At 41.8% G+C, this 56,589-nt stretch overlaps 1 protein-coding gene across 2 annotated transcripts; it reads left to right on the plus strand.

The window, feature by feature from the left end:
• The first annotated feature begins 24,086 nt into the window (after positions 1-24,086).
• LOC132819878 (somatostatin receptor type 1-like) lies at positions 24,087-29,350 on the plus strand. Of its 2 annotated transcripts, none has more exons than XM_060831805.1 (2): positions 24,087-24,159; positions 25,374-29,350. In XM_060831805.1, the coding sequence occupies exon 2, from the start codon at positions 25,376-25,378 to the stop codon at positions 27,293-27,295; it is 1,920 nt and encodes a 639-aa protein (XP_060687788.1). In that variant the 5' UTR covers positions 24,087-24,159; positions 25,374-25,375; the 3' UTR covers positions 27,296-29,350. The 2 variants fall into 2 exon arrangements, with proteins under 2 accessions (XP_060687788.1, XP_060687787.1); XM_060831804.1 differs by lacking the exon at positions 24,087-24,159 and adding an exon at positions 24,270-24,294.
• Positions 29,351-56,589: the final 27,239 nt, after the last annotated feature.

A 56,589-nucleotide genomic window follows, 5' to 3' on the forward strand; every position in this document is an offset into this window, starting at 1 on the left:
CAAGCTAGACAGTACCTCACCTATTGTGTCTGGATGCAACTTGAATTCTCTAGCTTGTGAACAGCTTTCTGTGAGCTCTCCTCCATACCATTTCTTTCTTAAAAACTTAAAGTATTAAGGTGAGGGTTTTGGTGCTTTGTAAGTATTTGAATCAACTTTTGATAATGTTGCACTAGATTATCCCCCACCTCTGCTTTTCCTAGTGCCACATTCCAGTCTGAGAGCATGGACCTGATCATCTGATTTTGCAACCATTGTATTTTTTCCTAATATGTGCACAGTCCTACCGGCTACATGTTCAAGCTGGTCAGCTCCCAAGTGAGACAGTGCCTCCAGCTAACACTCTATCAGCTGGTGAAAAACTTCACTGACATCCTAAATACCCCCAGTGGAGAACCAAATGTTAGAAAAATAACAGTCAGGATTTATAGCATACCTTTTGCACTCCCCAGGAAATTCCAAAATGCTTTGCAACCAATAAGCTGCTTCAAAGTGTAAGTCGCTATTATATTTTGTGAGGTTTGTCATTCATATGTATTTTAATATCAATTATTTTAGCATTTGGATTTTGCACTAAGAGGCATGTGGGTTTTGGTCTGTGTGTACGAGAGGGTTTACTGGTTAATTTGCCAGCTATTTTGAGTCATGATTTTGTTTAAACCAGCATTTGTTAGATGGGGTGTGATGATGGGACCTTTTTCTGAATTTTGAAAGTTTTACAAATGGACACAGTAAAGATTGGGGAGCTTGCTTTTTGTTTAGATGAATCAGTACTATTTTTGGTGTAGAGGTAAAGTCCAGAATTTGGAAAACTTTTGTTTGTCAGTTGCCAGATGTCCTAGTTGAAGTTAGACACATGAAGAAGTTTCTCCTGGAGAAAGTAGAACATTCAGAAAAAGTTCTGAAATAGGTAACCTTTTAGTTTAAAAGTTCCAGACCAGAATTGCTTGGTTAGAACTCTGTTAGAGTTTTTGAAACTGAAAAAGTCTAAGATCTGTGTATCGAGGAAAAGGTTATTAAATTCTCAAGACTGGAAATGGAAAACATCAAATACGTTAAACCTATAGATGCAATGGGGAAGCAAATTCCCTCTAATATTTGAGTATTATAAAGCGATCGTGTTGAGATTATGGAATTGCATTTTTATGGTGCTTTGAAATCTTTGAAATTGCTATTTGTACAAGATTTTTTTCCCTCTATTTTATCTCTGTTCTTTTGTATAACAACCTTTTGTTTTATTGCTAAAATCAACCTGCAGCTTTGCGTGCTTGTGTTTCAGTGAAAGTCTGCCTCAATAAATACAAGAAACATGATGTATCAATCCAAATTTGGTGTGGGATTTGACTTGTCTATTGATAATGTGAGCTGCAATCATAACAATTGAGTTGCAAGAACTAGATAAAGAGTGGGGGATCTGGGCAATGCCTTCTCCATCACAGTATCGTATTGCTAAAGTCGGTCTCTGAATGGTTTTAATCAATGGCTTCACTTGCTATCCTTACCCCCTATTGTTAATGCTCTGAACCTTCCAATAAATGTTCCATGTAAACACCCTCACTGATATGCTCCAATGTCTTGTAATAAAATACAAACAACATAATAAAACAATTATTGTTGCTTTTAACAAGACCACAGCATTTATTGAATTCTGTCATGATTTTGCAGAATGGTTAGTTTTACAAAGGAATGTTCTGACCTTCAAGGTTAAGCTGCACATAAACATGCTGTTCGCATTCTGGAAAGAAGGCCCCGCAAGCTGTATGGCTCACATATGTCTCATACGTTCACATCTTACAAACAGATGAATCTTTCAAAGGGGAGCTCCACTCATTGTACAGATGTTGCTGCAGACGGACGGGAAGATTTGGAGTGAAGCAAAAATGCAGGAAGTGGAATAACTGGAAAGAGAGAGAGAAATGGAGAGAGAGACAGAGAGAAGACTCCCAGGTTTTCTGATGTGGCACTGCCCTTGTTATTGAATGTAATCAGTAAAAACATTTAGAAAATGCAACACTACAGAACTGGACCAAAGAGAACATATGAAAATATGAGAGGTATCACTAAACGTAAATCATCTAACCTGGAACTTTCAAATCACACATTCTTAAATTTAGAAAAATAACGAGCTGTTACATTTATATAGCACCTTTCACAGCCTCAGAATGTCTCAAAAGCAATTACACACTTTTGAACACTGTTCTGCTGTCGGAATGTGACAGCCAAACTGCAATCTGACGATGACCAACTAATCCGTTTTAATCTAATGTCGACTTGAGGGGTAAAAATTGGGGAAATAAAGAAGAAGAACCCTCCTGCTTATCTTCTAAAGAAATGCTGAGAGCTTTTGCATTCACTGGAGAAAACAAATGGGACCTTGGGTTAAAGTTTTAACCAAAAGTTAGCCCCTCTGCCAGTGCAGCACTCTCTTGGTACTGGGTAGAGGTGGAGTGTCAGTCTTGCTGTTAGTGCCCCAATCTCTGGATTGAACCCACAACCTGCAGAGATGATAACATTACCTACAGAACAACAATTAACTAAACACTGCTTAAGGTGAAACACCATTCTTATTTGTTTCATTTAGTCTTAATCCATGATAAAAGTATTTCAGTTAAACATGCAGAATACTTTGCCTTTATCTGGTCTGCATTATACCTGCCCAAAGGAAGTGGCAGAAGATTATTATCAGCTCCCAAGTCAGCTGGTAGGGCCCCTACCACCAGCATTAGGTGCACCAGAGGCAAAATCACCACAGTCCCAGAAGACCAAAGGGAATTGAACCCATAGTGTTGACATCACTCTGCGTTACAAAGCAACCATCCAACCAACTTAGCTCACCAACTCCCTACGCTATCCACTATCCACAGCAATACACTTGATTTGGTGGAACAATCAAATAGTTTGAAAGTTCAACAAAGAAAACTAGATGCTTGGATAAGATTACTATCTCCAGAAGCAGAATGATGCAAAATCTCAACCTGTCCGCTCTGCTAAAAGTAATAGATCCCTCAGAGTTCTTATCTTTTAAAAAGAGGTGGGGATTCCCCCCACTCAATCTTTCTGACTGTGTTGAGAAGCTTTGCATGGTTTTGTTGGTAATAAAACAAGAGGTTCTGCTGAAGAGGTGTGAGCAGCTGGAGGCTAAATTAAAAAAAGCAACAAAAGTTCTCAAATCTCTGGATTTCTGCCTGAGCCATGTGCAAATTGGCATGGAGTAATTAAAAGCAGAGAATTTAACGTGTGGCTGGAAGAGTCAAGTGGGACAGATATGGGGCAAACAGCCAAGTGTTCATGACCAGAAAATCTGTTTCCATAATGTCGGCTGAAGGATAAATACTGGTCAGGACACTGGGAATAACTTGCTCGCTTGCTATTTGTCAAAATAGTGCCGTGAGATGTTTTACATCCACCTCAGACACAGGGCGGCACAATGCGCAGTGATTAGCATTGCAGCCTCACAGCATCAGGGACTTGTGTTTGATTCCAGCCTCGGGTGACTGTCTGTGTGGAGTTTGCACATTGTCCCCGTGTCTGTGTGGGTTTCCTCCAGGTGCTTCGGTTTCCTCTCATAGTCCAAAGATGTGCAGGTTAGGTGGACTGGCCATGAGAAATGCAGGGTTATAGCGTTGGGGTAGGTCTGCTCTTCAGATGGTTTGTGTGGACTTGATGGGCTGAATGGTCTGCTTCCATACTGTAGGGATTCTATGACCAAACATGCCTCAGTTTTACTTTGGAGTAAGACAGACAACTTTATGGAAAGGAACTTGCTTTCTATGACTATAATGAGCCAATAAATATACATGAAGGTCGCCAATGCCATAATTGCAACATGGTGATTGTTGGGCCACCTTTCAGAAAGGTCAAGTATCTAACAAAAGGGAAGATTCTTCTTTGTACTGGTGCAATTATACAAGACCTAGCCTCAAAGCTGCTTTCTGTGAAAATGTGCAAATTTCTCTTGGAACACAATAACAATTCAGCAAACGAATTTCATTGTTGCACCAATAATGAGTCCAGATTAGATTTCATCACAGAATCCCATAGAATCCCTGGTGTGAAAACAGGCCATTGGCCCAACAGGTCCACACAGGGGGTGGCACGGTAGCTCAGTGGTTAGCATTGCTGCCTCACAGCAGCAGGGTCCTGGGTTCGATTCCAGCCTTGGGCAACTGTCTGCATGGAGTTTGCATGTTCTCCCTGTGTCTGTGTGGGTTTCCTCCGGGTGGTCCAGTTTCCTCCCACAGTCCAAAGATGTGCCAGTCAGGTGAATTAGCCGTGCTAAATTGCCCATAGTGTTAGGTGCATTAGTCAGAGGAAAATGGGTCTGGGTGGGTTGCTCTTCAGAGGGTCGGTGTGGACTTGTTGGGCCGAAGGGCCTGTTTCCACACTGTAGGAAATCTAAATCAAAGACCCATTCCCCTATCCTATATTTAGCCCTCACTAATACACGTAACCTACACATCCCTGAACATTATAGGTAATTTAGCATGGCCAGTTCACCTACACTGCACATCTTTGGATTTAGATTGAATCTTTTAAAGAGTTAACACTTCACCTAAAAGACAAAATCTCAGACTGCACTGTTGCATACTGAAGCATCCATCTGGTGTTTTGGACCTAACACTAAGGCTTGAGTTGGATCCAGAGGTGAGTATGAAACTGAACAGCTGATATTACTATATAATGCATTGAAAGTATCATTAACATATTAGCATGTGGTAGAAACACAAGAATTCAGGCACTGCAAAGGTTTACTTTATGATAATTGTTTATAAAAATTCTAATCCCAACTCCACCACCGGAAAGGAAATGTCTCTTCTTTGCTTGTTGAAACTCCTATCAAAGACAAATACAGTGAGACTCTTGCGCAGTGATCCCATTCAATATTCCCCAATAGAAATAATTCTGTAATGACCAACTGAGGAAAAACAGGTTTGTAAACCATGGCACTGGTCTCACAGGTTTATATAAAGGAATTTGCAATCACTTAATATAAACCATAGCTGGGATTCTTTTGCCTAAGACAGAGAGGACTCATAGAGTGTAGGTGTGAAGACAACAAACAGGGGAGACCAGCTGGTCCATCAAGCCCCTCCTGTATGGAGACAATAACCAGTTGAGCATTATGGGTTCCAACATGAGCCATCTTAACTTCATAATCTTTAAGCAATGGGGAAACTGAGGTCAATGTGTGGGAAACAGGAGTCAGGAAATCCCTCTGTGACCTCTAAAGATGAGCAAAATGAGCTCCAGAAACCACAATGACAATGGGACACAAGACTCATTGCCCCATTTATGTGCAGCACTGTACTGTATATCCCTTCTCAGCACTGTTTTTCTGAATTCACCCATGGGATGTGGGTATTGCTGGTTAGGCCAGCATTTACTGCCTATCCCTAGTTGTCCTTGAGAAGGTGGTGGTGAGCTGCCTTCTTGAACCAATGCAGTCCATGAACCACTGCAGCTAGACCCACAATGCTGTTACAAAGAAACTCCCCGATTGTAACCCAGCAACAGTGAAAGAACAGCAATATATTTCCAAGTTAGGGTGTGTGCGGCTTGGAGGGGAGCTTGCAGGTGGTGGTGTTCCCATGTATCTGCTGCCACTGTCCTTCTAGATGCAACAGGTCATGGGTTTGGAAGGTGCTCTCTCTGGATCCTTGGTGAATTTCTGCAGTGTTCCTTCTAGGTTGTACACACTGCTGTGAATGAACATTGGTAGTTAAGGATGCTGCGGATGTGGTGCCTATCAAGCAGGCTGCTCTGTTGTGGATGGTATCAAGCTTCTTGAGTATTGTTAGAGCTGCACTGATCCAGACAATTGGGGAGTACTCAATCACACTCCTGACTTGTGACTTGTAGATGGTGGACAGGCTTTGGGGAGTCCGGAGGTGAGTGACTCATTGCAGTATTCCTAGCCTCTGACTTGCTTTTCTAGCCACTGTATTTATACGGCAAGTCTGGTTGAGATTTTTGTTGATGTTGATGATGGGGAAATTCAGTGACGTTAACACCATCGAATGTCAAGGGGTGATGGTTAGATTGCCTCTTATTGGAGACAGATATTGCCTGGCATTTGTGAAGCTTGAATGGTACTTGCCACTTATCAGCCCAAGTCCTTTAACACTTGCATTGAAATCCCACTCACTGTGATTACTGATAACTTGCTTCAAGGCTCTATGACTCTCTGCAGAACGGAATACCTTTTGACATCAAATTTACTTGGAGATTTAGAACATTTTATCTGTATAATGTGTATTTTAGTAGCCTCTCAATTCAAATATTGTATTTGCTTGACCCTCATTATATCATTATTCAACAGATACTTCTTAATAGTGCTTAGACTTATATTTATCTCCTCGGATAACACTATTTTTTCCCTCTGTACCAATGACAGACATACATTCGGTTGCCTTAGCCCTCAACTCTAGGATTCTCTCTCTGAATCTCTCCACATCCATTTCTAAACCCTCATTTGAAATGTTTCTTTAAATTTACTTCTTCAACCATCTGTTTCAGTGAGTTTACTTTGTTGCATTCATATTAAACATTTTAGGAAATGTCACTATTTTAAAGGTATCGAGCATCATTGTTGAGTAACAGTGCTTTAGATCCAACAGGTGGGATGTGACTAATGCTCGTGCATTTTGGAGAGACTACCAAGCTAATCGATCATCTCCAATCCTCGAATAGGGATAACTGAAGACCATCAGACCATAAGACGTAGGAGTGGAAGTAAGGCCATTTGGTCCATCGAGTCCACTCCGCCATTCAATCATGGCTGATGGGCATTTCAACTCCACTTCCCAGCATTCTCCCCGTAGCCCTTAATTCCTTGTGACATCAAGAATTTATCAATCTCTGCCTTGAAGACATTTAGCGTCCCGGCTTCCACTGCACTCTGCGGCAATGAATCCCATAGGCCCACCACTCTCTGGCTGAAGAAATGTCTCCGCATTTCTGTTCTGAATTGACCCCCTCTAATTCTAAGGCTGTGTCCACGGGTCCTAGTCTCCTCACCTAACGGAAACAATTTCCTAGTGTCCACCCTTTCCAAGCCATGTATCACCTTGTAAGTTTCTATTAAATCTCCCCTTAATCTTCTAAACGTCAATGAATACAATCCCAGAATCCTCAGCCGTAAAGGTCTGGAAGCCTTCTGAAGAAGGGTCGCTTTACCCAAAATGCTAACTGCGTTCTCTCCACAGTTGCTGTTAAACATACTGAGTTTATTCCAGCAATCTCTGATTTTGATAACCGAAGTTACCAATCTGAATGCCATCCCTGCTACAGGAACAAGAAGTTCACAAGAATTATTTAGTTCATTTAGCGCAGGAGCATGTTTTTGGTGTGCCATCTTGCATGCACTTGGATAGTGGGCATCCATAGTCAGAATAACTTAATCTTTAACCAATGGCATCTCAATCTAAAGAGCATCATTGACTGTATACATCTAACTGTCCGTGTGCTCATGAGCAAGCACAGCTAGATAGAAAGCAAGAGCAGGAAGAACAATTTTCACATTGATGTCTTGAAAGTAATACATGTTATTAATCTTTCTTTGGCATTTGCAAAAGTAAATCATTAACACTCTTTGTTATGGCTTTATTTCTTTAGATGAATTTCATCGCAAGAGGATGTTTTCCCTGGAATTGGACATAGTGTAAAAATAATTAGCCTCTCATTTAGGATGAAGCTAAGCAGGAATTTCTTCTCTCAGAGTCTTTAACATATAGAATTCTCCTCCAGAGAGGTAGTTGTGTTTTGGGGTCATTAAGGCCAAGTTAGGCAGGGTTTATTGACAAGGGAGTCAAGAGTAAAGGCAGGCAAGAAAATGGAGTTAAGGCCGCAATCAGATCAGCCATGATATTAGGAATGAGGCAGCATAGGCTTGAGAGGATGAATGGTCCACTTCTAGTCTTTTACTTTTTTTATTTAAGTTGCACACAACAGTTCATCCACAAATAGTGCTGCAATAACAACAGATAATGATCAAGTTGCCCAGTGATGATACTGACACAAAACCTCTGTATGTCCACAATGTACATTTGGGAGTGAGGACCCTTGTGTAATAGATAAACTGGCTCTTTCATGTTTTCAGACTGATGGGAAATCAGGGTGGGACCTAATATTCTGCTCCAAACATAGAATTGTGAATTAGAAAACTACAGGGCATGCTGTACAATATAAACATAGCAAGAAATCTGAGCAAAGCAGATGTGGTCAGTCATATCTACAATCACAGATGTGTATGTATCTCACTTGTTTTTTTTGTTACTGTAGAAATATGCATTGTTTTCAGCTAAAATTGCTTCTGCACGTGTTATTCTATTCTGTGCAATGAAAACATTATTGACTGTGCAAAATGGAAGGATAGAATGAATTGCATTGCTTCTTTTCTTGCACATTCTATGTATTTTGCAGGTGAAAAGATCTCTTGTTTCCTGTGGGATCCCACATTAATACGCTCCTCCAGCCACAAAACTAATAGTGATAGATGCTTCCTTAGATAACTGCCAGGAAGTAGGTCAGTGATGTCAGAAACAATTGTTGTTAGACTTGTGTCATTTCCAGGCTGATGCAAAAGCATAATATTGCAGATGGTGGAACTTTGAAATAAAAACAGAAAATGCAGCCAATAAGCAATAGGTCTAGCAGTATCTGCTGGAGAGGGAAAGAGTTAATAGTTCAAGTTCTAAAATAAGCTTGCATTCTCTCTTTCCACGGATACTGCCGGACTTGCTGAACATTTACGGCACTTTCTGTTTTTATTTCATTCCCAGACTTTCCTGTGTTGGGGTTATCATGTGGACCCATTGCTACCAAAGACACCAATTGTCTCTTGTTCAGATCTCGGCAATGGCAAAACTCAATGATGAAAGATCATCGACCTCAAATGTTAAATTGCTGCTTCACTTTCCAGAAGTTGTCTGACTTTCCTGGTTTTCCCAGCTCTCTGAGTTCATAATGCAGGTTTCCAGCATCATGCATCAGCATTTACAAAAACTAACTCTTACCATGGTGCGGGGAAAGTGGCATTTCACTCAGACAGCTGGTCTGTGGTATACAGCACTTCGGGTAAAAAATGAGGTCTGCAGATGCTGGAGATCACAGCTGAAAATGTGTTGCTGGTTAAAGCACAGCAGGTTAGGCAGCATCCAAGGAACAGGAAATTCGACGTTTCGGGCATAAGCCCTTCATCAGGAAACCTTTCCTGATGAAGGGCTTATGCCCGAAACGTCGAATTTCCTATTCCTTGGATGCTGCCTAACCTGCTGTACTTTAACCAGCAACACATTTTCAGCTGTATACAGCACTTCCAGTGGTGTGGTTTCAATTCCTCCACAATCTCTCCAATGAGAGGGGAACCCTATGGGTCCTCTGGGACTACAGTCAAATTATGTTAGCTTTGTTAACTCAGGCCTGCTGCAGTGTCTCAATGCAGCCCAATGCAAGGGCTTTAATTTCCACTTTGGCACTTTACAGTCCTCTGGACTCAACATTACTGATGACAAATCCTGTCCTCCCTTTAGATTTCAATCATCCCCAATGTCTGTTCTTCACAGATTTGTTTCCAGCAGACCTAACATCTATTATTAAGGTAAAATCACCATAATCCAATCTCATTAGAGAGAGAGAGAAAAAGAAAGATGATCGATGGCAAATTAACCTGAGGGCCACCAGACCTCAAGGGAGGGGAGAGGCTGGGAAGGAAAGTCCCACATGACGAGCTCAGGTAATGCAGGTCATGGGGCGGCATGGCGGCTCAGTGGTTAGCACTGCTGCCTCACAGCGCCAGGGACCTGAGTTTGATTCCCACCTGGGGTGACTGTGTGGAGTTTGCACATTCTCCCTGTGTTTGTGTGGGTTTCCAATTTCCTACCACAATCTGTGCACGTTAGGTGAATTGGCTGTGCCAAATTTTCCATAGTAATCAGGGATGTGTAGGTTAGGTGCATTAGTGAGGGGTAAATATAGGATAATAGGGTAGAGGGAAATGGGTCTGGGTGGGTTTCTCTTTGGAGGGTCGGTATAGACTTGTTGGGCCAAAGGGCCTGTTTCCACACTGTAGAGATTCTAATTCTAATTCATAACTCTAATTCACACTGTTGGGAACACTCTACATTGCAAACCAGCCAACTGAGCTAACCAACACCCCCTTTTTAATTGACCCTGGACCCCTGTTTTGTAAATTCACTGCAACCATTAACATTCCTTTTGCCTTTCGTTCTGTGACATTGTGATCTCTAATCTCCCTCACCTCTAACCACTCCCTGACCTATCCTTCTATTTTAATTGCTCCTCTCAACAGTACAAAAGCCTTCACTTTTCCCCTCTCTTCAGTTGTGAAAGAGCCCTCGGATTTGAAACTCTGTTCCACTCTCCACTTATGACCTGAATTGCTGAGTTTCTCTGGTACTTCCCAATTTTATTTCCAATCTGCAGCGTCTGACACATTCTGAATTTGTTCCAACAGTGCTTGTCTTACATTGTAGCTCACAACCATGCCATCTGCCACCTACTTCAACATGATTGGAAATCAGAAGCAAGTTTGGTTCAGATACATCTTTCAAAATTCTTTGATGCCACATAAAACAAACAATATTAAACCTAATTTCTCGCAACTTCATTAGATGCCACTCAATTCATTAGATTCTAATTAATACTCTCATGCAGTTTCCACTCACAACAAAAATCAAAGGCATGGATCGATTGCTCTGTACCTCAGATGGGCAAGGTAATTAAATTGAACTGTGTGACATCTTAAGCATTTAGATGTGAGGAAATGCCGATTAGGAATAATGGCTACAAAACTGGGCTCCGTAATTCATTTGATGCTTTGCTACCGTAGCATGAAGAGGTTAAAATTGGTAACCACACCCAGGTCTGGAATGACAATAGTGTGGGGAAGGAGGAAGTGAGGACTGCAGATGCTGGAGAGTCAGAGTCAAAAGTGTGGCGCTGGAAAAACACAGCCGGTCAGGCAGCATCCCAGGAGCAGGAGGGTCAATATTTCGGACATAAGCTCTCCATCAGGAATATAGGGAGGACCCAAGGAGGCTGAGAGATTAATGGGAGGGGGTGGGCCTGGTGGGAAGGTAGCTAGGAATGCAATAGGTGGATGAAGGTGGGGGTGATATTGATAGTTTAGAGAGGAGGATGGAGCGGATAGGTGGGAAGGAAGATGGACAGGCACCGCCCTCTTGAACGGTCCTACCTATCCATCTTGTTTCCCACCTATCTGCTCCACCCTCCGTTCCGACCTATCACCATCACGCCTTTCATTTACCTATCGCATTCCTAGCTATCTCCTCCCCAGCCCCAACCCCTCCCATTTATCTCTCAGCCCCCTTGGGCTCAAACCCCTACATTGCTGATGAACAAAACATCGACTCTCCTGCTCCTCGAATAGTGTGGGGAATTCTGCTTCCAGAATTCATGCGATTGCAAATGTAGTGAATTATTGTGCATTGTGTTTTTGGAGGAGCTCTCAGAAGCTGTTGTTGTCCAAAGGGAGTGGGATTGGGCTCTTGCAGGGAGTTCAAAGGGTGCATAGCAGAAAGCAGAAAGACAGGAGAGAGGAGGGGTTGTGCACAGACGGAAGAAGAAATATCTGTCAATAGAAGGCCATATCCATGCAGGGTCTTCAGGGACCACTTGTGTCTCCAGTCTCAGCCCTGACCTGTGTTTCAGGAAGCTATGATTTGCAGAATAAGTGATTGTTTAACTGTGCCATCTTCTCCACGTGGAGCAGCAGCCAGAGAACAGGGCACACACGGCAATGCCACTAGTAATCAATGCCCAGACTTTCTCAACTTGTGGATCCTTCCAAGGCCGGAGCTGAGAAAATTGCCAAGACCTCACAGTTCACTACATGTAGCTACATCAGGGCAATCAAAGAGCGGGGAACTTCATAATCTTTTCTCGAAGTTGAAAGATGTATGAGTTAGTGGGTGACCTTGTGAGGGTAGCTGCACAGCCAGTAGCGTTGGGACCCATTGTCTACACATGCATCATTCTACAAATAAGTATTCCACAAATAAAAGCTGATTTGCTAAAACTATATTAGACAACACTTTCAAATAATACATACATAAATAATAATCAATAAACTGAATTATTACAAAATCCTTAATAGTTATGCTCTGGGTGCCTTTGCCTGACCTAGCGCTCATTCCTGATGAAGGGCTTATGCCCAAAATGTCGATTCTCCTGCTCCTGAGATCCTGCCTGACCTGCTGTGCTTTTCCAGCACCACACTCTCAATCCCCACTATCTCCCAATAAACAATAATAAAACTCTGCAGAGTATCAGATCTTAAAACATGGCTAAGAAACAATTAAAGTCAGGAAAGAACATATCTCACTAACTGTCCAGATGCTTTTCTCCAGTATCCCCACAGTAGCTGCTGGTATTAGAGTTTCTTACTGCTGCATTTACTCTGTAATTGTAACTAGGCTGATTCTCTGGAGACAGTGAGGTTGGTTTGGAATTCTCCCTCAAGAACTTTCAGTTGGCAGTAGAGTTCTAGAAGAGTTCTCTTGAGCCTTCAAACCAACAGTTCAGCTCTGAATAAGATGTTTCAAAGACAGAAAGATAGGGATAAGACTCTTTTCCTTCTGTACCGTGGCAGTGCCATGGCAGTGTTACTCTCTACAAATCCAAAATCCAGTGGGTTTTTTTCTGTATTTTTGATTATGAACTATTTTCAGGCCAATTATGATTGAAGGTTTGCTACACTTTTAAAAGCAATTTACTGGACACTCATTGTAAGCGATGTTTACACAGCTTCTTACTCAAGAATTTGGGAAAGTCTCTTTATGATGAATTGGAGCTAAGCTCTGTACTCAAATGGTGATTTGACTAGCAAAAGGCAACTGATTGGTCTGTGGTATGGTGACCAGTACTAGTGACAAAACCCTCTTATGTGATTGACTCCGAAGAAGATGAGCAGCTTGTTGGTGTGAATGTTGGGAGAGAAGCCATTAGAAACAAGAGCTCTCTCTTTCTGTATGGTATAACACACCTCAAACCTGAAGAAAGCCAGTTAATTTTTCCCTTATCAGTTGGGATAGGCTGTGTTTTTTTTAAATCAGTAAATCAGAGACTTCATAAGTGTAAACCAGTCACCCTCTGCCTCCTGCAAGCAAGTGAAAGTATCTGGAGAAGGAAGAAACAGTGTCTTGACAAGCCAAAAGGATCATCTCAGCAAACTCCAATCTTTTCCTCCATTCATAACACCAATGTTTCTTTTGTCTGCCAGTGACTGACTACATGTGTTTGCACAGGGGGTATTCATAAAGGGATTAGAGATTTAACTGATGGAGCTATACTTGGAAGGTTCATAATTGTTTACCTGTACCTAGAATCCATCTATTTGTAATAAACAGTAATCATTATTAAGGATAGAAATCTAGTCTGAGCTGCCCATAAACCTGGGTCATAAGGACAGGAAAGTCAGGTAACTTTTCAGAGTTTTACAAAATCGTTACCTTTTGTGAACACTCCAGGAACACTGGGGCTTTGTTTCCAGCATGCTACCCCTCCAGTGAGGTACAACAATACCTTCATATGGACCATGTGAATATCACCAAAATCTGACTTGAGCAGCTTGCTTTCTTCACAAATGCAACATTTTTGCAGCTGAAGCCAACTTTGAAGTGAGTTCTTGTCAAAGGCAAATGGGACTGGATTCATTTAGGATACTGGTCGGCATGGACAGGTTGGACTGAACTGAATTGAATTTATTGTTGTGTACCAAGGCACAGTGAAAGGTTTTATCTTGCGTGCAATACAGGCAGATCACAGAGTTAAGAAGCATAGATAAGGAAATAATAGACAAATAGTGGCAAAGCAAAAACACAGGTACAGGCGAATGTTAAGAGTTTGAGAGTCCATTCAATATTCTAACAACAGTAGGGTCGAAACCTTTACGAAACCGGAGGGTGTGTGTGTTCAGGCTTCTGTACCTTCTCCCCGATGGTAGACGTTGTAGATAGATATTGCCAGGATGGGATGGATCTTTGAGAATGCTGGTGGCCTTTCCTTGACAGCGGGCCTGGTAGATGGATTCTATAGATGGGAGGTTGGCCTTTGTGATTGCCCGGACCGAGTTCACCACTCTCTGTAACCGTCTCCGATCTTGAATGGTGCAGTTGCCATACCAGGTAGTGATACATTCAGACAGAATGCTCTCGATGGCACGCCTATAAAAGTTGGCAAGGGTATTTGCCGTCATGCCAAATTTCCTCAGCTGCCTGAGGAAGAAGAGACGTTGTTGGGCCTTTGTAACTAGTGGGTCCACATGAAGGGTCCAAGGAAGCTTGTTATGGATAACCATTCCCAGGAGTTTGAGGGTCTGTTTCTGTACTGTACATCTCAATGACTCTGTGACTGTAAATAGATACCCAGCAATGAAGAGCTGATGACATTATAAATTAATATTCTAGACAACACAAAAGTGAGCTGATCAGCATTTTCTGTATACTGTCCCATCAATGTCCTTATATGAGTTCCCTGCTACAGAACACATCTGCAACCTCCTCCCACACAGTAGGAGGGTTACCTCAGGAACGAGTTTTGCTTTCTGACCTGGTTGCAATCCACTTCTGCCAAGTGACTCACTTTGTGCTGGCCAAGTTTCTAAGAGCCTCTGAACTTTGTGCAGTGCCCATATCTGAGCCAGTGGTAAAGTATCAGAATTTCTTCTTGTCTACTCATGCTCATAGCTTTCACTGTGAGTACGTTTTTAGGTGCTGGGAAGCACAAAGGCCGAAAGGGACGGTTGGGATGAGAAACAGGAAATCAATGATCAGGTTCACATTATCCACCAGTGTCCCCATTCCTTGAGTCTTATTTGTACCTTGGTGGGTGTATTCTCAGCATAACAGATTCATTTTCTGCTTTTCACTCCTATCATTTACATCTATTTTATACCTCAATTGCTCCTTTGCCACCATCATCACTGCCTTTGTCTTTTGATCATCATCTGTTTCACCCATTGCTCCTCCCTGTCTGTCAACATCACAAGTCCACCAAAATTCAGCTCCTTGCATTCTGAACAGGAATCCTATTGGATTCAAAACACTAACTTGGTTTCTCTCTCCACAGATGCTCCCAGTCTTGCTGTGTTTCTTCAGCATTTTTGTTTTTAAGTGCACCACCATTGCATTGCCATGTTATCCTTTATGCCACCTTTCACAATGAAAATGTAATGGATTTCAGAAGGTGTATAAAGCAAGAACAAAAGTATTTAGCATATTTGCCTTCAATGCTCCATTCTTTGATTATAGGAGTTGGGACATCATGTTGAGGTGAGGCCTCTTCTGGAGTACTGTGTGCAGTTCTGGTCACCCTGTTACAGGAAGGATATTATTAAGTTGGAGAGGGTTTAGAAGAGATGTACCAGGATGTTGCTGGGTATGGAAGGTTTGATTTATAAAGATAAGCTGGATAGGCTGGGACTTTTTTCACAGCAGCATAGGAGGTTGAGAGGTGACTTTATAGAGGTTTATAAAACCATGAGGAGTATAGACAGGTTAACAGTAGGTATCTTTTCTCTAGGATGCAGGACATCAAGACTAGGCCGCCTATTTTTAAGGCGAGAGGAGAGAGATTTTGAGAGAGAGTCATGAGATCGTAGAATTCCTACAGTGTGGAAACAGGCCCTTTGGCCCAACAAGACCACACCGACCCTCCGAAGAGTATCCCACCCAGACCCATTCCTTTACATTTACCTCGAGCTTTTGCATCTAACCTACACATGCTTGAACACTATGGCCAATTCACCTAACTTGCACATCTTTTGGATTGTGGGAAGAAACCCAAGCAGACATAGAGAGAATGTGCAAACTCCACACAAACTGTCACCTGAGGCTGGAATCAAACCCACGTCCCTGGTGTTGTGAGGCAGCAGTGCTAACCACTGAGCCACTGTGCCGTCCTCAAGGCAAATGTTTTACACAGAGGGTGGCACACAAGTGGAATGAACTTCCTGAGGAAGTGGTGGATGTGGGCGCAGTTACTTTAAAAATATAAATACAAGAATAGGAAAGGTTTGGAGGGCTATGGGTCAGGAGCAGGCAGTTGGAACTAGTTTGGGATTATGTTTGGCATGGACTGGTTGGATTGGAGGGTCTGTTTCCATGCCATATGACTCTAAGTGTTGCACAGCCTCAGTCAACACTGCACCCAGACCTTGCATCAATTCTTCAAGGGACAAAGGTGATGTGGGCAGGCATGTCATCCATCTGAACCCCTTGTCTCTCTTCTGTTAAAAGTGACTTTGTCCTGCAAATGAGAAGAATCAGCAAATGCGTTTTCATGTGTTTTGGTGATGTGCCAACCAGAGCAAAGTGCATGTGGAAGCTTTGAGTGAATGTGAGGCATGTACCATTGGCAAGTGCAACAGGGTGCATGACACCTAAGTGTTAGTGATTGCTGGTAGGGATGTGGTGTATTGAGTGGCACATGAGGCAAGTCTGAGATGACATTTAAAATGTATTCACTGACCTTTACCATTCATTTGAGGCCATTAAAATGTTTGTGGTACACAGCCAGTCCTTAGCACTAAATTATTTGAATTAGTTACCTACTCACATTTCTGTCAGAATGTATGTGAGTCTCACATGTCTCTCTACAGAAAATAATAGTCTCTCCCCTCCACTGATTCCTGAACTAATGCCTCTTAATGTTCAATTAACGAAGGTGGGAGGCCTCTCTCTCACTTGCTGCTCCGTTGATACATTATATTCCCTTTAAAGAAAACACTGGAAAGAGCTTCAAGCCCTGCTGTAGCCAGAAAATGTCTTTCCTTTAAGAAGTACAGACTACCTTGTACTCATACGAACCTCTCAAGCACTTCAGCTACCTACTGAGCTCACGGTCTCGCATACATTTAGTACTGGGCTGTACATCACAATAACAAACAGGCAGTATGATGCTCACATGCTGTGTGTTTCACCTGCAAAGTGACCCTATCAAATCTTTAGCCCAGCGTCTTTGACAGTTCACACACAGGACCATAATGTAAAATTTCTGAAGTAAGTAACATTTGACTGCCACCCTTCTGTGAATAGTAAGGCATGGAATGTCTTACTATGGCAAAACAGACAAACCCTTTGTGCAGTAAAAAATGAGGTCTGCAGATGCTGGAGATCACAGCTGAAAATGTGTTGCTGGTCAAAGCACAGCAGGCCAGGCAGCATCTCAGGAATAGGGAATTCGACGTTTCGAGCATAAGCCCTTCATCAGGAATGGCATCACAGTAGTTAATTTGCATTTTATGCCACTGTTTTGCACATCAGCTTTCTCGTCAGCGTTGAGTTGTAAGAAATGCAACAGAAGGATCATCGGGCACATTGCAATACCTTCTCTTAATCATGGCAATGTATAATGTTGTTTGTATGAAACATTATTTGCATTTATAATACCTTTCACTTTTTTAAAAAAAATTTTCATATCAGAGTTTTGGTAGATATAAAGTTTTTTGAATATAATTACGATTGTGATGCAATACCTAGTATTTTAAAATTAGCTACAATTCTAAGTTCAAGACAAACTAGTTTCTTCTGGAAGGCTTAGATGTGGTTTACTGTAAAAATACATGTCATTGTATAAAAATCAATAAAATGTTTACACACTAAAATCACACACATAAGTTAACACCTTCAGTCAAAATTATGAATAAAATGATTTCAAATAAAACATTTGTGTTTATCCATTATTAACTCCAATGTCATCTTATTTTTAAGATGATTGCTTTTTTCAACCTCCCAAAAGAGATTTATATTCTTCTACTAGAAATGAAAATTATTATATTCAGCAAGTATGACAGCGTTATGTGCTGTTATCGGGTGCTTTCAGTCTGGAGTTTACGATTTAACTAACTCTTATTATGATTAATGTCACCACTGACACTTCCCCATGCATGTTGACTGCTCAAACACAGATAGTGTACACTCACTCTGCGAACAAAGACCCTTCAACCTCCTGTGCATAAATAAGTAGCTCTCTAAGATATTCAGCATAAGCTGACATCATGACTCACTCAAAATCTCCAATGATACACAACACACAAACAGATTATAATAAAACCCCAAACCTGGAAATCTAATGTTTAAATGTAACAGGGATTACAAACATTGTATATATACCACAAAAATGTGTCATTCTGATCAACAAGCCCATGATGATAATTAAGCTCCCATGTTTCCTCATCTGAATCCATCATTCTCCCTCAAACACTTGCCTCATTTCCCCTTAATTGTATCAAGATCATTCAGTTCAACCATTCCCTGTGGTCGTGACTTCTCAGCTAATCACCACTTCTTTAGCAAAGGATGTTCTCCTGAATTCTCCAGTTCTGCGCTTTTTCTGGATGCACTCTCTCAAAACCTTCCATTATTTTATGTACCTCTATTAGGTCACTCACACAGCCTTCTTATTTATGTTCAATTCTGGTATATTCACAACTGCAGGGTAGAAATGGTGAATGATAGCCAATTAATATACAACTAGGTTAAATAACCAGAATCGGTATTGGAGAAAATATTTTTCCATTTAACAATTAGTTACACTCAGACAGCTTATTTGGTGTAGCCCCTTGGAACAACGTCTGGTCTTAGTGTCCTTTTTTATTCATTCACAGCATGTGAGCATTGTGGGTTGTGCCAACATTTATTGCTATGGTGGTTGTCATGCGTGGTGTTCTTGAACCGCTGTAGTCCATTTGATGTAGATTCACTCAACACCCACTGGGAGGGAGTTCCATGAATTTGACCCAGTGGCCCTGAAGGAACGATGATATATTTCCATGTCAGGATATTGAATGATTTCGAGGGGAATTTGCAGGTGACATTTTCCTGAACATCTGCTGCCCTTGTCCTTTGAATGTGGGAGGCTGTTGCACTGCAACTACCACAGATTTCTGGCTAACCAGGAAACTCTCCCACTCACACCACCTGCCAGGGATGTATTGGAAGAGTTTACAGGTGAATAGGCAACATAGAAGCAAAACACTGAGGATGCTGGAAATCTGAAACAAAAGCAGAGTATGCTGAAGAAACCAGCAAGTCTGGCAGCATCTGTGGAGAGAAATAGAGTTAACATTTTGAGTGTGGTATGACTCTTCTTCAGAACTGCTGCCAGATCTGCTGACTTGCACCAGCATTCCCTATGTTCAGTAATTAACATACTTGGGTGCGTCATTACACACCTTCTGCGTTGATTCAATTGCTGAGAGGGGGATTTGAAATATCTGACCTAGAAGCAGTGACACTATCACTGCACCACAAAACCTTCACTTGTCATTTAAGGAAAATGAAACGTTTTTAAAGAGATGCATTTTGGAAGCATGTCGATAATGTGTTTGTGAGTGAATTAGTGTTGCAATCTAAAGGTGACCCTTACAAACACTCATATGTTAGCAACCAAAAGGTGCTCAAGAAATGTAGCTGCCATAACGTCCTTACCACTAACCAATACATTAACAGAACCCAACTCCTAATTATATTCTTCTTTCCCATTATTACTCTTTTACTAATCTGGTCCACAGTAAAACGTTTACTGTGAAAAAATAACCTGATAATTACCAAGTCACGTGGTGATTGGCATGTATTTCTTTGCTGTAATTAACTGTAATTAATTGATCCATTTTCACTGAATTCACCATTTTCACAATTTTTTTTAGTTAAGGTTTTTATGATTAGTGTGAAACATTAGATCTCACTTGAACTTGCCAGTTTTTTTCTTAAAGACAAAAAGAAATTGAGGCCAATGTTTCTGTTAACTCATTGGTTAAATGGTTTGTGTGATATCTTGATCTTATAAGCAAGCTGAATATTTTTAATCCAAGACTAGGTCTTGACCCTTGATAGCACATATAGAGGTTTCAATAATGGGATCTTGGGGAATCAGAAGATGATTAGGTTTATCACTATGCTAGATGGCAGTTGAACTAGCTATAAGTAAACCATTCCAGCGTTTCTACACATTTGAGTCTCTCTCCTACTACTTCCCATTAACATAACCCTTAAGTTTGTACAAACAGAACCCAAGAGCTGATCTTTTTGAATTCATTCATGGAATGTGTGGCTCAGCTAGCATTTGTTAACCAACACCACCAGGCCTTGAGAAGGGGTAATGAGCTGCCTCCTTGAACTGTTACAGTACATCTGATTTGATACACCCAGGGGATCGTTTGGGGAGGCAGTTCAAAAAGGGTTAGCTAAGTGACAGTGAAGGTTATAATCGCATTGACAAATCACCAGGAGGTGGGTTTGCAGGTGGTAGTGGCCACGTACATCTGCTTTACCTGCTTTTGGGGGAGAGAGAGGTTGTGGTGTGTGCATGTGTGTGTATGTGTGCCATATGTGTGGTGCGTATGTGCACGTGTGCCATGTGTGTGTATGTGTGTGCTGTGTGTGTGTGCCATATGTGTGTGTGTGCCTGTGTGAGTCTGTACGTGTGCTGTGTGTGTGTGCCGTGTGTGTGTGTGTGTGCGCGTATATGTGTGCTATGTGTATGTATGTGTGCGTCTGTATGCGTGTAATGTGTGTGTATGCATGTCGTGTGTATGTATGTGTGCCGGGTGTGTGTGTGCGCCTTGTGTGTGTGTGTCCACCGTGTGTGTGTATGTATGCTGTGTGTATGTATGCCGTCTGTATATTTGCTGTGTGTGTGTCTGTATGTGCGCTGTGTGTGTATGTGTACTGTGTGTGTGTGCTGTGTGTGCCTGTGTGTGTCTGTATGTGTGCCATATGTTTGTGTGCGTGCTGTGTGTGTGTACCTTCTTTGTGTGTGTATGTGTACCATGCGTGTATGTGTGCCTTGTGTGTGTATCTGTGTGTCTGTATGTGCGCTGTGTGTGTATGTGTGCCATGTGTGTGTATGTATGTCATGTGTACATACAATCAGTACTTTTCATCAGTATTCACTCAGGAACAGGACACTGTTGCTGATGTGAATATGGAATCACAAATAATTAGAATGGATGCCCTGGAAATATGCAGGGAAGAGGTTTTGGGAATATTGGAAAGGATGAATATAGATAAGTCTCCTGGGCCTGATGGCATTTACCCCAGGATCCTATGGGAAGCTAGGGAGGAGATAGCAGAGCCATTGGCCTGGATTTTTATGTCATCGTTGTCAACAGGAATAGTACCAGAGGACTGGAGGATAGCGAATGTGGTCCCATTGTTCAAGAAAGGGAGTAGGGATAGCCCTAGCAACTATAGGCCAGTGAGTCTGACTTCAGTGGTGGGCAAAGTCTTAGAGAGAATGGTAAGGGATAAGATTTATGAACATCTGGGTAGGAATAACGTGATCAGGGATAGCCAGCATGGTTTTGTGAAGGGCAGGTCATGCCTCACAAACCTTATTGAGTTCTTTGAGAAGGTGACCAAGGAAGTGGATGAGGGTAAAGCAGTAGATGTTGTGTATATGGATTTTAGTAAGGCGTTTGATAAGGTTCCCCATGGTAGGCTAATGCTAAAACTTCGGAGGTATGGCATTGAGGATACATTAGAGGTTTGGATTAGGAATTGGCTGGCTGGAAGGAGACAGAGGGTAGTAGTTGATGGATTATGTTCATCTTGGAGCGCAGTTACTAGCGGTGTACCACAAGGATCTGTTTTGGGACCATTGCTTTTTGTTATCTTTATAAATGATCTAGAGGAAGGACTTGAAAGCTGGGTAAGCAAGTTTGCGGATGACACAAAAGTCGGTGGAGTTGTGGATAGTGAGGAAGGAAGTGGTAGGTTACAGCGGGATATAGATAAGTTGCAGAGCTGGGCGGAAATGTGGCAAATGGAATTCAATGTAGCTAAGTGCGAAGTCGTTCACTTTGGTAGGAATAACAAGATGATGGATTACTGGGCTAATGGTAGGCTACTTGGTAGTGTGGATGAGCAGAGGGATCTTGGTGTCCATGTACACAGATCTCTGAAAGTTGCCACCCAGGTAAATAGTGCTGTGAGGAAGGCATATGGTGTACTGGGCTTTATTGGCAGAGGAATTGAGTTCCGGAGTCCTGAGGTCATGTTGCAGTTGTATAAGACTCTGGTGCGGCCTCATCTGGAGTATTGTGTGCAGTTTTGGTCGCCATACTATAGGAAGGATGTGGAAGCTTTAGAACGAGTGCAGAGGAGGTTTACCAGGATGTTGCCTGGAATGGTAGGAAAATCTTATGAGGAAAGGCTGAGGCACTTGGGGCTGTTCTCATTGGAGAAGAGAAGGTTTAGGGGAGATCTGATAGAAGTGTATAAGATGATTAGGGGTTTAGATAGGGTAGATACTAAGAACCTTTTACCGCTAATGGAGTCAGGTGTTACTAGGGGACATAGCTTTAAATTAAGGGGTGGTAGGTATAGGACAGATGTTAGGGGTAGATTCTTCACACAGCGGGTTGTGAGTTCATGGAATGCCCTGCCCGTATCAGTGGTGAACTCTCCTTCTTTATGGTCATTTAAGCGGGCATTGGATAGGCATTTGGAAGTTATTGGGCTAGTATAGGTTAGGTAGGATTCGGTCGGCGCAACATCGAGGGCCGAAGGGCCTGTACTGCGCTGTATCCTTCTATGTTCTATGTTCTATGTTCTATGTGTGTGTATATGTATGCTTGCCGTGTGTGCGTCTGTATGTGTGCCATGTGTGTGTGTATGTGTGCCATGTGTGCGTCTGTGTGTGTCTGTGTGTAAGGAGTGTGAAGGAATAGAGACGAAGGTTTGAAAGGTGTTGTCTATAGCTTTGTCCACCACATTGGAAACCCCTCGCACATTTGGAATGTTCCAGTCGCAGGTGAGGGTACAGTGAGAGCCAGCTGGCAGGAACTTCAGTCTTCAGAACATCTTCAGCCTGCCACCTCAGCCAAACTCAGGCACATCTCTTGAGGAATCTCAAATGGGACACCAGGTGCACTTCATGATCCATCTGTCTATTGTCTGGGGTTGGGGGGGAGGCAATGGGGGTCTCCCCAGGATGGTTAGCTGTGTTGAGGGGAAAGGTTTGAAAACAGCAAAGAAATCTTTGTTTGAGTTTCACCATCCCACACTGGAACTGAATGCGAACAATGGAGAATAGCACCAGGTAAAGCACAGCTGGTTCTCACTGAAGTTCTCTTGATGGGCATTTCTGTGAACAAGATCTTTGATTTTCAGTGCAAAGTTTCCCAACTCCTCAAAGGGGGAAGGTGGTGGTACAGTGGTCCAGAACCCCAGGCTTATAGTTGGGGTTTGAATCCCATCACAGAAGATGGTAGAATTTGAACTCAATACAAATCTGGAATTCAGAGTCTAATGATGATTATTAATCCATTCCCAATGATTGGAAAAATCCACCCGGTTCACTAATGTCCTTCAGGATACTGGCATCCTTACCTGGCCTGGCCTGTATGTGACTCCAGACCCACAGCAACGCAGTTGACTCTTACTTAACTCAAAAGGTCAATCAATATCCACATCTCATGACTGGAGATAAATGTTAACTGCCAGGCTTTCAGTGGTAAAAGATACTTAGCTGCTGAAAAGTGCAACTTGAAGTCAGGGTGACTGTTTCTGAAGAAGTAAATCTCAAATAAGAATGACCTCAGGTTAAATGGGGTGGGGTGGGAGGAATAATGTGAGGGTGAAGGGAACAGAAATCGGCGGGACTGCTGCGCGTCCACTGAGGATTCGCAGATGATGGCACGTACTGGAAGGGCCGAGCGGCCGCTCACTGACGGCGGGAACGACGCGGTGCCGGGACAAATCTGACCTCCGGGGTCCCCCAACACCAACCCGGTCTGCCGTCAATCCCCTTCGGTTGGACAGGAGTAGGTTTGAATTAAAATATAGTGGAGAGGGAGGGACTGGGAACAGGTAAATCCGCGTGAAAGCTGAACATTTGCAAAATTTTGGACCTGGAGATAGTCATTATTGGTTTGGGGGTGCGTGCGGGTTCGGGTTTAAACAAAAGAAGAAAAAAATCCGTGCCAACAGCTTTAAAAGCTTGTGTTAGAAGGCGGTGCAGTGTTGAAAGCATCACGCAGGGCTGTAGGTAAGTCGCTGACAATTATTTACCCCCTAGCTCCTGATATTTAAGGGAAAGCGAGAGGGAGAGAGTATAGCAGGTGCAGTATACATAGAGAAAGAGAGACCCAGACATAGACAGGCATACAGTATTACTGTGAGTGCTGTCTCTCTCCTCAGACTGGCTGGACCGAGGAGGGGAGGGAGGACTGACAAGTGTAAAGTTGGGTTGTGCGGGGAGGGGACAAGGAGAGAGAGGATAGACGGAAACAGAAAGCGACGAGGGATACAGGTAGACAGAAAGACGGAGCGGGGGCATACACAGAGAGAAAAGAAAAATGCGGAACTGACAGAAAATAAAGGGAGAGGCGGACTGGGCGAAAAAGGCTAATTGACAAGGGAAAGCAAGGGGGGGGGGGGATTGACAGAAGGAGAGGGGTAGACAGAAAATAAAGAAAGGAAGGGGAAGCGAAAGGTCAAGAAAGAGGGCGGATAGAAAGGAGGAGGATACATAGAAAAGGGAGCGGAGTAGACAATGGGAAGAGAGGAAGGATACTCTGGAAAGGACAGGTAGGAAAGAAACAGAATTAGACGCGGGGGGGGGGGGGTGTACAGGCAGAGAAAAGAGAGGAGAGATAGACAGTTACATGGGGGATAGACAGAAGTGAGACAGGAGAGACAGACTGATGGGGGATGGAGAGACAGAAGAGTTAGACAGACAGAGGGGGATAGATAGGAGAGATAGACAGATACAGAGAGGATAGAGAGACAGGAGAGATAGAGGAGGGAATAGACAGATAGGAGTGATAGATAGAGGGGGATAGATAGACAGGAGAGATAGATAGAGGGAGGATTGATAGATAGGAGAGATAGACAGATAGAGGGAGGATAGAGAAACAGGAGAGATAGAGGGAATACATAGAGAGATAGGAGAGATAGATAGAGGGGGATAGATAGACAGGAGAGATAGAGGGAGGATTGATAGACAGGAGAGATAGACGGATAGAGGGAGGATAGAGAGACAGGAGAGATAGAGGGAATAGATAGAGAGATAGGAGATATAGAGGGGATAGAGAGAGAAGGCAGGAGGGACAGATAGAGAGAGGGAGACCGAGAAGAGACGGCAGGAATACCCAGATAGAGAGTTCGACAAAGAGACAAGGATAGACAGAAACAGAGAGAGAAGAGAGAGGACGAATTAGACGAGGAAGAGAGGGCGACGGTGATAAGGAAAAGAGAGGGATGGTCAGAAAGATGGGGATGGACAGAATAGACAGAGGCGAGTTAGAAAGGTAAGAGACAGGGATAGTCAGAGAGGAGAGGAGATATTTGTGAAGTTTTTTCGATAAAGAGCAGCATTTCTTTGGACAGGGATGAACCTGCAGCTACCTGCCGCGCCCGAGCGGGCCTCCGCCGGGGAACACTCGGGGAATGAGTCGGGCGCCTGGGCGACGACGGGGCGTCCGTCCAACTGGAGCGGCGGAGGCTGGGCGCAGGGGGCGGCGGGCGAGGACGTGAGGATGGTGGTGATCCAGTTCGTGTACGCGCTGGTGTGCCTGGTGGGGCTGGCGGGCAACGCCATGGTCATCTTTGTCATCCTGAGGTACGCCAAGATGAAGACGGCCACCAACATCTACCTGCTCAACCTGGCGCTGGCCGACGAGCTCTTCATGCTCAGCGTCCCCTTCGTGGCGGCGGCGGCGGCCCTCGACCGCTGGCCCTTCGGCCCGCTCATGTGCCGGGCGGTGCTGAGCGTGGACGGGCTCAACCAGTTCACCAGCGTCTTCGGCCTGACCGTGCTCAGCGCCGACCGCTACGTGGCCGTGGTGCACCCCATCAAGGCGGCCCGCTACCGGCGCCCCAGCGTCGCCCGGCTGGTCAACCTGGGCGTCTGGCTGCTCTCGCTGCTGGTCATCCTGCCCATCGTGGTGTTCGCCGGCACCGCGCCCGTCGGCGGCGATTCCGCCGCAGGTCCCGGCGTCAACCTGGGCGCTAGTCCCGCCGGGGGCTCCGCGGGAAAGGTGGGCATCAATCCTGGCGTAGACTTCAGGCTAAGTCCCGGCGTAAATTCCAGCGCAAATCCTGCTGTGAGCTTGGTCATCAATTCCAGTGTAGGTTCCAGTGTAAATCCCAGTGTCAGCGTGGGTAAAGATTCCAGTGTAAATCCCAGTGTAAGTGTGGGTGTAGGATCCGGTGTAAATCCCAGTGTAGGTGTGGGTAAAGAATCCAGTGTAAATCCCAGTGTGGGTGTAGGATCCAGTGTAAATCCCAGTGTAAGTGTGGGTGTAGGTTCCAGTGTAAATCCCAGTGTAAGTGTGGGTAAAGATTCTAGTGTAAATCCCAGTGTAAGTGTGGGTGTAGGATCCAGTGTAAATCCCAGTGTAAGTGTGGGTGTAGGATCCAGTGTAAATCCCAGTGTAAGTGTGGGTAAAGGATCCAGTGTAAATCCCAGTGTAAGTGTGGGTAAAGATTCTAGTGTAAATCCCAGTGTAAGTGTGGGTAAAGGATCCAGTGTAAATCCCAGTGTAAGTGTGGGTAAAGATTCTAGTGTAAATCCCAGTGTAAGTGTGGGTGTAGGATCCAGTGTAAATCCCAGTGTAAGTGTGGATAAAGATTCTAGTGTAAATCCCAGTGTAAGTGTGGGTGTAGGTTCCAGTGTAAATCCCAGTGTAAGTGTGGGTGTAGGTTCCAGTGTAAATGTGGGTGTAGATCCCAGTGTTGATTCCAACGGCAAGGTGATGTGCGTGTTTCTCTGGCCGCAGCCAGCCTGGTCAGTAGCATTTGTCGTTTACACCTTCCTGCTGGGCTTCCTGTTGCCCGTGCTGGCCATCAGCCTGTGCTACCTGCTCATCATTCTGCAGACCCGGGCGGTGGCCCTCAAAGCCGGCTGGCAGCAGCGCCGGCGCTCCGAGCGCAAGCTCACCCGCCTGGTGCTGACAGTGGTGGCTGTCTTCGTGGTCTGCTGGCTGCCTTTCTACGCCGTGCACCTGGCTGGTGTCTTCCTGGCCCAGCGCAACACCACCATTAACCACCTCTGTGTGATCCTCAGCTACGCCAACAGTTGTGCCAACCCCATCCTCTACGGCTTCCTGTCCGACAACTTCAGGCGCTCCTTTCAGCGGATCCTGTGCTTCCGTTGGCTGGAGAATGACACTGAGGAGCCCGTTGACTATTGCTCCACTGCTCTCAAGAGCAAAGTGGGCAGCCCATTGGAGTTCCAGCCTGCTGAGAACATTGCCTCTGAGTCTGTTTACAGAAATGGTACTTGCACATCAAGAACAACCACCTTGTGAATTCAGACACAAGGACCTCTTGACAGTTTTCCATGTCAAATCTATTTTGCTAAAGGTTATTTGCTTTTGATGACATGTTGTCAGTTCGACCATTTGTTATAAGCCAGGTTCATGAGGGATTTATGATGGTGAATGTCCATTAGACACAAATGTGTGCCCTTGTCACTTTTCTGGTGAATCTCTCTCTCTCTCTCTTTACTGTATGTCCCCATCCCTCGTTATTCACTGAGAGGAGCTGGGGTAAAAGAGAAAGAGCAGAAAGTGCTGGAGAAATTCAGCAGTGTTCTGACAGTATGTGTGAGAGGAGAAAAACAGAGGGGGGGGTTTGGCCTTAATGACGTTTAACTCAGCTCAGATGCTGACACAGCTTGCCTAGGTTCTCCAGCATTCTATGTATTGTTTTTAAAAATAATTTCAGACGTCCAGTATGCATGGTCTTTTTAAATATATGCTTTTATATTGACATGGGCTGCATTGACAACCTCTGTTTTACCACCTGTAAGGGAATTTGCCCAGGGTGGTCCATCCATCAAACTTTACAGAGGTCTGAAGGTCCATTCTGTAACCTGATTGTTAGACCATGTCAAATCAGTAGCTGGGATCACACTATTTGGCCCAACACCCAATATTTATTATAGCACTAATCCTTTGCTCAAGGTCTGGGGGAAATGACAGAATGCATTGCACTGTTTAAGCAGAGAACCCAGAATATAAACTCCCACACAAGATCAGAATTGTTGCAACAACAGTTTGTTGGGTTAAGAAAGTGACTTCCAATGTTTGAACTATATCCATATCAACATTTGCTTAAAAGGCCGGGGATGCTATCCAAATGGGCATTGTGTAATTGCTCCCCAACCACCTTCACAGTCTGTACTATTTTCCCAATCATGTCTTTGCAAGTACAATGCTGCTCGGTATGCTCAGATTGTAGGCTATAAATTTCAATTAGTCTCATCTCTAAAATGGTAACTACAGGCTGCACAGTCACTGTGTGTCAGTGATATTGTGATATTCAATTTACAGAGTTGAGCGGGCAATGCTGCAGGCTGACAGCTTTATAACATTAAAGTGTCTCCATTCAAATAGAACAAAAAAAGATGCAAGGTCATAAAGTATAGCCATGTCCCAAAGGCTTATTTTTCACACTTGTGGGATGGTCAATCTTTGGAATTCTTTACTCCAGAGGGCTGTTGAACCTCAGTCATTGAGTATGTTACAAATGGAGATCGATATATGTCTTGAGATTAAAAGCATTAAGAGATATGCCGCCGTGGGCGGCACAGTGGTTGTGGGCAGCACGGTGGCATGTGGGCGGCACGGTGGCACAGTGGTTAGCACTGCTGCCTCACAGCGCCAGAGACCCGGGTTCAATTCCCGCCTCAGGCGACTGTGTGGTTTGCACGTTCTCCCCGTGTCTGCGTGGGTTTCCTCCGGGTGCTTCGGTTTCCTCCCATAGTCCAAAGATGTGCGGGTCAGGTGAATTGGCCATGCTAAATTGCCCGTAGTGTTAGGTAAGGGGTATGTGTAGGGGTATGGGTGGGTTGCGCTTCGGCGAGTCGGTGTGGACTTGTTGGGCCGAAGGGCCTGTTTCCACACTGTAAGTAATCTAATCTAATCATATGGGGAGTGTGGAAAAATGGCATTGAGACAGAAGGTCAGTCCTGACCCAATTGAATGGTGGAGCAGGCTCGATGGGCCAAATGGCCTACGTCTGCTCCTCTGTTCCTATGGATTAGATTAAAGATGTGTACAGGTACATAGTTTAGAAATTGTGCTATTCAAATTGATAGTTAAAATAAGGTTAATATGGAGCTAATGAACTAAGGTAACATCTGAGATAAACACACATCAGGTAAGAAAGAATGGAAACAGTAATTCTTTCACTCAGACATGTAAAGATAATTCTCTCATCCACAAAATGAACTGTGGAAAGAAAAATGCACTCTTCAGCTTAAAAGCACACTTGTAGCTACCAAACGTAGAATCTCAATATTCAACTTATTGCTAATCATAAAGAGAATCATTGTACCCCCTTAAACAAAGTTGCATTTAAAAAATGAAGATTCAGATTATATCTTCAGTGGCACACTGAACTGCTTTTTTATTAATGCTGTTGTAGAAGCAGCTAATTTATTCATATTCTGAAGACCTTCAGCACATCATAAAATGCTTTATAACCAAGAAAGGGCTTTGAAAAATATAGTCTCTGTTGCGGGGAACTGCAACAATTAAATCATTAAATAAATGACCAGGTGATCTGACTTAAGGTGTTGTTTGATAGGTACATATTGAAGAGACACCTCCAGATTTTCTTCAAAAAGCTTAATAGGAAATGAACACTCACCAGAGAGAGCAAACTACATCTTTGTTCAGCCATTCAGCATATTTCTGCTGTGCTCACTGAAGTGTCAGCCTTGAATATCTTGCAAATCAAAAGGGTCTTGAACTTCTGACCTTTTAATGTGGATGTGAGAACACTGGGCTAAGGCTGAACCTGAGCTTGGGTTTTTCTTTACCACACCAAATCGTCGATGTTACCAATTCAAAGATCAATTTGCAAACACAGCCCATCGAGGCAGTGCAACAACAAACAAAAGTGAGGGCACGACAGGGAGAGAAAGAGAAAGAAGGGACTAAATTAAAAGAAGGCACTTCATCCTCCACTGTGTCCATCTCTCTTTAAAGGCTTTGAGGGTGTTGATAGACACCAATGCCCTGTCTTCAAGGATAGCTGGGTGTGAAGATAGCCATGGAAGAGCAGCAGACAGTTGGAGTTGGCCAATTTAATGAAAGAATTACTTATTCAATAATAAAATTGAACTTTCTGGGCCCATAAGATATTTAAACAATAGACAATAGGTGCAGAGTAGGCCATTCGGCCCTTCAAGCCAGCACCACCATTCATTATGATCATGGCTGATCATCCACAATCAGTATCCTGTTCCTGCATTATCCCCATAACCCTTGATTCCACTATCTTTAAGAGCTCTATCCATCTCTTTCTTGAAAGTATCCAGAGACTTGGCCTCCATTGCCTTCTGGGGCAGAGCATTCCATATGTCCACTACTCTCTGGGTAAAGACGTTTCTCCTCATTTCTGTTCCAAATGGCCTACCCCTTATTTTTAAACTGTGTCCTTTCTTAAGGATGTGAATGTACAGCCTTAGAATATAAATTCGGAGGAGAGAGTTCCAAACTTTTCTTCCATTTTCTAGAAGATTAAGAGAGACATGCAGATTAGTTGGGTAACGAAAGTAAATAGCTTTTTAAGTGTGCTTGACAATATCCATTATTTTAAGCTGCCTGATTCACCAAATAGAGAATTAATTAGTTGTGTTTATATAATGCAACAGTTCATCAGTTGTTGAGTATTAATTGGCACAGATGCCTCAGTGGGTAGGGTATTCACCTTTCAGTCAGACAGTGTGGGCTCAAGTTCCACTGCAGAGGTTTGAGTGTGAAAGTCTGTGCTGCTGCTCTGGTCCAGTGCATAAAAGGTGTTGGAGATATTCCTTTTTCAGATAAATTAAGGCCCACGTGCACATAAAAGCTTGAAGAAGAGGAAAGGAGGCATCCCTGACATTCTAGGTAATGTTTATCCTTCAGTCATCAGCAACAAAACAGATTGTCTGGCCACTATCTCTTGTCTTTTTATCTGACCTAGCTGTGTGCAAATTGATTGCCATATTTCCTACATATAAGAGTGACCATACTTCAAAAGTACTGAACTGATCATAAAGCACTTTGGGACATTTATGGTTACAAAGGTTAATATATAAATGAAAGTCTTTATGTATTGACTTGTTACACACAGGTTCCGTTAGTTTGTATATTTTTCTCAAAACACTCTCCTTTGTTAACCAACAGACTGCAAATTTGCACGTTCTAAAATTGTGCCTTTGAGCATATGTTGAGTTGTGTCTGTTTCTAACTCAGTGGTTACTTTGTTTGATCATTTTCCTGTTGTATTTGGAAACATAAGATAATAATTATTTGAATGTGTTAAGATTGTGACTCTGATTTCAGTATTTGTATTTAAATATGACACAATTGTTGCATTTATATGAGAAAGTGGCATTACTTGCGTTCTTGATGTTTATGTCATCTTGTTCATACTGTGTATGTGCCTCAAGTAAATGTATTAGTAAATCTTGATTAATTTAAAAGTTACTTTGAAAATAAATGCAGCCATTCTTTCTAAATTCCTCTGTGCTCCCTCATTTCATAAGATTCAATAAAACTTAAACATTATTTATTTTGGAATCTGTCTTGTAAAAGATCCTGAAGGGCAATATGTCTGGCAGATTATTCATCTATATAATGTATTCTGTTTGACAATCATCAAACAAAATAAAAGATGGCTGCAGGAACTGTCTTAATTTCTCTTTCCTTTCTGACTATGGTCTATTTGGTATTCAACAACAAAAAAAAATCGAAGAATGATGGGGAAAATTCATATACTCTTTAAATAGGCACTAACTATGAGATCAGAGTCAAGATTAGAGTGGTGCTGGAAAAGCACAGCAGGTCAGGCAGCATCCGAGGAGCAGGAAAATTGATGTTTCAGGCAAAAGCCCTTCATCAGGAATCATGATGAAGGGCTTTTGCCAGAAACGTCGATTTTCCTGCTCCTCAAATGCGCCTGACCTGTTGTGCTTTTCCAGCACCACTCTAATCTTGACTCTGATCTGCAGCATCAGCAGTCCTCACTTTCAACTAACTATGAGATTGACAATCTAGCCATGTTCTGACTGTACTTCTAATACTGTATGGTATATAATCTTCATGAGTGGAGTTGCACTTTTTCAAAATGTTGATTGACACACTTAGAATCAGTCTCTCTTCGATATCAAAAGGTTGTGAATGCGACACTCCACCAGTGATTGGAAGATATACCAAACTGACACTTTAGTGCAGTACCAGGAAACACAGCATTATCAGATGTGTTGGGATTGAAATTGACTAGGCCAGCGATGAAAAGCTATTGCAGATAACTTCAACTCTAGTTTCATCTTAAATTGCATATAGTTGCATTTCCAACACTCAACAGTGGACAATAGACTCATAGCTGATTTTTCCCAACCCTTCCAGGGATAATTTAGGGGTGGCACAGTGGCTCAGTGGTTAGCACTACTGCCTCACAGCACCAGGGACTTGGGTTCGATTCCTGCTTCAGGTGACTGTGTGGAGTTTGCACATTCTCCCCTTGACTGTGTGGGTTTTTTCTGAGTGCTCTGATTTCCTCTCACAGTCCAAAGATGTGCAGGTTAGGTGGATCAGCCTGCTAAATTGCCCATAGTGGTAGGTGCAATAGTCAGGGATAAATATAGGGTAGGGGAATGGGTCTGGGTTGTTTACTCTTTGGAGGGTCGGTATGGGCTTGTTGGGCCAAAGGGCCTGTTTCCATACTGTAGGGAATCTAATATAATTAATCAGGTTATGGAATCAAAATGAACAGAAATACTTTCGCTAAGGATCGTAGCGCTATCATGGTTTACCATTATGATCTCCCTTGCATTTAGTTTGAGCCTGAGAATCAACTTGCAGAAATGGTGGTTTAGAGTAAAATATCGAGTGGTGGCACATTGTGATGTGAATGAGGCTCCTTCAATATTTTGTTGACGGTATTGAGGTGCTGCCAATTCACTTTCTTTCTTTCAGGGGGCGTGGGCTTAACTGGCTTGACCAGCATTTACTGCCTATCCCTAGTTGCCATTCTAGAAAGTGGTGGTGAGCTGCCATCTTGAATTGCTGCATTCTCTTTGGCCTGGTACACCCACATGCCATTGGAGAGGGTGTTCCAGCATGTTGACCTACACACTGAGAAAAAACAGTGACATATTTCCAGGATGGTGACTGACTTGTAGGGAAATGTTCAGGTGGTGATTATCCCATGTATCTGCTGCCCTTGTCTTTCTAGATAGTAGCGGTCATGGATTAGAAGATGCTGCCTAAGGCTTTGTAGTAAATTTCTGCATAACCCTTTGTACATGGTACACATTGCTGCTACTGGGTCTCGTTGATGGAGCGAGTGAAGTTTCGAGGATGTGATGCCAATCAAGCGGGCGTCTTTGTTCTGATTCTGCTGAGATTTTTGGGAGTGTTGATTAACACTCAGCCACAAAAGTGGGGAGTAGTCCATTACACTCCTGACTTGAGCCATGTAAATGGTGGACAGGCACTGGGTAGTCAGGAGGTGAATTACTCATTGCATGAATCCTTACCTCTGACCTTCTCTTAAGACTTTTAAAACAATTTTTAAAATAATTGACATGGAAGAGTGTCATTCAATCAATAATAGACCATCCCTAATTATTATCCCAGATGAGTTTAGAGGGCCTTCCCATTGTAATTAATCACCCATTCAATTTCCAAGGAATATTTTAAAAATAATTATTCTTGAAAGCCGAGGGCTGTGTTAAAGTCTCATTAGTCAACATGTTTGGTTGAGATATTTGTATTCAGTCAGATCGCAAGAGTGAGTGGGGTTGGGTGAGTTTTATTTCTCTGAACCAGCACTGCAGCCAACTATCAGCTGTTACCCTAGAGATCTTTGGGAATAGTGTTTAAGGCTCAGTGAAACTATCTCCTGTTCCCTTTGGTTGGGGGGGGAGGGGGGAGGAGTATTTTCAGACAAATTTAATTTGGATCCTTACAATTTCTGGAAAGTTAGCCAATCTAGCTTGAAAAGATTGTTGACTATTGGGAAGAGGCTATTGCTGAGAAGAGGGTAATACTATTTTCTGGCTTTATTCCTTTTGGTAGGAGGGCTAAGTGTATTCTGCAAGCCCAAATAACATGTCTATTTTAGTTTCTTCCAGCTGAAGCTGTTGGAAATTCATCAAGATTTACTCCTGATCCTATTGCCTCCACATGAGGAGTTACAATTACCAAAAGAAGTAAAAACAAAAGTTTGTCAAATGCCCGTCTTGAATTAATTTGCAACTGAAGAGACCTTGGAGTGCAGGTTCATAACTCATTGAAAGTGGAGTCACAGATAGATAGGATAGCGAAGAAGGCATTTGGTATGCTTTCTTTTATTGGTCAGAGTATTGAGTACAGGAGTTGGGAGGTCATGTTGCGGCTGTACAGGACATTGGTTAGGCCACTGTTGGAATATTGCGTGCAATTCTGGTCTCCTTCCTATTGGAAAGATGTTGTGAAACCTGAAAGGGTTCAGAAAAGATTTACAAGGATTTTGCCAGGGTTGGAGGATTTGAGCTCTAGGGAGAGGCTGAACAGGCTGGGGCTGTTTTCCCTGGAGCATCGGAGGCTGAGGGGTGACCGTATAGAGGTTTACAAAATTATGAGGGACATGAATAGGATAAATAGGCAAAGTCTTTTCCCTGGGATCAGGGAGTCCAGAACTAGAGGGCATAGGTTTAGGGTGAGAGGGAAAAGATATAAAAGAGACCTATGGGCAACTTTTTCACATATGGAATGAGCTGCCTGAGGAAGTGGTGGAGGCTAGTACAATTGCAACATTTAAAAGGCATCTGGATGGGTATATGAACAGGAATGGCTTGGAGGGATATGGGCCGGATGCTGGCAGGTAGGACTCGATTGGGTTGGGATATCAGATTGCCATGGACGGGTTGGACCGAAGGGTCTGTTTCCGTGCTGTACATCTCTATGACTCTATGACTGTTTGGTCTTGACAACAATGCATGTGTAAAGGGAAAAGGAAGATTCCTTTTGGTCATAATATTTGTGGCATCACAAATATAGCAGGAGAAGTTTCTAATCATTTTTAAAATAAACAAAATAAAATAAACAAAATCAGATTGGGTGGCCCTAATTGGGGCTCTGTGACAAAAAAAATCAAAAGAATTAGCAGATCGATAGAGAATTGCAATAGAAATTTATCAAAATTAAATAAATCTTCTGAAATTAGATGTAACCATGCATCCCAGCTCCTGTGATGCTCACCTATCATGAAAGATCTGTCCATTGATGGTAGGCTCTGCATGCATTCTCTCCATGGGCACCTAAACACAAGTGCAACCTCAGAAGAAGGGAGGAGAATTATCGACAGTTGTGAGATCCAGGGAAACTGTGAAGGCAAAATTATCGACCAGCTTAAAGCCATCCTGACTATGCACTACTCCTGATCTGCTTTCCACTCAAATCTTCAAAATCTTTTGTTTGGAGAATCAGGAGATTCCTGATGAAGGGCTTATGCCTGAAACGTCGAATTTCCTGCTCCTTGGATGCTGCCTGACCTGCTGCACATTCCAGCAACACATTTTCAGCTCTGATACTCCAGCATCTGCAGACCTCACTTTCTCCTCTTTGGAGAGTGTTACCTATACTTCATTTAGAATTCAATATCTTCTACAAGTCAATCAAAGATAAAAGCTGACAAGTAGAAGGATTGCCTGCCAATTCACAATGAACCCGTTTTGCCCAAGTGGTCAATTTCACCCCAGAAACTTATTTATAGAATTGCAAATGAACATTTTGTATCTTCACATGCATGCACATACACTTACTTCCCTGTTGGGAGATGGGGGCAAGTGTTGGAAGGGTTGCAGGCTAGTTATGAACCTGATTCAGTGGAGTGACAAACACACCTCTTACAGTCAACAAGTCCTGGAGTGAAAAAAACAGAAATTGTTGGAAAAATTCAGTGGGTCTGTAAGCATCTGAGAGATTAGGGTTAATGTTTCAGATCTAGTGATCTTTCTTCAGGACAAGTCCTGGAATAATGCCCCCATGCAAATTTTATGCCTGTTGGATAGTTAATAGGCTGCTATCTGGATTCCCTTGCCCTAAAGAAACTATATGTCGCCTTCAAGCGATGCATAAAATTGTCATTTAAGTGGTTCAGTTGACCATCTTCACTGCCACTTTCAAATTGTCATGGCAACAGGAAAAAGACTGGCACTCCAACCCTTTCTCCTACTCTTGATCTTTTTTTTACCTCAAATCCAGTTCTTGTAGGGTTCCTAATACCACAACTTTGATTACTGAGTCTCAAACCCATCAGTGCCTTGTCTCTGTTTGACGGATTTCTGGGATAATACAGCTGGGATCAGCTGTTCCTCTTTCACAGAATCATAAAATCCCTACAGTGGGGAAGCAGGCCATTTGACCCATCAAGTCCACACCGACCCTTCAAAGAGCACCCCATCCAGACCCTCCCACCTACTCCTGTAGCCCTGCATTTTCCATGGCTAAGTCACCTAGCTTGCTGATCCCGGGACACTGCGCAAGTTAGTTAGGAGCCAATCCACCTAATCTGCACACCTTTGGACTGTGTGAGGATGTCAGAGCACCTACAGGAAACCCATGCACACACAAGGAGAGTGAGCAACCTCCACACAGATGATGGCCAGAGGCTGGAATTGAACTTGAGTCCCTGGTGCTGTGAGGCAGCAGTGCTAATCTTGTGAACTAACACAATAAAATAAAATAAAGTGACATGATTTAATTACATGATGGTGCAGTGTATTGAAACATGTCACCCTGAGAGTGACCTCACACTCTCTAGAAATGTAACAATAAATCATATCTTATATATTTCTAGAGCAGAATGTTAGCCATTGATGGACAATAGCAGAAATCCTCCACATGACTATACACCATAAATTGGTGTTTTTGCGTTAAAAAATTTCTGATATACACTCAGTAGAGAAGAAGTATTCCTTGGGAATGTGCTTGGGATTTTCCATTGTATAATCTTCTTGGTATCGTCTTTCATCATGAAAATTTCTGCTATAAATTATATCACAGTGCTGAAATGGACAGCTGGAGTAGGCAGATTTATTTTATTTTATTGTCACTTTATTAGAATTCACGAGAAGAAAACTCACAAGGGACCAAGTCATTTTGATTTCAAGAGCAAGCTCACATGAAAATTTCAACACAAAGTGAAATGTTTATCAAAACTTCTGTTGGCCGTATCACAGAATCTCAATTACAGTGCAGAAGGAGACTATTCGGTCCATCGAGCCAATGCCAGCTCTGGTCCAGCTCCGTTGCCTCGTGCCATTTTCCTGCCTTTTCCATATATTCCTGTACACCATTACTATCCCAAAAAAGAATCCAGTGCCCTCTTGAATACCTGAATTAAATTTGCCTTCACTAATTTCCAGGCAGTGCATTATAATTCCTAACAATTACGTGTGATGAAGTACTTTTATGATTAGATTACATTACAGTGTGGAAACAGGCCCTTCGGCCCAACAAGTCCACACCGACCCGCCGAAGCGCAACCCACCCATACCCCTAACCTAACACTACGGGCAATTTAGCATGGCCAATTCACCTGACCCGCACATCTTTGGACTGTGGGAGGAAACCGGAGCACCCGGAGGAAACCCACGCAGGCACGGGGAGAACGTGCAAACTCCACACAGTCAGTCGCCTGAGGCGGGAATTGAACCCAGGTCCCTGGCGCTGTGAGGCAGCAGTGCTAACCACTGTGCCACCGTGCCGCCCAATTTCCCTGGTTTCATTTGCACAACAGTTTAAATCTATGCCCTCCCATTCTTGTTTCTTTTACAAACAGTGATGGCTACAACCCTTCTATTCTGTCCAGCCCACTCATGATTTTGTTCAGGAAGGACAGTCCTATGGGCAACTCCGAGCATGTACTGACAATTTGATACATTTTCCAGGATCGGTTGTTTGCACTAGCTAAGACAAATCATTATTGTTACCAGTTACAATCACAAAGCTGAAGACAGCCTACATTCTTCATTCTCTCACAGTGTAGATCTTGTCAGTGGTGTGGTTCTGCTGCTGTTTTGAGCAAAAATGTTCTGCATTCATGAAGACATAATCAATTGAAACTATCAGTGGTAAGTCAGGGTGTTAGTCCACAAAGAAAGGTGAACACCTGAACCCATCTGTGCCATCCCAGAAATTCACGAAACAGAGCCAAATACAACTAAACTCATGCAGATGCTGGAAATCGGAAATTAAAGTGGAAAGCACAGGAGAAACTCAGCAGGTCTGGCAGCATCTGGGGATAGAGAAGCAGAGTTAAAGTTTCAAGTCTGATATGACTTCAAGAAGAAAGAGAAAAAGAATGAATCACTTTAGCAGAACAAAAAAAGAGAGGAGACAGAGAAAGGGAAAGAGAGGAAAGAGAGGGAGTTTGAACTTCAGAAATTGGCACTTAGACAGGAAAGTCAGCTTAAAAGGGTGAAGGTAAGCATAGCGAGGAAGAGAATGAGGGTGAGCAAACCCACATTAGCCAAAGACCTGGTAAGAACTGTTTAAATATATTCAAGCATTGCCTAAGTTTGATAAAAAGGTTGTGGAAGTCTTTTTCATTGCATTTGAAAAGGTGGCCAAACAAATGCAGTGGTCAGTGACCATGTGAGCTTTGTTGATCCAAACAAAACTTGTAGGCAGAGCTCGTGAGCTATTCCCTTCAGAGGAAGTATCTGGGGCATATGAGGAGGTGAAGCCATCTAAAGTGCATATGAGCTTGTGTAAGAAGCCTACACACAATGTTTCAGAAATATTAGAAGGGACAGTGGTCAAACCTACGTTGAGTTTGAACAGTTCAAACAAAGTAACTTTGATAGGTGGATCAGGGCATTAAATATAGAGCAAACTTATGATGCTCTTAGAGAAATTATTATTTTGGAGGAGTTCAAAAATTCACTTCCTGAAGTAGTGAGAACTCATGTGAAAGAGTAGAGAGTTAAAATGTCAAGATCAGCAGCTAAAATGGCTGATGATTATGATTTGGTCCATAAATCAAAGTTTAGCTTCCAGAATCAACTTCAATCCGTGAGGGATAGAAATCGGGGAAAAGAGGAATTCTCACATAGAAATGGAAAGGTAGATCTCAGTGAAGATCATAAGGATAACTTACTACAAGGTAGAAAGGAAACCCTTGAAGGGGAAAGAGAAGTTAAAAGCTCTTGTGTTTTCACTGCAATTAAGTAGGCCACATGAAATCATAATGTTGGTGGGTTAGGAAAAGTGCTGGGAAGCCAGATGTAGGAAAACAGGATAAACCAATGGATTTTGTTGGAGTGGTAATGGAAAGCACTGTGGATGATACAAAGCTGCACCAGAGTGTATAACCTGGTCGGAGGTTAGTTATGAAGGAAATGCTAGATCTTTTAAAACCATATACCTGCAAAGATAAAGTTTACTCACTTAGGCCAACAGCAGCAGATAAAGAGGTTACAATACTAAGAGATACAGGGTTCTCTCAATCTTTGATGTTGAAGGATGAGGAGATATGTACCTCAGAAGGACTATCACCAGAAAAGGTACTAGTAATGGGAATTCATGGTGAGATAAGAAGCACTCAATTATGTAGAGTGAGGTTAGAGTGTCCAGCGAAGAGTAGAGAGGTTGTGATAGGAGTACAGGACAAACTCTCAGCTCCAGGAATACAATTTGTCCTTAATAGGAGTGCTGCCAACCATGGTTAAAAAGCCGGTGGAAACTCAGGCAACTGAAATAAAGCAGGACACATATCCTGGGATTTTTCCTGACTATGTGGGAATGAGGTCACAAAGTCACCAGTTGAAACAGGAGAGAGAAAAGAGTACAGATAAGAAAGTTGAAATGGAATTAGCAGAGACTGTGTTTGATGGGATGGTTGACACAAACCAGAAGCAGATAGATGACAAAGAAGACAACTTTAGCTCAGATAAATTAACTGAATTACAGCAGAAAAATGAAAATTTAAAGCGATTATATCAGAAGGCATAGACAGTAAAAGAATCCAAATGTATCCCTGAATACTATTATCTTAGAAATGATGTCTTAATGAAGAAAGGGAGGCCATCACATAATCAAGCAGATGAGAAATGGGCAGAAGTTCATCAAGTCGTATTGCCAGTGCATTATAGAAAGGAGGTGTCGCGGCTGGCACATGAGCTACCACTGTGGGGTGATTTAGGAGTGAGAAAAACACAAGCTTAAACATAAAAACAGTTTTACTGGTCTGAACTGCACAAGGATGTAGTTGAATTTTGCCAGACATGTCACACATGTCAGGTAATTGGAAAACCAAAGACAGTAATAAAATTACCATCTTTAATACCCATTCCTGCATTTGAGGAACCTTTTACAAGAGTCTTAATTGATTGCACAGAAAACAAAAAATCGGAATCACTATTTGTTCGCAATAATGGATGTGTCCACTAGATTTGGGTTAGGCCGAAGGGCCTGTTTCCACACTGTAGGGAAACTAAACATTTCCAGGGGCCATTCCGTTACTCATTATCACAGCTAAAAGGATCGTAAAGGAATTACTCAATTTTTCATGATATATGCACTACCCACAGGGATACAATTAGATCAAGAGTCAAACTTTACATCAAAATTATTCAAAGAAGTTATGGACAGCTTAGAAATAAAACAATTCAAATCTATTAGCTAGCAGGGAGCACTAGAAAATTGGCATCAGACATTAAAGACCATGTTGAGGGCTTATAGTCAAGACTATCCAAATGATTGGGAGAAGGGAATTCCATTTGTACTTTTTGCAATCAGAGATGCACTAAATGAATCGACCAAATTCCCTCTATTTGAATTAGCTTTTGGGCATGAAGTGAGAGGACCGCTAAAATTGATTAAGGAGAAATTGATAAGTCAGAATTCAGAGAGCACGTACTTGGACTATGTGTCAACTTTTCAGGGACGATTAAATAAAGCAGGGGAGTTGGCTAGACAGCACTTAAAAGTATCAAAGCGTAGACTGAAACAGGAAGCAGACAAGAAATCAAAAATGCACACTTTTGCTGTCAGAAATAAGGTGTTAGTGTTACTTCCAGTGATAGGTGAACCTTTAAAAGCAAGGTTTAGTGGACCTTATCAAGTTGAAAGGAAATTGAGTGAGGTGAACTATTTAATAAGGACTCCAGACAGGAAGAAATCTCACAAAGTGTGTCATGTGAATATGCTCGAAAGGCATTTTGACAGGGAAGGAAAGCCAAAGGGGACTGTGTTATTGGTTACAGCACAGAAGGAAGAACCAAGTTCAGAAGATTCTGAATTAGACACTTCTCAAAATAAATTGGACAATGAAGAAGTTGTCAAAACTTGGGATAAATTATTGAGTTACCTTCCAGAGAAAAATCAAAATGATCTGAAAAGGTTATTACTACCACATGGGGTGATATGTGGAAATAAGCTTGGAAGTACAAACCTAATTATGCATGATGTAGGTATAGGAGATGTTGTTCTGATTAAGCAACATCCTTATAGGCATAACCCTCTAAAATTGACACAGGTTCAAAACGAGATTGAACGCATGCTCCGAGATGACATAATCGAAGTGAGTTACAGTAACTAGAGCTCACCAGTAGTAATGGTGCCAAAACCAGATGGTACCCAACAGTTATATGTGAGCTATTGCAAAGTCAACACCGTTACAAAGATTGATGCATATCCGATTCCACATTTGGAAGACTGTGTTGAAAAGATGAGACAAGCAACTTATATTTCTAAGTTCAAATTGTTCATAGGGGCGGCATGGTGGCACAGTGGTTAGCACTGCTGCCTCACAGCGCTTGAGACCCGGGTTCAATTCCCGACTCAGGCGACAGACTGTGTGGAGTTTGCACGTTCTCCCCGTGTCTGCGTGGGTTTTCTCCGGGTGCTCCGGTTTCCTCCCACAGTCCAAAGATGTGCGGGTCAGGTGAATTGGCCATGCTAAATTGCTCGTAGTGTTAGGTAAGGGGTAAATGTAGGGGTATGGGTGGGTTGCGCTTCGGCGGGTCGGTGTGGACTTGTTGGGCCGAAGGGCCTGTTTCCACACTGTAAGTCTAATCTAATAACTTTGTCTGAAACATCAAAGACCATTTCTGCTTTTGTAACATCAAATGGACTGTATCAGTTTAAAGTCATGCCATTTGGTACGAAAATGCGCCAGCCACATGTCAGAGATTAATCAATATGGTCTTTGCCAGATTACCCAACTGTGTCATATATATATATATATATATATATATATGACCTGGTGATTTTTAGTCACACATGGAAAGAACATTTGCAATATTTATCAGACTTGTTCGATTGACTTCAGAAGGTAGGGTTCGTGATAAACCTGGTTAAAAGTGAATTTGCCAAAGCCCAAGTAACTTTCCTGAGCCATGTTATTGTATAGGGACAAATGGCCCCAAGGAATGCAAAAAACAAAAGTCATTGGGCAGTTTCCCAGACCAGCGACAAAAAGAACAGTACTACAATTCCTGGGATTGAGTGGATTTTATCAAGAATTTGTACCAAATTTTAGCAGTATGGCTGCTGCACCCATTGAATTGCTAAAGAAAGGCAAGAGGTTTCAATGGACAGTGGATTGTCAGAAGGTATTTGACAGCCTGAAAGCTGTGTTAACCACTGCCCCAGTTTTCACCACCCCTAACTACGCAAAGCCATTCGGGATTGCTATCAATGCAAGTGATGTGGGTGTCAGTGCTGTACTCTTACAGGAAGGTGACAAGATAGAAAGACCTATCAGTATTTCTCCAGGAAATCGAACATTCATCAGTAAAAATATTCAACAGTTGAGAAGGGGCCTTTGAGCTTGGTGTTGGCATTACAATCTTTCAATGTTTATGTTACCAGTACTGTATCTGAGACATTCATATACACTGATTATAACTCATTGAAGTTTGTGGAGAAACTTAAGGATGAAAATGCCTGTTTAGATGGAGCTTGTTGTTACTGCCATTCAATTTGAAAGTTATTTATGTGGCAGGATGAGAAAATGTGACTGCCAATGTATTGTCAAGATTTTAATGAGAAATGGAGGCATTCGATGTCAGGGGCAAAACAGACTGAAACAACATGTAGTAGTGCATGTTTGCATGATTATTGTCAATGTAATGTATATGTGTGTTGTAGAGTACTTGCATTTTAAGATTAAGGGGTTTTAAGATGAATCTATGTTTGGATTTTAATGTTTCATTTTATTTTAAGTGAGGAGGTATGATGATGCTGCTCCTTTCACAGGGTTATGCTGTCTTAGTGTCAAAGAGTCATACATATGTACAGCATAGAAACAGACCCTTCAGTCCAACCCGTCCATACCAACCAGATATCCCAACCCAATCTAGTCCCACCTGCCAGCACCTGGCCCATATCCCTCCAACCCCTTCATATTCAGAAACCCATCCACATGCCTCTTAAATATTGCAATTGTACCAGCCTCTACCACATCCTCTGGCAGCTCATTCCATACACGTACCATCCTCTGTCTGAAAAAGTTGCCCTGTAGGTCTCTTTTATATTTTTCCCCTCTCACCCTAAACTTATGCTCTCCACAACCCCAGGGAAAAGACTTTGTCTATTTATCATATCCATGCCCCTCATAATTTTGTAAACCTCTATAAGGTCACCCCGCAGCCTCCAACACTCCAGAGAAAACAGCCCCAGCCTGTTCAGCCTCTCCCTGAAGCTCAGATCCTCCAACCCTGGCAACATCCTTGTAAATCTTTTCTGAACCTTTTCAAGTTTCACAACATCTTTCCGATAGGAAGGAGACCAGAATTACATGCAATATTCCAACAGTGGCCTAACCAATGTCCTGTACAGCTGCAACATGACCTCCCAACTCCTGTACTCAATACTCTGACCAATAAAGGAAAGCATACCAAGCGCCTTCTTCACTATCCTATCTACCTGCAACTCTACTTTCAAGGAGCTATGAACCTGCACTCCAAGGTCTCTTTGTTTAGCAACACTCCCTAAGTCCTTACCATTTTAAGTGTCTAAGTCCTGCTAAGATTTGCTTTCCCAAATTGCAGCACTTCGCATTTATCTGAATTAAAGTCCATCTGCCACTTCTCAACCCATTGGTCCATCTGGTACAGATTCTGTTGTAATCTGAGGTAACCCTCTTCGCTGTCCACTACACCTCCAATTTTAGTGTCATCTGCGAACTTACTAACTGTACCTCTTATGCTCGCATCCAAATCATTTATGTAAATGCCAAAAAGTAGAGGGCCCAGCACTGATCCTTGTGGCACTCCACTGGTCACAGGCCTCCAGTCTGAAAAACATCCCTCCACCACCACCCTCTGTCTTCTACCTTTGAGCCAGTTCTGTATCCAAATGGCTAGTTCTCCCTGTATTCCATGAGATCTAACCTTGCTAATCCGTCTCCTGTGGGGACCCTTGTTGAATGCCTTACTGAAGTCCATATAGATCACATCTATTGCTGCTCTACCCTCATCAATTCTTCTTTGTTACTTCTTCAAAAACTCAATCAAGTTTGTGAGACATGATTTCCCATGCACAAAGCCACGTTGACTATCCCAAATTAGTCCTTGTCTTTCCAAATACATGTGCATACTGTCCCTCAGGATTCCTTCCAACAACTTGCCCACCACCGAGGTCAGGCTCACTGGTCTGTAGCTCCCTGGCTTGTCTTTACCGCCCTTCTTAAACAGTGGTACCACGTTTGCCAACCTCCAGTCTTCCGGCACCTCACCTGTGACTATCGATGATACGAATATCACAGCAAGAGGCCCAGCAATCACTTTTTTAGCTTCCCACAGAATTCTCAGGAACACATGATCAGGTCCTGGGGACTTATCCACTTTTAACCATTTCAAGACATATCTTCCATATCCTTTTCCACAGTAAATACTGATGCAAAATATTCATTTAGTATCTCTCCCATTTTCTGTGGCTCCACACAAAGGCTGCCTTGCTGATATTTGAGGGGCCCTATTCTCTCCCTAGTTACCCTTTTCTCCTTAATATATTTGTAAAAACCCTTTGGATTCTCCATAATTCTATTTGCCAAAGCTATCTCATGTCCCCTTTTTGCCCTCCTGATTTCCCTCTTAAGTATACTCTTACTTCCTTTATACTCTTCTCAGGAGTCACTCGATCTATCCTGTCTATACCTGACATATACTTCCTTCTTTTTCTTAAACAAACCCTCAATTTCTTTAGTCATCCAGCATTCCCTATACCTACCAGCCTTCCCTTTCACCCTGACAGGAATATACTTTCTCTGGATTCTTGTTATCTCATTTCTGAAGATTTCCCATTTTCCAGCCGTCTCTTTACCTGCGAACATCTGCCTCCAATCAGCTTTCAAAAGTTCTTGCCTAATACCGTCAAAATTGGCCTTTCTCCAATTTTGAACTTCAACTTTTAGATCTGATCTATCCTTTTCCATCATTATTTTAAAACAAATAGAATTATGGTCACTGGCCCCAAAGTGCTCCCCCACTGACACCTCAGTCACCTGCCCTGCCTTATTTCCCAAGAGTAGGTCAAGTTTTGCACTTTCTCTAGGAGGTACATCCACATACTGAATCAGAAAATTGTCTTGTACACACTTAAGAAATTCCTCTCCATCTAAACCTTTAACACTATGGCAGTCCCAGTCGATGTTTGGAAAGTTAAAATCCCTTATCATAACTACTCTATTATTCTTACAGATTGCTCATAGAGATGTACAGCACGGAAACAGATCCTTTGGTCCAACTTGTGCCTGCCAACCAGATATCCCAACCCAATCTAGTCCCACCGGCCCATATCCCTCCAAACCCTTCCTATTCATATTCCCAATCAAATGCCTTTTAAATGTTGTAATTGTACCAGCCTTCGCCACTTCCTCTGGAAGCTCATTTCACACACATACCACCCTCTACGTGAAAAAGTTGCCCCTTAGGTCTCTTTTATACCTTTCCCCTCTCACCCTAAACCTATGCCCTCTAGTTTTGGACTCCTCTACCCCAGGGAAAAGACTTTGTCCATTTATCCTATCCATGCTCCTCATGATTTTATTAACCTCTATAAGGTCATCCCTCAGCCTCCAACGCTTCAAGAGAAACAGCCCCAGCCTGTTCAACCTCTCCCTATAGCTCAAATCCTCCAACCCTGGCAACATCCTTGTAAATCTTTTCTGAACTCTTGCAGGTTTCACAAGGAGATTGGCTTTTTTTTTTGGAGAGGTCATAAAAACAGCATTTCTGAAAAGTCTAGGTTTGGTTTTTACCAGTCTGGCTGTTCACTGAAAGCAGTCAGTTAGTTTGAAACTGCTGGTCTAAACAAGAGTTACATGGGAGAAAGTTTTCCATGCTGAACCCCTTTGCCATCTCTCTCTCTCCTGTAAGACCCTGTGTTTGATTTTTCCCAGTGTGCCAAGGCATGCTTATGGGAATCGTTGTAAGTTAGGATAGTCTGTTTGGTTTTCAGATAAGTTAAGTTATTCTCTGTTCTGTTCTCTTCTGTTTGCATTTCATTCTGTAATCTTGCAAATAAATTATGTTTTGTTTAGAACTAAGTGGTTGGGCCAGCTGTATCCCTCCTGGAATATCCACTGTACACCTGCTTAAAATGACGAGCAAAGTAACGGTCCGGGCTACTTTCTTGATGTTTTGAGGGGATCTGGCCTGGTCCACAACAGGCTCCCTCAATCAAATCAGTTCACCACCACCCAGATAAAATCCCTGCCCTTTGTGTTGAGTTTTAGTTAGGTATTCAACCTGGGAGGGCATCAAAGTGATTCGGACTCATATAGACATACAGCATGGAAACAGAGCCTTCAGTCTAATTAGTCCACACCATGTTCGCAAACCAAATTACTCCCACCTGCTTGCTTTTGGCTCAAAGCACTCCAAATCTTTCCAATTCATGAACTTATTCAAATGTCTTTTAAATGTTGTGACTGTACCTCCATCACCACTCCCTCTGGCAGTTGGTTCCAGATACAAGCATCTCTCTGGGTAAAAAAGTTACCCCACGTGTCCCCTTTTAAAATTTTTCTTCTTTCATCTTAACCATATGCCCACTAGTTTTGAATCCCTGAACATGAGCCTCAGTTTCATCTGACATCCACACACTTACATTTCAAACTGTTCACTCAACAGTGATCAACAAGTGTGCTTTAAAGTGCTGGCACAATTTGATGCAAATGATGTTAGTCTAGTATCTAGTCCATTAAACTGCTGTCACTACATCAGCAATATTGTATGTTTCACGATATTTCCTTGGCAAAAGAATCTTTGAAAGGAATCTAAATGAACAAAATAATTTACAACACAGAATTACGGCACAAATGTTTTCACCATTACGTTTTCCCTTGCATTAATTTGAATTGTAAAATGAACAAGTGTGCTTTAAAGTGCTGGCACAATTTGATGCAAATGATGTTAGTCTAGTATCAAGTCCACTAAACTGCTGTCACTCCATCGACACAATAACAATGTATTTTTAAATAAAAAATACATGCCTTGTTTATCTAATTACAGTCGTGAATTAATTTGGAATCTGATCATGGGAGCTTTATGTGGACTGGAGTGGTATCTTAAACAGAACAGGAGAATTTTCTACGCTGGCCATATCCAGTGAGTGCAGTCTTAACAAACAACTTAAGCATTTCATCAAAAATCACAGCATGCTAAGGTATGACATGAATAATAAATTTAACATGGATAATACCTCTTACTGGTGGGTGTTAACAATTCAATTCCTTCTCAGACCCATTATGTACCTTGTTTATGTTCTGCAGTGTGTTGACAGCAGTGAGACAAAGGAATATTTTCTTCCACTGAATCACTGACAACAAAAGATGATGTGAACCACCATTATTGACACCTTTATTTTTCCATAGCAATGCATTCTGACTGACATTGGGTACATTTGCCTTATTTGATGCCTGACAGAAGACAGCTAATTATCTTCCCATATGTTAGTGCTTTTTTCCAGGAGAATAGAAAGCAGCCTCATTGAAACCTATACCTCAATGTAAATAAAATCAGATTTGAAACAGATAGCCATAGAAATCAGCTGAGAACAAAGTGTTGACATGCACCAAACATTAAATAGTCTCAGCCTGGAATTTACCTTTTGCAGTTTAGGCACATTTTTTTGCAATGCAATACTAAGTGAAAATAGCAACTACACTATTACTTTATTTGATTTTAAAATTATACTTCATTTATATTTACTTAAAATATAATTTAGTTAGTATTTTGCAAAGTCCTTCTATTATGGTTCTATTGGTGCATCAATTTTGTAAAATCCACAGGCGAAGTCAAATAAATGTCTAGCGTGTTTTTGAGAGTTTTGGTGTTTGCAATGCCACTGCAACAATTTAAAAAGTGTCTCTCAAAACTCTTGGTAAGTTCCTTTCAGCCCCTTTTACTCTTGAGGTATATTACTATGGCAGCAATGCCCTTGTAGAAATTGAAATTGTTTATACAAGAATATGGACAATGAACAGTGACAGTTTTATTTATCATGACCTTTTACAATAGGGTTGGTCCATGGTTGCCAAAAGTCTAAAGTTTAGTTGATTTGGAAAGTAAATTTACAAAATTATTTTCAGCTTCTTAATGCCAGTGCAGGGGTGACAGATAGTTAGCCCTCCACTAAGATTGGAATGTCACTGTTGTTTGAATGTAGAAACCAAAAACATGCAAGCACCCTGCAAAATGCTGTTTACCCCTTCCACAATTGGCATCCAAGCTGACAGTATGAACGTGCTCCCAAGTATAAGATTCACTTAAAGAACCTGAAAGTTTGTACTGATTGCCAATTTTAAGCATATTCACCCTAATTGTTAGGTGTACTCAGTAAATGTGAACAAACTTTTTATTATAGTTGTTCACTTCTCAGTATGGATAATAGCATGGAAAACTGTTCCTGATATCCATGAAAATAACAGGAAAAATTGAAGCCATTATAATTGAATTTTTAAGGAACCTATCAAATTCCTCAAGGACATGTCAAAGCACTTGTATTTGGGGTGTGTGAGAGTGATCTGAATGGTTTGGTGCACTAGGACAGTGCGCTAATGGGAAAAACCTACAGTTATTTCACCATGATGTTATGGTTCCCATTGGTGTTATTACTGGACAAATTAGATTGCAGACCGAAACCTGGCTGCTAGATCATATTTTGTTCTTATCTGGATTTAATAGGTGGTCTGGTCAGTGAAACAAAGCACACACGTGGAGCAGTACGGTGGCTCACTGGTTGGCACTGCTGCCCCACAGCACCAGGGACCAAGGTTTGATTCCAGCCTCAGGTGACAGCATTGTGTGGAGTTTGCACATTCCTTCCGTGTCTGCGTGGGTTTCCTTCCACAGTCCAAAGATGTGTGGTTTAGATAAATTAGTCATGCTAAATTGCCCATAGTGTTTAGGGATGTGTAAGTTAGGTGTATTAGTCAGGTTAAATGCAGGGGAATGGGTTTGGGTGGGTTACTCTTCAGAGGGTCTGTGGGGTGGGCCGAAGGGCCTGTTTCCACATTGTTGGGATTCAATGTCAGATTCATGGTTTTAATAATAAAAAATAAATTGTTTAAACAAAAGAAATTAGGATAAAATTAACCAAACTAATAACATTGAACATTCATATAAAACTTTTTAATCAACCAGAAAAAAATGCAACCCTATTAATCCCAACAGTATACCCTTATTCAAATACAAGCCATTTAGGATTTGGCTTAGCTGTGGTTTCAATTTCCAGTTGTGAGAATCTGGTAGTTACTTCCTTGATTCACCTTACTAAGCTCAAATGTTCTCAGCTTCAAGGAGCTCATCCAGGGTTTCAGCCAAATACTTCTGATCTGAATATTTTAAACTGAACTCTTCATACTCAAGTTTTAACTATTCTAAGCTATCTTCTCCCTCACCTAGGAGCAATTACTTTACACTAATATGACATGAGAAAATGCACTGATGCATGAGCCCCATTATTCCAGGAATGATTGTAAAAGTTAAAGATTTAACCAAAGTACATTAAGACCCTAATTTACTTGTCTGAAGAAAACACTGACCAGATTCTTGCACTTAACAAAAAATAGTATTCATTACAAATAATCAGTCTACCCTGTTATGAACCAGGCCACACCTCCTCAAAGTATTTTAAGAAGGCAGCCTAGACTCTAAATTTTTCTTATTTTAAAGGGAGAGGTGAAGTGGATATTCGAGAGCGATGCAGCTGATCAAACCACTTAGCTTTAAGCAAAACAGATTTATTTAAACAATACTGTTGAAACGTGAACAAAAGAAAACAGAACTTAGAAGAACTTAACTATTGGAAAACTTAGGAGACAGTTAACTGATGCAATACAGCAACTTAACTAAGGAACTGTTCCAATCCAGTAAACTACCATAAACACACCCCTTGGCAAAAGTTAATTTCAAACACAGGTTCCTACAGGCAGGAGGGAACAACTTCCAGAGAGAGTTCAGAGAGAAAGGCCAGTCAAGAATCTTCAATGAAGCTTGCAGCCTTTCAACATCTTTTGATTGTCACAGTTAAACCCAAACTAGAAAAAAAACTTGAACTGGGAGAGCTGGCCACTACCCTGCCATTGTTAAACTAGACACTTCTACACTTTTGCCTTTATCCCAAGAACAAAACCCAAGGACAAAATAACATTTTTAAAGTGACAGCAACATCATACCTCCTCCTTTTAAAAAAAATGAATCATCAAGATACAAAATAGTTTCATTTTAAACCCCTTAGTTTTACTTTGTTAATACACTACAATACATACATATCATCTAAGGATGCAAACATTCACTGCTACATTTTATTTCAGTCTGTTCACTCCTGCCACTGAACACCTCAACTTTTTCATCCAAGTCTTGACAATGCAGCAGTGATTATGATTTCTCATCCTGCCATATGTATAATTTTCAAATTGAATGGTTGCAATAATAAGCTCCATCTAAGCATATTTTTGTCTTTAAGTATCTCCAAAAATGTTAATGAGTTATGTTCAGTGTATGTGTTTGTCTCAGACATATTACTGGCAACATGAATGTTAAAGTGTTGTAACACCATTACCAATCCAAAGCCCCTTCTCTATGATCGAATATTTCCATTGATGAATGTTCAATTTCCTGGAGAAATACCTTTGCATCTTCTCATTGTCTTCTTGTAAGAGTATAACACTAACACCCACATTACTCGCATCGGTAGCCACCTTGAATGGCTTCGAATAATTAGGTTTGGCTAATATTGGGGCAGTGGTTAACAGTTTTCAGGCTGTCAAATGCCTTCTGAAAGTTTGCCATCTACTGAAACATTCTGCATTTCTGCAGTAATTTATTGAGTGGATCAGCCACGCTGTTAAAATTCAGTATAAGTTTCTGATAAAATCCACTCATTCCCAGGAATGGTCTTTATTGATGCTATGGGAAACTCTCCAATAACCTTTGTTTTGATATTCTGTGGGAGCATCCATCCATGTCCAATAACATAGCCCAGGAATGTGACTTGGGCTTTGCAAGTTCACTCTTAGCCAGGTTTATCACCAGGTTTGCCTCCAGAAATCAATCGAATAATTCAGATAAATTCTACAAATGTTCCTTTCATGTGTGACTAATAATCACCAGGTCATCGAAGTATACCATACAATTGGGTAATCCAGAAATGACTTTATTGGTTAGTCTTTGCAATGTGGCTGGTACATTTTTTATGCCAAATGGCATGACTTTGAATTGATACAGTCCATTAGATATTATGAAAGCAGAAATTGTCTTTGCTGTTTCAGATAAGGATACCTGTCAGTATCGATAGAGTAAGACACCTTAGAAATATATGTTGCTTGTCCCACCTTCTCATTATAGTCTTCCAAACTTGGAATTGGAAATGAATCAGACTTTGCAACTACATTGAGTTTGTGATGGTCTGCATTTCACCATTGGGTACCATCTGGTTTTGGCACCATTACAATGGATAAGCTCCAGTCACTGTAACTCACGTTGATTATGTTGTTGAGGAGCATGTGTTCACTCTCCTTTTGAACCTGTGCCAATTTTAGAGGGTTAAGTCTATAAGGATGTTGCTTATTTGGAACAGCATTTCCTATATTTATGTCATGCATAATTAGATTAGTACTTCCCAGTTTATTTCCATATATCACCCCATGTGATAGTAATAATTCTTTCAGATCATTTTGATTTTCCTCTGGAAGGTAACTCAATAATTTATCCCAAGTTTTGACAACTTCAATTTAATTTGAGGAATGTCCAATTCAGAATCCTCTGAACTTGGTTCTTCACTTGTGTTGTAACTAGTAACACATTCTCTATTTGCTTTTCTTCTTTATCAAAATACCTTTTGTGCATATTCACGACACACTCTGTGAGATTTCTTTCTGTCTGGAGACCTTATTAAATAGTTCATCTCACTCAATCTCCTTTCGACTTGATAAGATCCACTAAACCTTACTTTTAAAGGTTCAACTATCACTGGAAGTAATCCTAATATTTTGTCTCCATTAGCAAAATTGTAAGTTTTTGATTTCTTGTCGGCTTCCTGTTTCATCATACACTATGATTTTTAAAATGCTGTCTAGCCAATACCCCCGCTATATTTACCCATTCCTGACAGTTTGACACATAGTCCAAATATGTCATTTTTGAATGCTAATTTCTCCTTAATTAATTTTAGTGGTTCTCTCACTTCATGCCCAAACACTAATTCAAATGGACTGAATTTGGTGAATTCATTTGGCGCATCTCTAATGGCAAAAAGTAGAAACAGAATTCCTTTATCCCAATCATCTGGATAGCCTTGACTATAAGCCTCCGACATGGTCTTTAATGTCAGATGTCACGTTTCTATCACTGTCTGCAATTCTGGATGGTACGCAGTAGATTTGAATTGTTTTATTTCTAAGCTGTCTGTAACTTCCTTGAATAATTTTGACATAAAACCTAACCCTAATCTGTTTGTATCTCTGCATGTAGTCCGAAACTAATGAAAAATTTGAGTAACGCTTCCTCAATCATTTTAGTTGTGATATTGCACAATGGAATGGTCTCTGAAAATCTAGTGGAACATCCATTATTGTTAATAAATATGAAGTCCCACTATTTGTTTTAGATTGGGTTTCTATGCAATCAATTAAGACTCTTGTAAAAGGTTCCTCAAATGCAAGAATGGGTATTGAAGGTGCTAATTACCTGACAGGTATGCCATGTCTGACAATATTCAACTATATCCTTATGCAGTCCAGGTGAGTAAAAATGTTTATGTATTTTTGTTTGAGCCTCCATTACCCTGAAATGACCTTCTACTGGTAATTCATGTGCTACCCACAATACCCCATTTCTATAATGCACTGGCAATACAATTTGATGAATGTCTGCCCATTTTTCATCTTCCTGAATTTGTGATGGTCTCCATTTCCTCATCAAGACATCATTTTTAAGATAGTAGCATTCAAGAATACACTCAGATTCTTCATTCGTGTACACTTTTTGATACAATTGCTTCAGTTTTTCATCTTTTTGTTGTAACTTGGTTAATTCCTTTGATCTAAAAATATCCATTTTGTGCACCATCTGTTCCTGTTTTGTCTCAACCATTCGATCAAACATGGTTTCTGATAATTCCACGTCAAATTCTTTTTCTGCATGCTTCAATTTTTTCTCCTGCTTCAACTGGTGACTTTGTGACCCTGTTACCACAGGAAAAATCCAAGGATATACTTCATGGAATACTTCAGTTGCCTGATCTTCCACTATCTTTTCAACCACAGTAAACAGCACTTCTATCTGAGACTCAGCTATATAGTAACCAAGAAAAATTGTACTCCTGGAGCTGAAAGCTCTTCCAGTATTCCTACCACCACTTCTCTACTTTTCATTGGACATTCTAACCTGGGTGGCAGAGTGGTGAGCACTGCTTCCACACACTGGCAGGGCCCATGTTCAATTCCCACCTCGGGCAACTGTCTGCGTGGGTTTCCTGCCTTAATTCAAAGATGTACAGGTCAGGTGAATTGGCCATCCTAGATTGCCTATAGTGTTGAGTGCATTAGTCAGAGGTAAATACAGGTTAGGGGAATGGGTCTGGGTGGGTTACTTTTCGGTGTGGACTTGTTAGGTTGAATGGTCCGTTTCCATAGTGTAGGAAATCTAACCTCACTCTAGATAATGGAGCACTTCTTACCTCAACAAATTCAACATATGAGCTCTTTTTCTGGCAACAGTTCTTCTGAGTTACATATCTCCTCATCTCTCAAAATCAAAGATTAACATAATCCCGTATTTCTTCGTACTGTAACTTCTTTACCTGCTGCTCTTGGCCTATGCAAGTAAACTTTACAAACAAAAACTCATCCATTCCTAAAAGTCTAATTTCTCATTTACTTTTAGGAACACGGAAGTCTATTGAAGACTCCACACTCACTGTTTGTGTCAGCACTATACATGTTCTATGATATGTTCAAAGTAAGTTACTCCTGCTTTTACAAATTCACTTTTGGCCATATCTGTTACTAAGCCATCAAAATATAGTTCTTTAAAAAGATCTTATACTCATCTCACAGGCTCCTCTGTGTTATTATATATTATGACATCAGTGAAACAAACTGCAAGTCCTTCTGTTAGAACACGCGTTTCATTAACACAAATTCCCTGTACTGTGATTGATAAATTGGGGATAATGTTTCTAAAGCACGAACTTTCAAAACATTTGCTAGCTGTAACACTATTATATCATTAATATTTTATTATATCATTAAGCACAATTTTTATAGAATGTGGGGTTGCACAAGAACACAAACATTGCATTATAGAACTATTTGTACACAGTTACTTACCTCACCTACAATTTGATTCCTAATTCTTTGGAGTATAGCTGGGCGTTATTTAACTCAAATAACATGAGGCAGAGTTGACATAACCCATTTGATGTGACAAACTGAATATCTCTTTAGCATCTGATCTTAATACCATTCGCCTGTATTCGGGTAGATCAATTTTATAAGTGAATTAGGCACAGTCTTTTCATGTAGTCTTTCAATAAAGAAAGACTTTCATTACTATCTTTACCTTTCTGTAGTCTATACAGAATCTAGTTGATCCATCCAGTTTAGAAACTAACAGGGTGGCATGGTGACTTAGTAGTTAGCACTGCTGCTTCACAGCGCCTGGGTTCAATCCCAGCCTTGGGCAACTGTCTGTTTGGAGTTTGCACATTCTCCGAGTGCCTGCCACAGTCCAAAGACGTGCAGGCCAGGTGAATTGGCTATGCTAAATTGCCCATTGTGTTAGATACATTAGTCAGAGGAAAATGGGGCTGGGTGGGTTACTCTTTGGAGGGTTGGTGTGGACTTGTTAGGCTGAAGGGCCTGTTTCCACACTGTGGGGAATCTAATCTAACACTACTAGTAAACTCCAGCTGCTCTGATTAGGTTTAAACAAGCAATTTTCCAGCATCTATTGAATCCCTGTTTCTCTCGCACTTATTTTCTGTGCTAAACCAACAAAGATGCTGTTTTTACCCAAACTGATTCTACTTGTGCCAAGTTAATATATCTAACGGTACGTAGCTGGAAAAGCATAGCCGGTCAGGCAGCATTCAAGGAACAGAAGAATCGATGTTTTGGGCATAACCTCTTCATCAGGAATGTGGTGTGGGAGAGAAGGGGGCTAATAGATAAATTGGGGGGGGGGGGGGGGGGGGGGGGGAGTTGCTGGGAAGACCGCAGGTAGATGCAAGACGGTAGTGATGGTGATAGGTTGGAGCAGAGGGTGGAGCGTTTAGATGGGAAGGAAGACAGACAGGTAGGACAGTTCAAGAGGATGGTGCTGAGTTTGAGGGCTGGATCTGGGATGGGGGGGCAGGGGGTTGGAAGATGAGGAGACTGGTGAAATCGACATGATGCTGTTTTGTTAAAGGGTCCCAAGGCGGAAGATGAGCATTCTTCTTCCAGGTATCAGGTCGCTAGGATTTGGCAGTGGAGGTCGCCCAGGACTTGCATGACCTTGTGTGAAGTCGGAGGAGGAGTTGATGTGGTTGGTTACATTGGTGCGTGAGATCTGGAGATGTTCTCTGAAGCATATATTCAGCAGCATCTCTACATAGTTCCCAAATAGTCTTATAAGATCCCCCGTTTTCCTTCCTCTAAATAGGAGAACACCATGTCCATCTGTCCCAGAATATATTAGCTGATCAAATTGTAGGTTCATTTTGACAACTGTCTACCTCTTCTTGTACTTCACTCTTATTGTCTGAGACCCTCCACTGCTCTCATGACCTGACATACTTCCTCTTCCATATCCTCTTCCCTGCAATGATACCATGTCAACATGCTTATGTCACTTGCTGCATTACCCTATACTAAAACAATAAATACACTTCTAAAGTACTGCACTGCCTGTAACATGCGTCAGGACATCCTGACAACGTGTAAGGCCATAACTCAATAATGTTCTTTCTTTAAACACATTTGGAATAGCAAAAGTTTTGCTTCACATTTTTTTCATTGCCTCTTCTTCAAAGATTCCTATAAAATTCCACTTAGACATTCTTTCTGACAACATCTTCATTTTTGGCTTGTTTTGGTTTTCCTATTATTTTTAATATTCTAC

Source organism: Hemiscyllium ocellatum, chromosome 10, assembly GCF_020745735.1.
Source record: "Hemiscyllium ocellatum isolate sHemOce1 chromosome 10, sHemOce1.pat.X.cur, whole genome shotgun sequence".
In the NCBI taxonomy this organism is placed as follows: domain Eukaryota; kingdom Metazoa; phylum Chordata; class Chondrichthyes; order Orectolobiformes; family Hemiscylliidae; genus Hemiscyllium; species Hemiscyllium ocellatum.

Excerpts from the sequence above, each read along its gene's own strand:
- LOC132819878 (XM_060831805.1), top strand. The coding sequence starts at position 25,376 with ATGAACCTGCAGCTACCTGCCGCGCCCGAGCGGGCCTCCGCCGGGGAA.